Source organism: Pinus tabuliformis, chromosome 3_1, assembly GCF_031772625.1.
Source record: "Pinus tabuliformis cultivar Carrire ecotype Pingquan chromosome 3_1, CPIR1, whole genome shotgun sequence".
Classification (NCBI taxonomy): domain Eukaryota; kingdom Viridiplantae; phylum Streptophyta; class Pinopsida; order Pinales; family Pinaceae; genus Pinus; species Pinus tabuliformis.
This window is the reverse complement of record NC_142301.1, coordinates 71,074,789-71,146,877: the sequence shown is the minus strand read 5'-3', so window position 1 is coordinate 71,146,877 and position 72,089 is coordinate 71,074,789. Positions and strand designations below refer to the sequence as shown.

The following is a 72,089-nucleotide window of genomic DNA, read 5'->3' as shown; positions in this document are numbered from 1 at the left end:
CGCGCACTCCCTCCGCTAATTATATTATGCCACTTGTCCATATCTGTTACTACATTCTCGTTATCATTTGCATGTTACACCCCTGTCTGTTACCATGTTCCCGTTATCCATTAATGCTCCTAAATCTCGTTTGGTAACGGTTCCATCCTAACGATAATCGATCAAGGCCTATAAAAACACTTTGACACATTTTGCGTGGCTCCCCTAGCTACTTTGATCACTATTCTAAATTTACAGGTATTGTTCATAGTTTCTGCACTCTACTGTCAACACCTATCAAATTTCGACAATACAGAGCCCAGACACCCTTGACATAGATTTATTTGTCTATCCAGGTACCTGTTAAAGCCAAATTTTGTCCTTTGACATTCTTTCTCTTTCAAATTCCACAGTCATGGCACCAAAGGGAAAAGCCCAGTCTTCTAGCAGTAAATCCAAAACTGATGACAACCCTAAGACTTTTGCTACCCTAGACTTAGATCATATGCCCTTAGCTGACCAATACTTTAAGATTGTTGACACCGAGTGTGAATTCAACTTGTTCGAATTACATCATTGGTTAAAGCAAAATTATCTTGATCAGCAGGATGACATTAACCTTTGGGAATCATTATTGCCTATGTTTATCTTTCCTCAGACCCACTATTTCCCTGATCTAGTCATGTGGTGTCAAGCTAGGTATAATCCACTGCAAAGAACCATTGTGGCTCAAAATGGAGACATTTTGGTCTCCATTACACCAGAAACCATAAACCAAATGATGTTGATTCCTCAGAATGACTCCCTTAGCCATTTTTCTGCAGTTGTTCTAATGGACCTATATCATAAGTTAACCTTTCCTCAGAGAGCTCAAATTTTTGAGATTTTTCTCCCAAAAGACTCTCAGCTTCCTAAGAAAAATCCCCCTTACCCAACTTCCATGTTCCTTGAGAAATCCAAGCAGATAATTGCCCTAGTTTCTTGCCTTTTAGGGTATCCATCAGACCAGTGGGTAGATGAGCCTATCTTAGGCTTTCTATCCATTTTCTCCACTGAGCACAAGCCAGCATTCATGTATAATTTTAGCCAATTTTTGGTTGATAATATGCATGAACAGATGATGAAAATTACTACTGAAGGCATATTCAATTATGCATCTATACTAGTCTACATGTTTCTTTTTCAACAGGGAGACAAGTTTCCAATAAACCTACATAGGCAAGATGATCAGGGCATCAATCAAGCAGTGACACAGTGGACCTCGTTAGTCAGAAGAAACTCAACTGAGTTTAAGTTTGCATAATTCATTGACAATTTCGTACATACAGTTGTGGGGCTTCTCAGGATTGGGTGAATAACTAAAATTGATATAAATAAATAATAGAGAATATGAATAGTCACCGAGAGATGAAATGAACAATCTCTCCCTCATGTATATAATAAAGACCAACTTGAATGAATAACAATGAATTGTTTTTGAGGAGTTACCTCCTGGTCTGACATGGTACCAGAGCCAGCGCCTTTTTTGACTTCCCTCTGCTTTGTAACTCCTTATTCTGCCTATGGTATTCTGAATCCTATGCAGACTAGCTAGCCTGGCAGCTCTGATGCTTCCACTGGCCTGAACACATTATTCTCTATTATTCCCTGCTATGCTGCTCCTGTCGCTGCTCCACCTGCTATTCATTATTATTCTCTGCTACGCTACTCCTGTGGCTGCTCTACCTGCATATAAAACACTCATTGACATAGTCTAATAATGCTGCTCTCTGGGATTGTGCGCATTTTGTTTTGAAGTCGCCTTGACGAGCCTCCAAGAAGATCGTGGTATCTGTTGTACTATGTTAAAATTTTGTTCGTTGTTCTCTGCGTTGATGACTACTGACGGTTGGTGCGTGAAGGCATAGCAAACCAACCCATGCTGCATTGAACTGTGCGAAGACTGTGGTATATATGTTGGGTTGAACTGCGTGAAGTTCGAAGGCCATGGTATATATGCGTTGAACAACAAGGTCGTTCTGGTGATGGTGCCACGGAATGGTCATTGGACATGGTGTATGATGCGCAACAGAATGGTATCAGTGCGGTGACTTCGGTCATTTTGCCCGAGATTGCCCTAACCGTGAAGGTTAGGCATATCGGAAGCCTGCCATTCCTCTCTTCTCGTTCTACTTCAGCGTTTTGAATGTTGTGCCCACTACTGCTACTCACGCCTTTCCAAGATTTCGTGGTTTATGGCTTTTGTTGTTGTAGTCCTACTCCGATTTTTGGATGGTTTTAATACACTGCTGTTTTTTTTCAATACATCATTTTTAATACATGCGTTGGCCCTCCTCCATACACAGTCCTCTGATACATATATGTTGAATGTTGTAACGTTGTTGGTCTCACAACAGTGGTGGAGGTGAACGCATACGGCAACGTTGAATCTTGAATGAGAGGTGTGAAATGGTGTGGCTCACACCATTGGTCTGAGCTTGCATACCTTCGCTCTGCGTTTCTTTGAGCTGACATACTCTTGGCGATCACGGTGGGACTCTCACCTCTAAACTCTGTGCACTGACGTGAAGCAGCGGAATTTTTGAAGGGATTCATTTGGTAAACTCAAATACATTATATTTTTTGAAGGGATTCATTTGGTAAATTGAATGTTGTTTTCATATATATGCTGGTCCAAAATATTACCATGCTACATGTGTTTTTTAATATAACTGTGGTGTAATATTACACATACCACCAGTCCTCTACGTTTGAATACCCACTGTGTTTCATTATAATACTATATTTCAATATAGTACTGTCATACCAATGCCCCTTTGAATCCACCGCAATGTTGTTTTCATATAACACACTGTTGGGCTCCCATAATGTTGTTTTCATAACATAGTTAACGCTCCTGCGTTTGACTATGTTTAATATATATGGTTTGTAAATACCACCATGGGGCCCGAACACACTTTGATATCCGCTCTAATACCTCTATCAGAATCGTTTTTTTAGCAATAGAAGCTTTTTACAACACTCATATTTTACAATGCATTCAATCATATCTTCTTCTGAAGAGGCTGTGTGCCTTGCTCATAAAGAAAAGAATCTTGCCCAAGATTCTTCTAGAGGAAGAGATGGTCGAAGAGGAAGAGGAAGATATTTCAGAGGCAGGGGGGGCAGACACTCTCAAGGAGAAAAGTCAGATTTTCACTGCATACGCTGCAAAATAAATGGATCACATGATGCCTCTACATGCAAGTTACCTTGGGACAAAATTGAGCAGCAAAGAAACCAACCCAAAGGTAAAACTAATGACACAGACAAGGTAAAGCACCTGAATCCGCTCATTATGTTGTGGCACAATGTAATATCAGAGTAAATGAAGACTTATTTAATGCTTCACTTGCTTCTTGGAAAAATGATTGGTTGCTTGATTCCGGAGCAACTTGCCACATGACTCATAAAAAAGGTTTTTTTGAAGAATTTACTAACAATATTGATGGATCAGTATACTTTGCAGACCAATCAAAACTCAAGCCATCAGGGCTTGGCACAATCAAGCTTAAATTGCCTGGTCTTCCAAAATTTCTTCTACATCATGTTCTATATCTCCCACAGCTGAAGAGAAACTTGTTGTCCTTGGTCCACATCTGCCAGCAAGGTCACTCCATTCATATGTTTGATGGCAAGCTTGAGGTCAGAAAAGCATCTGACCACTCACTTGTCATGAGGGGGACAGAAGAAGAAAGGCTTCTCAAGCTGCAGGGTGCCTTTGCTCGTGCACAACAGTTCTCATACAATTCTCATTATGAAGAAGGTACACTTCCATCAAGTTTATTATGGCATGCTAGATTTGGACATTTGAACTATGACAGCCTCCGCTTGTTGAAGAAAAATGGTGTTATTGGTTTGCCTACAATTCCTAGGAAACTTAAGCAATGCGATACTTGCATTCTAGGAAAGCATAACAAACAGTCTTTTTATGATTCACATTCAAGAGCACATAGAAAACTTGAACTCATTCATTCAGATTTATGTGGTCCAATGCCTGTTCCTTCTGCAAATGGAAATAAATATATGATGACATTTATTGATGAGTACACCAGAATGTAGTGGGTTTATCTATTGAAGAACAAATCTAATGCTTTTCAAACATTCAAGAACTTACATGGATTGAGAATGATGCACAATATCATATTGGCTCTATTCGCACTGATAATGGAAAAGAATACACTTCAAATGAATTTGAAAACTATCTTCGCTAACATGGGATCAAACATCAAACAACTGTGCCTTATAATCCCCAACAGAACGGTGTAGCTAAAAGAATGAATAGGATAATCTTAAATATGGTGCGCTCCATGATGTTTTTCAAAAATGTAAAATTGATGTTTTGGGCTGATGCAATTCTATGTGTTGTATATATAAAGAATAGATGTCCATCTAATGCTATCAGAAATAAGACTCCCTATGAAATGTGGTATCGGCACATTCCTTCGGTAAATCATCTCAGGGTCTTTGGTTCCACATGTTATGCCTTGATACCAAATATACATAGAAACAAACTTGGTGCAAGAAGTCATAAATGTAATTTCCTGGGGTATTCAAACACCTCCAAAGCATATCGTCTCTATGATGAAGTTAATAAAAATTTTGTTGTATCTAGAGATGTAATCTTTCTTGAAACATCCAAAACTGACAATGTTGTTGAGCGGCAACTTGATCGCTTGGATAGATTCGCAAATGCAAAATCATTTCAAGAATTTGATAATCAGATTCCACATCTTGAAGGGGGGATTCCTATACTAGATCAACCTATGGAATCTTCTTCTGAAGCACTCTCTCCCCTGCATGAAACTCCAACAACGAATGATACTTTAAGTGATGTGATTGATAGAATTGGGAAACTCAATCTTGATTCAGTCCCAACTCAATCAACGGAGCAGCCTGGACCATCTGAGAAAGGTCCCCCAAAGTAGCTGACAAAGACACTTGAAAGTGTTCATCTTGATGAGGTTGGAAAGATAGGAACTAGAAATTCAAACCGACAAAATGGAGGTGATGTAGATGACTTTGATTCACCTGTTGATATGGATGTTCTTATGATTTTGAATTGAATTTGTCTATAGATTTTGAACCAACTTCCTTCAAAGAACCTGCTTCTTATGATGAATGGAAAGAAGCAATGCAAAAGGAGTATGATACCCTCATAAAGAATGGCACTTGGAAGCTGGTTGATCCTCCATTAGGGATCAAACCAATTGGCTACAAGTGGGTCTACAAGAACAAGTATAAAGTTGATGGCTCACTTGACAAGCACAAAAGCATGCTTGTGGCAAAAGGTTTTGCACAAAAGGAAGGGGTCGATTATGAAGAGACTTTTGCCCCCACAACAAAATGGGCTACCACCCGGACACTCTTTTCCCTAGCAGCTCAGAACAGTTGGAAAGTCCATCAAATGGATGTAAAAATTGCTTTCTTGAATGGAGATCTAAAAGAGAATGTTTTATGTCCCAGCCTGAAGGATTTGCTGTGAAAGGACATGAACATAAAGTATGCAAACTTGTGAAATCCTTGTATGGCCTCAAACAAGCACCATGAGCCTGGTATGAAAAACTAACTGAGCATCTTCTGAAACTCAATTTCAAACATTATGATCTTGATGATGCAACTTTATTTGTCAAGAAAGTTGGCAAAACATTTGTATATCTTGTGGTATATGTAGATAATTTTTTGATGACAAGGAACAATGAAATCTACATTACATCCATAAAGAAGGAATTGAGGAAAGGTTTTGAAATGACTAATTTGGGCTATGTTCATTACTATCTTGGTATTGAAGTAACTCAACATCCGAAATCCATATTCCTTTTTCAAAACAAGTAAATTGGAGATCTGTTGAACAGGTTTGGCATGACAGAATGCAATCCTCCTACTACTCCAATGGAACAAAACTTAAAGCTCACATCCATTGAAGGAAAAGAATTTGAGGATGCAACAAAGTATAGACAACTTGTAGAAAGTCTCAACTACCTAACTACTACCAGACCAGACATTTCGTTTGTTGTTGGAATCCTCTCCAGGTTTATGCAAAAGCCTTGTGAGGGACATTGGTCTGCTGCAAAAAGAGTTCTAAGTTACTTGAAGGGAACTAAAGACTTTGGAATCAAGTATATACAGGTGGACAACTTCAGCGTGATTGGATACTCTGATTCAGACTTCGATGGAGATAAAGAAACTGGGGTATCTATTTCAGGATATGCTATGAGTCTTGGATCAGGAGCTGTCTCCTGAAGATCACGCAAACAATCAATTCCAACAGATTCCACAACAGAAGCAGAATATGTGGCAGCAGCTGAGGCAACAAAAGAAATTGTGTGGCTCAGGAAAATTCTTGAAGATTTGCAAGTAAAACAAGTACAATCGACTCCATTCATGATTGAAAATACCTCGGCAATAAAGTTGGCCAAGAACCCAAAGTTCCATGATCGAACGAAGCACATCAATACTAAATATCATCTGATTCGACATCATGTTGAGGCCAAAACAATCCATCTCTGCCATTGTTCCACTAATGAGCAAATTGCAGACATCTTCACCAAAGCGCTTGGAAGAGAAAAGCTTGAAAGATTCAGAACGATGCTTGGACTCACCAACATTCCTTCAGATTAAGGGGGAAAACGTTGACACCTAATCATCAGGATTGGGTGAATAACCAAAATTGATGTAAATAAATAATAGAGAACATGAATAGTCACTTGGAGATGAAAGGAACAGTCTCTCCCTCATGTATATAATAAAGACCAACCTGAATGAATAACAATGAATTTTTTTAGGAGTTATCTCCTGGTCTAACAAAGATGAGCCTAGGATTAGTGCCGAAATCAAAAGGGTTTTACACTTGAGTAAGAAAACAAAGATTGGAGACTGGTATTTATACCAGAATTACACAGAAATAAGAGTATATGGATGTGAGTTGGCTCCATACAAGTTGCCAAAGTATGTTCCAATGAGAATTTTCTCTCTGGAATATATAAGACAGATGATAAACATGGATGAAATCCATTTTGTTTCAGGGAAAAGGAAATCACAATTCAGGATCAAAACTCAAGTAGGACCATTCATATGCAATACCAGAACAACAGGTGATGAAGCAGATTCGATCCTCAAGCAGTTCAAATTTTAGCCTAGTTTCACCTGGTCATATGATCCATTCAGTATTATTTCTAATCTAAGGGTGGAGCTTAAAACTACACCTTATAATCATACCCCCAGGCCAGAAATTGAGAAATTTATGAATCAAGACTAGTGGGAGGAGAATACACTTCAAGAAGCAGAAGAGCAAACTCTATCTACAGCTACCCTTCACACTCCTGTACCTCAAGACAAACAGGGGAAAAGGCAAAGAGAAGAACCTTCATCTCCATCCTGTACATAAATAAGTGCTCAGGAGTTTATTATTCAGCAAAAGAAACAGAAGACACAACTCCCATATGTCACCACTCAAAATGAGGAAGAGCAACTATTGTTATGAGTGGTTTGAAATTTTCAACAGGGTCAGAAGAACACCTCCCTAACACCCCATCCTCTTCAACCTCACAAAATCCTTCAGACAAGTCACAATCAACATAATTGGTTAAACCAGATGACCCCAGTATCTTCAACAAGAGTTTGCAAATTAAGCAGAAGAATGAAACCCTAAAGGCCAACACCTATGCTCAATTTTGGAAGTAGACTTCTACCTCCCATCACAGGTTGTTAACAACATTTGACAGTGAAAAGGGAAGAATGCAAATGGCATTCTTACAGGCTCAAGTGCCATCTCCAAAGACATCTATCGATTATAAGAAAACCATTTTCTCATTTGATACAAAATTAATACATCCTATTGATCAAATGGATATGAATAGACAATTTGGAGAAATGATTTTCTCCACGATGACAAACACTACCATAGAGTTTTCAAAGTTAAGGACATTCCTCTCAAATGTCCAAACTCAGTTGAAATTGGAAAATATTTCTTCATTATCAAAGGACACCAGAATTAAAACATTGGAAGATTTGGTGATTAAGTTGGGATATGATGCCGATGATGTCAAAGCAATAGAGGAGATCATCAAGAAGAAGAATGCAGACATTGCAACACTTAGAAAACAGTTGAAATTGCCTTCTACAGAAGATTCATTGGGAAAAGAGATTGAAGAAAGTGAACAACATAAGGAAGACATGCTTAAACTGATCATTGAATACAGATGAAGGAAATGGAGGAACAAATTGAAAAACTCCTTAAAGAAAAAGAAGACATTGCACAGTTAATTACAGCTCTAGTGACAACCATACCCATCATAGTGGCAGATACAACAGGAGATTTGACATCAACACCTGAAGATTTAAATAAAGTTGTGCAGGACTTGTCTCTTCCAGAGGCAACAAAATGACAGGCTCCAGCAAAAGCTCAAACATGTAGAAGCTCAAAAGATTAAAAATGATTCTCTTTTGGTTGAAGAAATGCAGAAATCTCACCAACTGGCCAAGAAGATTGACCAATTGGAAAATCAGTTATTAATGGCTCACACCTTGGCCCAAGCCAAGGAAAGGATCTGGGTAGATATCAATCATGCCATAACTGAGGTTTGGCCATCTATCCAGATTATATTTGAGAAAGAAGAGTTAATCAATAGATGCATAACAACCATTGAGCAAGTCATAATAGCATTAGGACAAAAACCAGCAGAGGCCACTTCCATGATCAGAATCTTGAATTCAAAGACCAAGTTAGAGTTGGAATAGATTCAGATTGCAGACAAAACAGAGACTATTCTGGAGATCAAAAAGGTATTACAAAAAGGAAAATGATTCAATAGGAGACCAAGTCTCAAGCTCTGGAAAATATTGTCTAGAGATTTCACGCTAAATTCAATTTACTAAATCAAAGAGGACTGCCAGGGCTAGTAGCACCAAATGACAAACTTATCAACTTGGAAGATTACTGTGAGAAACTTTACAACATTGCCACAGATACATCAAAGTTTGCAGGTATTAAGGGGCATGTCACAGGGAAAGCATTTATTGAAGCATTAGAGTTTGATTTAACCATCAAACATGAAATCAAACATATCTTCATCAACAAGCCCACTTTCGAGAAGTATACTGAGGTAGATGAGGTATATAGAAAGCTAATAAATCTTTCTATACCAACTGATGAAATATGGGATGAGTTATGTGATACCATCGAGTAAAAAGTTTTATCTCCAACAAACAGACAACAAGACAACATTTTGGGGGCCAAGTCATCAACAACTTCCTCGAAGATAGTGTCAACATCTCAATAGTTTAATCAATGCTATATTTTTGTGCTATTTTTGTAAATTAGTTTTGATGTTTCTAGAGTCTTCTATTATTGTATAAATAAACAGTGACTCAATGTATTAAGTGTTGAACCCTTTCATGAGTTTTTCTAAAGCAGAATTGTATCAGACTGAATTCACTTCACATTAATGAAAGGATTATGGATTTACTTCAAACAACTTGTCTCTTTGTGAGTTTGTCTTAATGTTTTCACTTCATATTTGTTATTCTACATGTATTTAAGTTTTGTGAAGATAATTGGGTAAGAGAAAACTGAATATCAGTCTATATTAAAGCCCCATGAAGTTATAATCTATTTTAGGGAATAGTTTATTGGATTGTCTGTCTTTATAAGCTCCTCTACATTTATAAATTGTCAACCATCTTCATAAGGTTAAATATATTTTGTTGGGTTGTAAACATTTTTTACTTGCATGCTTCCATGTGATTAACTAAAAATTCAGTGTGGATATTTAGGAAATCATAGTTTCTTATAATTCCACCTTTACATACACTATAAACAAATTATTGTTCAGAGGTAAAGAATCAGCCCTTTCATAGTATGCGGTATTAATAAATTTTAAACACCATGCTCATCACATTGGTCATCCAAATTTTTTTTTAAACAAACAAAATATTTTAGATGCTCTGGCATAGTTAATTAACCTAGAATTACCTCAAAGGACAACATCAGATTGGCGTTATTGTCGAGGAATGAAAATTGAATTATTTTTCCCTGGGACAACGATAAAACTCTTCCTTTAAGGTGAATAAAGGAATAGTACGTTAAAAATTTTCACCCAGCAACTTCACAAACTCAAAATTGAATTATTTTTCCCTGGGACAATGATAAAACTCTTCCTTTAAGGTGAATAAAGGAATAGTACGTTAAAAAATTTCACCCAGCAACTTCACAAACCCAAATTGGCTCCTTCAAGACATACCAGGTCTCATTCTGACTCTGAAATTTTCTCTCCATTATCTGATCCAGAGAGACTGGTAAGAGAAGCCTCTTTAAGAAGGAGACTTGAGGCTTCTTCCTCTTTTTCTGTACCTTTACAACCTGAGGATATTTCAGCATCTGATCCCTTTAGGTCTGTGCCATCTCCATTAGATTTGGTTGACTTAACACCTAGGGTTTTAGAACTACTATCCAAAGGAGTTGATCTGCAGTCAGCTCTTTTAGTCCATTCATTGGAATCATATAAAATTCCTGAAATACTTTCAAATTCACCCAAGTCAGAAGAAGAATTGGATGTACATTTACCTGAGTTAAAACCTACTGATTTTATCTCCCCCACTCATTATACTTTTCCATCTACTTCTGCCCAACCTGAGGAAACTTTTTCTGTATATTCAAATCCTTTGTTTGAAAACAAAGAAGAAGTTGAAACAGAGGTCCAGAAGTTAGTTATCAAAACACCTTTTAAAAATTTAAGAGATCCTCCACCCTCTTTTCCTCCTCCACCTACTTTTACACCTCCATCTTCACCTACAACTTCATCATCCTCTACCTCATCATCATCTACCACATCTTCTACTGATTCATCTTCATCTTCAAATATGGCTGCTTTTCGACCTATTATTCAAGCTAGGTATGTTGCTTTACAGCTTCCTAATATACTCAATAATTTTCCTGATGGGTATTTAAAACACCTACCAAGGTTTAATGGAGAAACAAGTTTTTCTGTTGAAGATCATTTAGTTTCCCTCTTGTATTTTGTTGATAACATGAACATAGAACATGAAGATGTATGTATGACACTGTTTGTTCAATCACTAGAAGGGAATGTTAGGATTTGGTTTAGACAACTAAGAGATGATTCTATACGATCTTGGAATGAATTAACTACCATATTTAAGAATTAGTGGGGGGTTAAGAAAGATCATGTTCACTTTCTCACAGAATTTGAAGAATTGAAAAGAAACCATGGTGAGCCAGTGGCAGATTTCATAAAAAGATTCAATAAACTTTATCATAAGATGCCACTTGACTGTAAACCACCAGTAGTAGCAACCAAAGTTAGATTTTCTAAAGCATTTAAAGATGATTTTGTAGTTATGCTTAGGGAAAGGACATATCATACTCTAAAGGACATGCAAACAAATGCTATAGAAGTTGAAGCCAATAGGTCAACATCATCTAAACTTAAAGCTAAGGCAGAAAAAAATGAGAGGAAAATGGAAGCCAAGGAAGAAGGTTCTTCCTCAAAAACTAAAAATGAAGATCAAAAGATAGATGAAATCACTTCATTACTTAGAAACCTTTCAAATAGAATTTCAAAAATAGAAACTCAACCTAGAACAATTCAACAAACTACTGCTAGACCTCAAACTCAATTTAGGAGAGCTCCCTAAACCCAAATCTTACAAAGACCAAATATTGATCAACAAATTCAACTTTCATTGATGATTGATGATCATCAACCTGAAGACACTAGCCCTTTGATTACTGAGGATATAAATAATCTTGATCATTCATATGTACAAAATGTTATTGTCTCTATTCCTTTAAATCAGTGTTCTCAACAAGATCAAGAAGACTCACAAGTTTCGAAGTATCAGGCCTTTTTTGAGTTTTTGATTACAGAACTGAATAGGAGATATGACTTAAGACCTAGGTCAAGCCCTGGTAGACCTCCCAAAAATCCCATTGTAAATGAACCACAAATAAAATCTACTGAATCTCAAACAACAACAATTCAACCATTGAATCAGTCAAATGAAACAACTTCAATTGATAAAACTACTTTAATCACTTTCAATGTTGAAAAGAATTAGAAAGAGTCAAAATACACATTCCTTTATTTGAACTTTCAAAGAATCCAAGATATAAAAATCAAGTTTCTAAATGGATCTAGTCATCCAGTGTTGATGCTGAAGGAGATGTAATAAGTTTACAAGATGAAAAACCTTCAGTAGTCTTTGGTCCCAGCTCAGATATGATTGATGAAAATGTACCACCTTTCTATGTAACTCTAAAAGTTCATGATTTCTTATTATATAACTGCATGTTAGATTCTGGAGCCTCCCATAATCTGATGCCAAAGGTAATCATGGACCAGCTTCAATTAGAGGTTACCCGAACTTATCATGATCTATATACTTTTGACTCCAAGAAAGTACCCTATCTTGGACTTATAAAGGATCTAGTGGTCACTTTAGCTCAAATCCCTGTTAAGAGTGTGGTATTAGACATTGTAGTCATTGATATCCCTCCTAAATTTGGCATGTTATTATCAAGATCTTGTTGTGCCAAATTAGGAGGAAGTCTTCAAATGGACATGTCCTATGCTACCATTCTTGTATATGGAGGTGAGCATCTCAGATTATACAGAGAAGTAAGATTCATGAATATTGTTTGCAAATCAAATCAAGCAAGAAATCATCCCATTTATGCAGTAGATCAAGACTTTGGATGTTTTGAATTATCATCAAATAACTTACAAAACACTCAGCTTAGCATTGAAAACATTGTAGAGAAACCAAAGACCATTAAGACTGATATTTGGAGATTATACTTTGATGGTTCTTGCTCAAAGGAAGGAGCTAGAGCTGGTATTGTACTAGTTTCACCAAACAAAGAGAATATAACTCAATCCTATAAGCTTGAATTTGATGTGACAAATAATGTAGCAGAGTATGAAGCCTTCCTTCTAGGATTGGAATTAGCCAAAAGCCTTAAAGTGAAAAATCTAAGTGTATTCAGTGACTTAGAGCTCATTGTCAAACAAGTAAGGAATCTTTGTCAAACAAAGCATCCTAGACTTAGATCTTATAGAAATGAGGTATGGGATTCAATGGATAATTTATTTCAAGCATTTAACATCACTACTATTCCAAGGGATGAAAATATTCATGCAGATTCTTTCGTTGTTTCAGCTAGTTCTTTTAAAATTCCTGATCAAATGCTTGTGCAATATCAAATTCAAGTTAAGTATAGGCCCTCAATTCCTGACAATATTAAACATTGGAAAATATTTGATGATGATGAGCAGTTGAAATCATTTTTTCAAGTAATTGATGAATTTTTAGCCTTACAAATTGAAGAAAAACAGCTGGATAATAATGAGTCAAATAAGAAAAATCAAACTTCACATTTTGACTCAAGAATTGGTGATCATAGCATTATTCACTTATCTAACAATTTCATTCCTAAGGGCTTGGTCCCTCTTGAAAAGTTGTTTGACCATAACGATGTTCCTAAAAATCCATTATCAAATTCACATGAAGAAGATATAGAAGAATGTAATGTTGGAACTTTAGAAGAAATCAGAAATATTAAAATCTCTGCATCCTTGCCAATAGAAGTGAAAGATAAATATTTAGCTTTCCTTAAAGCTTATAAAGATGTTTTTTCTTGGTCTTATAGTGAGTTGAAGACATATGATACAACTCTCATTGAGCATAAAATCCATTTAAAACCAGACGCTAAACCTTTTAAGCAAAAGTTAAAGAGAATTAATCTTGTCCTTCTTCCTACGATTGAGAAAGAGCTTAAAAAGCTACTTGATGCCAAGATAATAGTTCCATTGAGATATTCTAATTGGGTAGCTAATTTAGTTCCAGTAAGAAAGAAAAATGGTGAAATTAGACTGTGTGTAGATTTCAAGAACTTGAATAAATCATCTTTGAAGGATAATTATACATTGCCCAAGATGGACCAATTGCTTCAAAAAGTTTCAGGTGCTAATAGAATTTCTATGTTAGATGGTTTTTCTAGATACAATCAGATCATGGTGAGCCCAGAAGATAGAGAAAAGACAACATTCACAACTCCTTGGGGTACATTTATGTATGCAAGGATGCCTTTCAGATTAACTAACGCTAGAGATACCTTTCAAAGAGCTATGGATTTAGCATTTGTGGGTAAGACAAATAAATTTGTTGTCATTTATCTTGATGATTTCACTGTTTTTTCTGATTTTGATCAAAAACATTTAAAGCACTTGAGGAAAGTTTTTGATAGGTGTAGGAAGTTTGGGATTTCCCTTAATCCCAAAAAGTCTTTTTTTGCAATCAAAGAAGGAAATTGTTTGGCCATATTATTTCTAAGGAAGGAGTGGTCATTGATCCTAAAAGAGTTTTAGCTATCCAAGCACTTTCATTACCAAGGAATAAGAAGGAAATTCAGGCTTTTCTTGGCAAAACCAATTTTTTAAGAAGATTTATACCTAATTATGTTGAAATAGTTAAGGATATCACTAATATGTTGAGAAAATATCATGAAGTTAAATGGACAATTCCAACAAGATATGCTTTTGACCAAATTAAAAAATCCATTTCAGAAGCCCCAATACTGGCCAGTCCAAACTATTCTGAACCATTTAGCATATTTTCCTTTGCCTCTGAAACTACCTTAGCTGTTGTTATTTTGCAAAAGAACAAGGATGGAGATGACCAACCTATTGCCTTTTTCAATAAAGTTATGAGAGATGCTGAACTCAAATATTATATTATTGAAAAACAGGTATATTCCTTAGTTCAAGCATTGAAAGCTTTTAGAGTCTATGTCCTTCATTCTTCCATTATTGCCTATGTCCCCAATAGTGTTGTTATAATTATGTTAACTCAACCTGGCACTGATGGAAGAAGAGGAAGATGGATTACTAAGATATTGGAATTTGATTTCATCATTAAAACTACAAAGTTAGTAAAGGGTCAAGGCTTGGCTAAACTCTTAGCCGAGTCAAATTTTAACGTCTTGGGAATAAATTTTGTTTTTGAAATTTCAGCAGAGAAGAATCCACAAGAGCCTTCATCTTCAATCCAATTAACTCCAATTCATATTGATGAGAAATTTTTGTTATCTAAATGGTACACTGATATTGTGCATTTTCTTAGAGATTTTGAGTGTCCATTTGAATTTACAAAGAATCAATGTAAAACACTGAAGTTGAAGACCATAAAATATTGTATTATCAATGCAAATCTATATTGGAAGGACCCACTTAACATCTTTTTACTTTGCTTGACAGAAAGTGAGACGGAAGAAATTGTTGATCAATTTCATGCAGGTGTTTGTGAAGGACACTAAGCTTGGAGAGCTACAACATATAAGATTTTAAGAGCATGATTTTATTGGCCCATATTGTTTGCACAAGTAGGAGAAAAGGTTAGAAGTTGTACCCAATGCCAAATGTTTGCTAGAAAACAAATATTAGCAGCACTTCCTCTAGTTCCAGTACTAGTTCAAGCACCTTTCCTACAATGGGGATTGGATTTCATTGGGGAAATTCATCCACCATCAAGCAACCAACATAGATGGATATTGACTGCCACAAATTATTTTACTAAATGGGTAGAGGCAATTCCAGTTAGAAATGCAACTGACACTGTAGTTATTAAATTTATTGAAGAGAATATACTATCTAGATTTGGATGCCCCCAACAGATAGTTACAGACAATGCAGCAGTGTTCAGCATTATCAAGATGATTGAATTTTGTTAGAAATACCAAATTTTGTTGCATCGTTGTACCCGTTACTATCCACAAGGAAATGGCCTGGCAGAGTCCTCAAATAAGAGCCTAATTAAAGTCATTAAGAAAAAACTAGTGGACCATGCAAGGAGTTGGGACAGACATCTCATATATGCAATTTGGGAAAATAGAATCTCTCCAAAGAGGTCAACAAGTAAATCTCCTTTTTAGCTTGTTTATGGTAAGAAAGCCATATTTCCTACACATCTAGCGTTTTCTATCATGAGTTTTTTACAAGAAGTAAATGAAGAACCTGATGATTTTTCTAAGAGAATCAATCAGATTATAGAACTTAATGAAAATAGAAATGAAATTCATTACAAGCTTTGGAAATATCAAAATAAAATGAAAAGTCTTTTTGATATAAAGGCTAGAGAAAGAGATTTTAAAGAAGGAGATTTAGTATTAAGATGGGATACAAGAAGGGAAGACAAAGGAAAACATGGAAAGTTTGATAATCTCTGATTTGGACCTTTTAGCATTGCAGAGCTTAAAGACAATGATACTTTTATTTTCCATAACTTGGAAGGACAATATTCCTCATTGCCTGTCAATGGGAAATATTTGAAGCATTATATCCAATATTGAGATTCCTCCATTCATTCATCATTTGTACATCATTGGATTGTTTTTATTTTTACATGCAGTGTGTAATTGTTTTCAACAAATACCCCATTAGCCCGAGGAGAAGGCACATGGATCTGCAAGTTCTCTACACTCTGCAGGAAGAAGCAATACCCAATTAGAGTGATGTTGTAACATAAATAGTTTTGATAAGTTAAATATTTATAAAAGAGGGTACAAAATATATATATATATATGAAATCAGTTGAAAAAAAAATAAAAGAAACCCCATCAAAGGAAAAATAAGTGCACGAGTGAGCAAGCTTAAATGCCACTTGAAATAAATTATGTTTGAATCATACAGTAAAATCATGATCAAACATGTTTAAGTTTATGTTTTAATATTAGAAAATAATTCAACCAAATTTTTTAATCTTTGTTGAAATTAGAAAATAGGATAGATTAGAGGAAAAAGTGACCTAAGTATTTAGTCTTGGTCAATTGTATATTTGTAATAGAATAGGGTTAAGAGTCACTTTGGCAAATAAAAGTCATGTTTGATCAAATGTGCCTTTAGAATTATAATTATGCTTTGATAGATTTATTTTAGTTTAAAATAAACTATTCATGTCATTAAACATGATTAGCGCCATGTAATAAGCTTTAAACTTGAGTTTTCTTTTACGTCGTGAAATGACTTAATGTCTTGTCGTTTTGCGATATCCAAAGCGCACTTATCCACGGCCATGATTTTCCCCGCTTAGATCAACGGTGGAGAAACCAATCCACACCCCTCCCCCCCGCTCCCCCTCGCGTCCTATTTCATGTTAACGTTAAAGGGAGGGGGAGGGGTCCGAAAAGCAGTATTGCTTTTCACGGGCCCCATGCAACGTGGCACTCTCTCGTGAGTTCGCACCCCCCTCGTCCTAAACCACTTACCATCCCCCCCCTTGAAATCTGCTATTGCTCCTCCGCTCCCGCCAATGGTTAATACATCACTTCCCATGCATTCCCTCCACTAATCATATTCTGCCACTTGTCCATATCCATTACTACATTCTCGTTATCATTTTCCCGTTACACCCCTATCCATTACCATGTTCCCGTTATCCATTAATGCTCCTAAATCTCGTTTGGTAACGGTTCCATCCTAACGGTAATCGATCAAGGCCTATAAAAACACTTTGACACATTTTGCGCGGCTCCCCTAGCTACTTTGATCACTGTTCTAAATTTGCAGGTACTGTTCAGAGTTTCCGCACTCCTAATGTCAGCACCTATCAAATTTCGACAATACAGAGCCTAGACACCCTCGACATAGATTTATTTGTCTATCCAGGTACTTGTTAAAGCCAAATTATGTCCTCTAACATTCTTTTTCTTTCAAATTCCACAGTCATGGCAACAAAGGGAAAAGCCCAATCTTCTAGTAGTAAATCCAAAACCGATGACAACCCTAAGACTTTTTCTACCCTTAACTAAACAATACTTTAAGATTGTTGACACCGAGTGTGAATTTGACTTGTTCGAATTACATCATTGGTTAAAGCAAAATTATCTTGATCAACAGGATAACATTAACCTTTCAGAATCATTATTGCCTATGTTTAACTTTCCTCATACCCATTGTTTCCCTAATTTGGTCATGTGGTGTCAAGCCAAGTATAATCCACTGCAAAGAACCAGTGTGGCTCAAAATGGAGACATTTTGGTCTCCATTATACCAGAAACCATAAACCAGATGATGTTGATTCCTCAATGACTCCCTTATCCATTTTTTTGCATCTGTTCTAATAGACCTATATAATAAGTTAACCTTTCCTCAGAGAGATCGATTTTTTGAGATTTTTCTCCCAGAAAACTCATCTTCCCAAGAAAAATACCCCTTACCCAACTTCCATGTTCCTTGAGAAAGCCAAGCAGATAATTGCCCTAGTTTCTTACCTTTTAGGGTATCCATCAGACCAATGGGTAGATGACCCTATCTTAGGTTTTCTATACATTTTCTCCACTGAGCACCAGCCAGCATTCATATATAATTTTAGCCAATTTTTGGTTGATAATATGCATGAACAGATAATGAAAATTACTACTAAAGGCATATTCAATTATGAATCTATACTAGTCTACATCTATCTTTTTCAGCAGGGAGACAAGTTTCCTATAAACCTACACAGGCAAGATGATCGGGGCATCAATCAAGCAGTGACACAGTGGACCTCGTTAGTCAGAAGAAACTCAACTGAGTTTAAGTTCGCATAATTCATTGACAGTTTTGTTCATACAGTTGCACGGCTTCTTAGTAGTGAGGATGACCCTAGGATTAGTGTAGAAATCAAAAGGGTTTTACACTTGAGTGAGCAGAGAAAGGCTAGAGATTGGTATTTATACCAATATTACACAAAAATAAGAGTATATGGATGTGAGTTGGCTCTTGAGTGAGCACAAAAAGGCTAGAGATTGGTATTTATACCAAAATTACACAAAAATAAGAGTATATGGATGTGAGTTGGCTCCACACAAGTTGTCAAAGTATGTTCCAATGAGAATTTTCTCTCTGGAATATATAAGACATGTGATAAACATGGATGAAATCCATTTTGTTTCAAGGAAAAGGAAATCATAATTCAGGATCAAAACTCAAGTAGGACCATTCATATGTAATACCAAAACAATAGGTGATGAAGCAGATTCGATCCTCAAGCAATTCAAATTTCAGCCTAGTTTCACTTGGTCATATGATCCATTTAGTATTATTTCTAATCTAAGGGTGCAACTTAAAACTACACCTTATAATCATACCCCCAGGCCAGAAACTGAGAAATTTACAAATCAAGACCAGTGGCAGGAGAATACACTTCAAGAAGCAGAAGAGCAGACTATGTCTACAGCTACCCTTCACACTCTTGTACCTCAAGACAAACAAGAGAAAATGCAAAGAGAAGAAGCTTCATCTCCAGCCTGTACAAAAATAAGTGCTCAGGAGTTTATTATTCAGCAGAGGAAACAAAATACAGCTCCCAGAGGTCACCACTCAAAATGACGAAGAACAGAAGACTATTGTTATGAGTGGTTTGCAGTTTTCTACAGGGTCAGAAGAACACCTCCCTGACACCCCATCCTCTTCGGCCTCACAAAATCCTTCAGACAAGTCACAGTCAACAGAATTGGCTGAACCAGATGACCCCAATATCTTCAACAAGTTTTTGCAGATTAAGCAGAAGAATGAAACCCTAAAGGCCAACACCTATGCTCAATTTTGGAAGCATACTTCTACCTCCCAGCACAGGTTGTTAACAACATTTGACAGTGAAAAGGGAAGAATGCAAATGGCATTCTTACAGGCTCAAGTGCCATCTCCAAAGACTTCTGCAAATTATAAGAAAACCATTTTCTCATTTGATACAAAATTAATACATCCTATTGATCAAATGGATATGCATAGACAGTCTAGAGAAATGATTTTCTCCACCATGACAAATACTGCCATAGAGCTTTCAAAGTTAAGGACATCCCTCTCAAATGTCCAAACTCAGTTGAAATTGGAAAAGATTTCTTCATTAGCAAAGGACACCAGAATTAAAACATTGGAAGATTTGGTGATTAAGCTGGGATATGATCTCGGTGATGTCAAAGCAGTGGAGGAGATCATCAAGAAGAAGAATGCAGACATTGCAGCACTTAGAAAACAACTGAAATTGCCTTCTACAGAAGATCCATTGGCAAAAGAGATTGAAGAAAGTGAACAACATAAGGAAGACATGCTCAAACTAATCATTGAGCAGAATATATAGATGAAGGAAATGGAGGAACATATTGAGAAACTCCTTAAAGAAAAAGAAGAGGTTTCACACTTAATTACAGCTCTAGTGACAACCATACCCATCACAGTAGCAGATACAACAGGAGATTCAGCGTCAACACCTAAAGATTTAAATAAAGTTGTGCGGGACTTGTCTCTTCAAAGACAGGAAATGACAAGCTCCAGCAAAAGCTCAAACATGTAGAAGCTCAAAATATTAAAAATGATTCTCTTTTGGTTGAAGAAATGCAGAAATCTCACCAACTGGCTAAGAATATTGACTAATTGGAAAATCAATCATTAATGGCTCACACCTTGGCCAGGCCAAGGAAAAGATCTGGGTAGATATCAATCATGCCATAACTGAGGTTTCACCATCGATCCAGATTATATTTGAGCAAGAAGAGTTAATTGATAGATGCAGGACAAGCATTGAGCAGGTCAAAATAACATTACAACAAAAACCAGCAGAGGCCACTTCCATGATCAGAATCTTGAATTCAAAGACCAGGTCAGAGTTGGAACAGATTCAGATTGCAGACAAAACAAAGACTATTCTAGAGATCAAAAAGGTATTACAAAAAAGGAATTTAATGACTCAATTGGAGACCAGGTCTCAAGCTTTGGAAAATATTGTCCAGAGATTTCACACTGAATTCAATTTAAAAATAAGAGGACTGCCATGGCTAGTAGCACCAAATGACATACTTATCAGCTTGGAAGATTACTGTGAGAAGCTTTACAGCATTTCCACAGATACATCAAAGTTTGCAGATATTAAGGGGCATGTCCCAGGGAAAGAATTTATTGAAGCATTAGAGTTTGATTTAACCATCAAACATATATTCATCAACAAGCCCACTTTCGAGAAGTATATTGCGGTAGATGAGGTATATAGAAAGCTAATAAATCTTTCTATACCAACTGATGAAAGATGGGATGAGTTATGTGATACCATCGAGTAAAAAGTTTTATCTCCAATAGAAAGACAACAAAACAACATTTTGGGGGCCAAGTCATCAACAACTTCCTCGAAGATAATGTCAGCATCTCAATAGTTTAATCAATTCTATATTTTTGTACTATTTTTGTAAATTAGTTCAGATGTTTCTAGAGTCTTATATTATTGTATAAATAAACAGTAACTCAGTGTATTAAGTGTTGAACCCTTGCATGAGTTTTTCTAAAGTAGAATTGTATCAGATTGAATTCACTTCACATTAATGAAAGGCTTCTGGATTTAATTCAAACAGCTTGTCTCTTTGTGAGTTTGTCTTAATGTTTTCACTTCATCTTTGTTATTCTACATGTATTTAAGTTTTGTGCAGATGATTGGGTAAAAGAAAACTGAATATCAATCTATCTTAAAGCCCCATGAAGTTATAATCTATTTTAGGGAATAGTTTATTGGATTGTCTGTCTTTATAAGCTCCTCTACATTTATAAATTGTAAACCATCTTCATAAGGTTAAATATATTTTGTTGGGTTGTAAACATTGTTTACTTGCATACTTCCATATGATTAACTAAAAATTCAGTTTGGATATTTAGGAAACCGTAGTTTCTTATAATTTTGTCTTTCCATACACTATAAATCAAATTATTGTTCAGAGGTAAAGAATCAACCATTTCATAGTATGCAGTATTAATAAGGTTTAGACACCTACCTTAATCTGCTCATCACATTGGTCATCGAAAAAACTTTTAAAACAAACAAAATATTTTAGATGCTCTGACATAATTAATTAACCTAGAATTATCTTAGAGGACAACACTTCCTACAATCCTTGCTTTTCTTTCTTCCTCCATTTTGCTCTCTTGATTCGTTGCTCCCTCTTTGCTTCCGCTGCCAAAGCTGCCTTCGCGAGGAATCTAGGATCTGCCTTCATTTTGCAGCTTTGCTCTCCCTCTTGAATGTCAACAATCCTCCTCTTTCGCTTGTCCTGTATTGGATTGTTGCCTTCTACTTTCGTTATTGTTGCTTCTGGAGTTGTTGTTGTCTATAGAGCAACCTTCCAAGTTTGTGCTATATTGATCGGCTCATTGAGTCTGGAGGCATTGTAGCAGTACCTCCAAGGGTCCTCCTCTGGCAATGAAATGTCTCGTTGATCCACGGAAAGTAAACTCTCGTAAAGTGCTCCTTGCAAATACTGTGAGGATCATACAAATTAAAGTCCTTGGTGTCAAACTCAAATTTCACTATGCCCTTAGCCTGGACATCTACATCTTTCAAGCTCTTAATCTTGTATAATCTGATCCGCAAAGGAAAAGCGGGCCATGGCGCTTTCTTTTTCCTAAGTAGTCATGCTAACAACCCTGTAGCGAGGTGGTATGATACTTCTTGCATGATCAATTTGTCAGTGACATACCTTGGTAACACATGTTGATTTATCTCCACCAAACACTCTGATGAAGGTGCCACCTGGTGAGGCATACCAATCTACAATGTCTACTATTGCCTCCATTGCTTCTCAAGACATGCAAGGTGGATCTTGCTCGAATATAAGCTTGTATAACAAGATGATAAAGTGGTCAGTTAGCCTTTCCATCACTCCTTGATAATTGTAGTCAGAAAGCAACTTGCAATAGATGTTCACGACAGTCTCTTGTGGTGTCCATGTCCAGTTCATGCTAGGGAACTATTGTTGTGCACAAATTGCATCCAATAAGTATGCAGACATATAAAACCTTGCTTGCTCATTCTTGGGTGGATTCCTAGCCTTAACTACATGGGACTTCAATTGTTGAGCCAACAAATCCGACCAGTTGAATAGCTTCCCATCACTCACCAACTGGTCCAATAAGACTACCCACCCTTCAGGGAAGGGTTTATGTGCTCTCTTGACCATATATTCTACAGGCAAAGATGATCAAGAACTGGTAAGCCTTCCTGAGGGACTTTGTCTTGTAAACATGGGTGGGTGTCTGTCTAAACTTCAATGGCTCTTTCACCCAGCGCTTGACAATGTCTCTAGTATTCACATAGTTATGGGTGGCATAGAAGAGTGAGTCCATGCACTTCACCGACTTGGGCAAGTGATACATTTGCTGAAAGTCTTCTGCCCTGAAGGTGGCAAGCTTCTTCTCGCTGCACTGCTCAATGTCATAGTTTGTTCATTTGTATGTGAGACAATCCAGTTGATGATGTCCGCACACAGGAAGGTAGGGTACATGCATGCAACCTTGTATAACCCTAACTGCTAGATACTAAAATAGACCTATTGATCCTCCAAATCTGCCTCAAAGTCCTTTGCAAAAGTGTCTTTGATATGTTGTCATGTCAGTGTTGTTCTCTTTTCAATAAAAAGTTGAGTATCTACATATATTGGTAAATCAACTGATATTTGCTCAACTACTTCCCCAACACTGCCCTTGGCAGTTTCCTTTGATGCAGCTCTCTTGGATGCTATGTTAAACAATGTAAACTTTAAAACGAGAACTAATACGATTACCCGCTTCGTTGAGGTAGCAAAAAAGCCAACAGATTTTGAAAAATGGTGATGCGTAATACAATTTTTTTCAGAGTATATTTTTGACACTTTAAATTTTCTTATGTATCAAATATAAATATTTGTTTTTAAATGTTAGTGATTTTCATGCTTATTTTGAAACGTGTGGATGCAGCGTCAACCTTTTTTTATATGGCTTATTTTTGACACTTCAAATTTTTTAATGTATGTGTGGATATTTTTTTTTAAATGTTACATTTTTTGACACTTTTAAAATTTTTATGTTCAATTTTTTTTGAAATCATGATTACTTAACAAATTTTCTAATTGTTTTATTTTTCTTTTTTTAAATGTTGATTACTTAAAAAAACAAATATATATATATATATATATATATATATATATATATATAACAATAAAATAAAATAACCAACAAAAAAAAATCAATCTCGTAGACCAAAAAAAATTGGAAACAAAAAAGAATCGGAAAAAAATAAATAAAAAAAATTAAAAATTAAAAACAAACCACGTTAAAAAAAATAAATAGAAAATTAACAACAACTACTACTAAAATTAAAATTAAAAACATTTAAAAATATATATATATACTCAAATTAAATAAATAAATAAATATATATATATATATATATATATATATATATTAATTAAAATATATATATATATATATATGTATATGTATTTTTTATTTAAAAAAATAAATACACATTTAAATTTTTTAAATATATATTTTTTATTTAAAAAATAAATAAATAAACATTTAAAAAAAATTGAAACATATATATTTAAAAAATAAAAATTGCTCATTTTTATTTAAAAATAAAAATAAACATAATTTTTTTAAATATATATTTCTATTTTTTTAAAAATAAAAATTTATACGAATTTTTTTTTTTTTTTTTTAAATAGACATTAAAAAAAATCTGCTTGTGGGCACAAGCGGGGGCGCAGCCGTGGGCGGTGGAGCTCCACCGCCCAAGGCTGCAAGCGATGGCAAGGCGAGGCCCAAAAGTAAAAAATTAAAAATCTATATTTTAAAACAAAAAATTAATGTCTATTTAAAAATAAATAAATAAATCTTACAAATTTTTATTTATTTTTAAATAAAAATATATATTTAAAAGATATATATGTTTAATTTTTTTTGAAATAAAAATGCAAAGAATTTAAGTGTTTATTTTTTTTTCAAATAAAAAATCACTAATTTTTTTTAAATAAATAAATAAAAATATATATATATATATATATATATATATATATATATATATATACTTTTTTAAAATTTTAATTGTTTTCTGATTTTTTCTTCAATTTTAGTATATTTTTGTTTTTTAAAAATCTTTTAAATGTTTTTAATCTTAATTTAGTAGTTTTTTAATCTTAATTAATGTCTATTTAACAAATATATATATATATGGATAATTTTTATTTATTTTTAAATAAATAAATAAATATATATATATATATATATATATATATATATATATATATATAAATAAAAATGCAAGAATTTAAAAGCCCAATTAAAATATATATATATATATATATATTAAATTTTTAATTGTTTTTTGGTTTTCTATTTTTAAATTGACTATATTTTTGTTTTTTTAAGTTTTTTTAAAATGTTTTTAATCTTAATTTTAGTAGTTTAAAAAAAAAACATTGTTAATTTTCTATTTTTTATTTTAATCTAGTTTGTTTTTTTTAGCTTTTTGTTAATGTGTTTTTTATTCCACCGTCGACACTTCGTTTTGAAATTGTTTTTTGCACTATTTTTGCACAAAAAATTGGTTTTCACAGTGATTTTTAAAACATGTTCAAAATTTACCCTAGAATAAAAATCAAGCAATCAAGCAAGGGTTCCCTAAACCTTGGACTGAGAGCCTCATTATCCCTATTTTTAAAAGTGGGGATACAAATAACCCCTCTAATTATCGAACAATTATGATCAACCCTCTCTTAGCCAAGTTATATGGTAGTATTTTGGAAAAGAAGTTAAGCACATGGCTTGAAAGTGAAGGTAAGCGGGCTAAAGGCCAAGCAGGTTTCAGAAGGCATCACTCAACAACAGACCACCTTGTTACGCTTAGGATCATTGCGGAGGAATGTCGTAATGATAAATCCAATTTATTTTGTTGCTTTGTGGACTTTAGAAAGGCTTTCAATACGGTTCCTAGATACAACCTTTGGAATAGATTAGAAGAGCTAAAGGTTCCTCTCGAGTTGAGAGCTGCCGCTATAAGGTTATACGAGAATGTAATTGCCAAGCTAAAGAGCAATGAAGGGTGGTCGAAAGATATTAAGTGTAACATCGGAGTTAAACAAGGTTGCCCCCTCTCTCCTACCCTATTTGGCATTTACATCGATAAGCTCGAAGGCTATTTAGAGGAAGCAGGATGTGATGGCACGATCTTAGCTGGGATAGTCATCATCCTTCTTTATGTTGACGATATTGTTCTTTTGGCAAGGTGCCCATCTGATCTTAATAAGCAACTCAGGCTTCTTAAGGATTTCTGCTCTACCATGGGTATGACTGTTAACACTGACAAAACAAAAGTTATGATTATCAAATCCAAGAAGGACACTTACGCTAATTTTATGTATGACAATAATAACTTGGAGGAAGTGTATTCTTACAAGTACCTAGGAATTGATATTCATCACAAGCTCAACTGGAACCATAGCATTGAGAAAAGGATTAATGGGGGGTGGAAAGCTTACTTTGGTCTTGAAAATAATTGTAAAATAGCAAACCTTGTAATGTGGGATAAAAAGAAGTTCCTCTTTGAAACTTTAGTCACTCCTGTTATCTTATATGGCTGTGAGGTTTGGGGTTGCAGCATCTCCAGAGAATCATGGAGAAAGATTGAGCAAATCCAGAAGCGTTTTATAACTTATAACCTGAAAATTAAAAGTAATACACCCTATCCTATTCTCCTTATAGAAGCAGGTCTTTCCCCTATTGAGAGCCTAGCTATGCTTAGGTTTCTGTTGTACAAGCACAAAATCAGTAACATAGACGATCATAGACTTCCTAAACTAGCTTTAAATTCTAGCCAAAACCACCTAAGGCTCAATTGAGGGTGGCATAAAGACACAAGGGCCTGGTTAAACTATTGGGAGATCAACGAAAATGATGCATTGCAAAACATAAATAACATTAAAGATATTGTTACTTCTAAGTTCAAAGAAAAAATGTGGTGTGAGAAAGACTTAGCGGCTAAAAGAAAATTAAGTTATTATAAGAAGGTCATCAACCCCACCCTAGAAGATCAAAAGTATCTCTCTATTTTAACTAGCTCAAAGAAAAAAATTAATATAGCAAAGATTAGAACGAATTCTCATGAGCTCCATAGTGAAACAGGTCGTTGGGCAATTCCTAAAACGCCATGGACGGAAAGGATCTGCCATATATGTGAGAATAGGAACATCGAGGATGAAAACCACTTCCTCTTAGAGTGTCCCGTGTATAACCACATTAGATCTCAGTTTCACAATCTTTGTTACAACATTGACCTTCCTAGCCTTTTACAATGTCAAAATTATAGTGAGCTCGGGAGGCTTCTCTCCAAGCTTTTTGAGCATAGGAATAAAATCTTAAATCAAAATAGATAATTTGTTTCTTTAGGTCTGATAGACCATTATTTGGTCTCAGCGGACGTTAACCATCATCATCATCATCATCATCAAAAAAATGTTATTCCAGCATCAACATTTTTCGTTCTTAGCACTGTTTTTCATTTTTTTAGGGTTTTTTTGCTAGAGTTTCTATTTGAGTTTATAGTTCCCGTTTCAAAGTTTACATTATTGTTAACTGTGACTGTTGGAGAGATGCTCAACAACTATTGTTCCCGTGGGACAGAGAGGACACTCATGGCAAGCAAATGTCAGTTTAAAAGCAAAACAGCTTCAAGGAAAGTTCAAGAAGCAAGTCAAACACTGGATGGGAAGGATTGCGCAATTTTTCTTGACAGGGGTGACTCACTGACTGTGGGAACTGTGCAATGCACAGTCCCAATAGCCAAGGTGGAAGCCTGATGTCTGGAACTGTGCAATGTGCAGTTCACCCTGGGCCAAGGCCTGGGAGAGACTGTGCAATGCGCAGTTCAGCCTAGGCCAAGGCCTGGGAGAGGCTAGGGGAGACTGCGCATTGCGCAGTCTCAGTGGCCAAGCTGGGAGACTGGCTCCTAGAACTGTGCAATGTATAGTTGGAGCCAGCTCAGGCTATGCTCTGCGCAAATCCAGAGGCCAAGCTAGGAGCTTGAGCCTCTAGATTGCGCAGTGCAAGCTATGCAAAGTGAGATCTGAGCAAGGGAAACCCAGATTTGCCCAAGGGAGTGTGGAAAACAAGTAGATCTAAAAGATAGTGTGAAGTTGAGTGCATATTTGACTAAGTGTAGATGCATGCATGTGAATCAAGTGCAACAATTGATTAAACAGAAGGAAAATGAAGCATGTGAGGAGAGTCACTACAACGGCGACCGTTGGTGCAAAAACAGGAAAACTCATGCAACACTTGGGAAAGTCAATCTATAACTTGAAACAACACTTCTACAAGTTAAAACACGTTCAAACGCCAGCAACTATGCAGAGAAACAAGTGAAACAACACTCACATAAGCCAAACAACAAAAAGCGACAAAAAAGCAACAAAAGGCAACAAAAGCAAATCTCACCCAGAAAAGCAATGACGATCACACCGAAGGTTCCCTGATCTCCTTGGGAATGATAGAGCTCCAAGATCAAGTGTGCAAATGAGCTCTAGCAGCATCGATTAAATAGATTTGGAAAAATTACGGTTTAAGACACGCATGCCTAAAATCAAGGAAAAAGCAACACTTGTCAGAAGGTTCTAAAAATAGTGCAAGTGCCTCCTTCAAGATGCTAAAAATAGATCCCTATTTTTATGGATGTTTTTTGTTTTTTTCTTTTTTTCGAGGAAACTTGCCATGCACACTGCCAGGAAAGACATCAGTTCGGGGAACTGGGCAACTTTCCAACTTAGTGCACTGCACAGTTTCCGAGCTCAGTGAGGGTTGCACAATTTCTAGGCTTAGTTTTGGGCTACCCCCTCATAACTACGCATTTTCTAAGCTCAAGGCTCAATGGCAGTCAATACTACACAATTCCCAACAACAATGCTAGTTGCGCTTAAGAATTGCGCAGTTTCTAGGGGCAAGCCCATAACTTCTATGGGACCAAGTCAGGAGATCAGCTTGTGAGTTAGAAAATCAACTAAGCAAACACAAGCCAAATTGAAAGGATAAGTCTCAGTGAAAGCGCGAATACCTAGAACAGTGCGAGATGAGTTGTTGTGGTTTAAAAATAAGGCTCCAAAATCGAAGCATGGGCAAAATTTTGGAGGGTGGTTGTAGCCACTACAACACATTACAAAGAACCTCAACAATTGTTACAAGGATCTTTCAAGAAGTTTCCAAGACTGCTCCAAGGTACTCTAACTTTAATCCTTCTTCTAAAGTCTGGTCTAATTCTTTACAAGAGTACAAGGTTTCCTCTAAGGAAAAAGAAACGTGTACACAAGTTCAAGTTGTTATCCACACACAGGTTCAAGCTTCACACAGGTTCCAACTTGTCACAAATCGAAGCTCCTATCCTTATGCCACAGTCAGACATATGTCATAGTTCAAGATATGCCACAGGTCCGAGCTAATATAGATCACAGGTCTGAGCTTCAGGGAAATCATAGGTCCGAACTTCAGGCATATCACAGGTTTGAACTTCAGGCAGATCACAGGTCCTAACTTCAAGCAAATCACAAGTGCGAGCTTAAGGGTTTGCCACAATCTGAGTTCAAGGTCCAAAATCTGGACTCCAACAGGCCAAGTGCTTCCAAGTTTTTTGCTTTTGTGGCATCCAATTTTTTGGTTCCAAGAAGATTGTAAAAACTTCAACAAAATCCACAAAAATATGTATCTCCTCTTCATTCTTTGCTTTAGCTCCTAAGCTCACGAGTTGTGAGCCTCTTTTCGTTCTCCTTCAGATCTTATTCTTTCTCTGTAAAACTCAATCGAGATAGATGACCTAGAGTGAGAAGTTGACTGGCTATTTATACAAGATAGCCAAGGGTGAAACAACATGTCCCTTGGGGAGGAGGGTCGACATGACCATTGAGCTGACTTGTGCAACAAATGTTTTGAGTCGATATGTGTATAAAATTTAATATTCCTATCACTTCTAAAGTAGGGAAAATTATGGAATCAGAGCAAGTTGGTCTTGATTTGGTCATTGGTGTCAACAAAAATAACTCTTTCTCACAGCGATCCTTTATGCCCAGTCCTGTAATGTTAAATTTAGGAACCCACTCATGTAACGTTAAATGTGTTCATGGCAATATTTCAATAAAGCTCTCTAGATCACACACATATCCAATTCACAAGGTTGACCTTATTAGTACGAGCCACAAGTCCATCAATCAATTCACCTTTCCTAACAAATGATTTTGGTAGCATTTAGCAAGCGGTCTAATCGACAAGGTAGGCTTGTCCCTTGTTGTTCATTTTTCTTATTGTCAAAATGTCCAGGCCTCCTATTTTCAAAATGTTTGTTCAATGACCAAATTGCAAGCCCCTCTTCAAATAGTGATTTAGTCGCAAATCATATTCACAACACACCCATTTTTGTAGCAATGCCATCTTCTTCCAATTATGTTTAGCATGCTTAGGGCTTCCTCCATGTGCCTATATATTCTTCATTCATACACCTAAGCTTGCTTCAACAATGCTAGGGCTTGACATCAATGACAACCTTATCCAACATTACCAAAGCACCTAAGTCGCATAGCTGCCACTATCATGCACCAAAGCATCATAATCTCTTTTGTTGATTTACCTACAATGTGAGAAATCAAGTGGTCCTCAAAGAAACCAAAATAATCCTCTTCACCTTATCAACACTCTTCTCACACCGAGACAATTCTTGAAGAACGGTAGGAACAACAACATTGCCCTGAACTATGCTTCAAGATCCATCTACTTCATTAGCATTGAGACTAAAGGTTTAACCATGTGATGGAGAGGCCCTACTTGAAGGAGCTCTCTTTGTAACTTGTACTTCTGAGAGGTGAAGTTGGAGACCCCCCCCCCTAGTAGGTCACTCTCTAAGACCAAGCAAGTTGTCCATTCTTGCAACCCCTAGTTATCAAAACAAATCAGTTAAAATTAGCAACCTATTACAAGTTCAAATCGCCCCTCTTGAGCATAAGAACACATAAGAATACACTTCAATCACAGGAGTTTCTTAGATCTACTTCACTCACTGGTGCATTTTGGGCGTCACACCTGCTGAAATCTTATGTTCTCAACTTCCTCTCACAATTAGTTTAATTCTCCATGCACTGGATGGAAATTTTTAACATCATCACTATGCTACCATGTTAAAATTTCACCTCATAAGGCTACAGATCTGCACCACTGAAGTTTCAGCCGGAATGCCAAACCAGATTCTCTGGAAACACCTGTCAAAACTCAAGATCTACAGCAACAAAACCACTGTAGGCACATATCAACAGTGTAGACAATGCACGTCACAACAACTAGGGCTAGACCTAATACACAAATCAAATCGAAAAATTACATTTGCTCAACACTACCCCAGCATAAATAAGATCTGAAAATATAAATTAAAGCATCCTAAATCAGCTCAGCATCAATCAGTTCTTCATTACAACAGCTTAATAGATCAGCAACTAAAACACCCAAAAATCAGTTCTATAATACCAGATCCTCACACAAAATTTGGGACAGCAAACACATCTATTTCTATCAAACAAAAAATTACTACATCACAACAATGCAAAACCAACAATATCTCTCAAGATGATGAAGCAAAGAGCAAAAGCAAAAACTACTACAACATCATGCTCATCTCTAGCAATTGTTCTCTTGTACTCTACTCTATCTCTCGGAGTCTCACCAAGCAAACCGATAACATAATAAAGTGATGTGCTCCTCCTTCCTTTTAATCAGGGTAAGAGAATGAGTTAGTTACAAAGGAAAACCCAAACCTTAGAGTTGGTCCACAAGTGGAGCATTGTACATGGACCAAGTAGGTAGGCACGTATCCACAAGTGCCAACTCACCAACTCCACATATTTTTATGCACCCAAAAGTGCCAACTCAACCACTCCACATCCTTATGTAACATTGCATATCCTTATGTGCATTGCATATCTTTATGCAACAAGTGTCCTAGTCCGAGTGACAAAAGAAATGAAACATGGGCTATGAGGAAAAATGTTTTTATTAGACTCTCTCTCCCACTGATGCACCCACTCTTATATGAAAAATGGGCTATGAGGCAAAATGCCTTTATTAGACTCTCTCCCACTGATGCACCCACTCACAGTAAGAGTCAAACACACTCCAAGCAATAGGTAAAGTAACATTTGGCCTTTGGCATTTAACCAATTCAAGAAAATAACTCCACTTTGACAATCAACTAGTGGATGTGGAATATTTAGAAGAAGCAAACTTAAAGAGAAAAGTTTGCATAGTACGCTCCAGTAAAATAGTATATACGCAGCATAATTGGCATATGACAATAGGAAGTTAATAACAAACAAGAAAGAAGGGGTTAGGGAGAATTAAATATAATAAAACAAACTTAATTTAAAGAAATAGAACGAGACCACTTTCTGGATATCTCTGGCACTGCCAATGTTGGATTCCTTGCTTCTTTAAGTGGGAAAAGCTCAAACATGAACTCGAAGCCTCTTACACGTGGAGAGAAGTCACCAAGCTACCTACATGAGATTGAAAACAGGGAGATAAATGTGGCAAACATTATCCAATAAAAAAAGTGTGCAGGGAGGGAGAGAATGCAATAGTGTTGTTATACAGACTCAATTGGTCTGATGAGTTGAATTCTGATATTACATATATTTCAAAATAAAGAAAATAACTGGAAACATGAAGATTTTGGTGATAGATCAGCAAAGCTAATGTTTGGATAAAACGATATTGTATTACAGAAAACGACCAAGTATAGGAAATTTGCTTATTAGAAACCCCTAAATAATCGATATATGGTGTTGGAAGTGCATTAGAATAGAATGGATTTCTGTTCTAAAAATAATCTATAATTATACATCTTTAAAGCAAACTGATGCTTTTTCAAACTCTTATATTCTACCATACACAGGAAGTACTTGCTAGTCTTACACTTCCTATAGTTTATATTTCAAAATACAGAAAAGAACTGGAAACTAAAAGATTTTGGTGCTAGATCAGAAAAACTAATATTTGGATAAGGTATTATATTACAAAAAACCACCAACCATAGGGAATTTGCTTATATCCCTAAAGTATCAAAATATAGTGCAAGAAGTGCAATATAATAGAATGGTTTTCCATGCTAAAGCCTAAAAATAATCCATAAATATACCTATTAAAAGTGTTAACTTGTATTATACACAAGAAGTACCTATTAGTCTTAAATTTCGTATGGTTTATATTTCCAATCCCAAGGGACTAGTTCACTTTCAAATATGAGATCTGTCAAGGATGCATGTATGGAAATATATAGTTGGTGAACATAGATTAGAATAAGATGTTGCTTTGCTTTCTATTTTATCTATAGAAGTTGATCAGGGCAAGTGAGCTATAACAGCTGCAGGTGGAATACATTCTCTCATGCGACCAGTGGAAATGGGCTCTATTAAAGCAAATGAAGTTGTTACTCTTCTATTGAGAAATTTGTGTTACGATAGTGAAGATATTCATGCTTACATTCAGAAATGGAGACATCATTTCAACCCTCTTACACACAATGGAAAATGTATAAATCAAAGGTTAAATGTTGAAATTTGATGACTAAAAAGTTTCCTGCAATCCCCATCTGGTTTTAATTTCACCTTATCACTCTCATTCAGTTAAATGCCCTTTCCCATAAACATACATTCAACATATAGAATTCTGGAAATGAAATTTTCAGATTAAAACACATGGGACTGTCAACACATGCTGAAAATAAATATGGACATAAACAGACCAGCAACACACATAAAAATACACAGATTTTTGGTCGACTTAGACCCATGCAAAACCCCTTCAATCTTCTCCGAGAAAAACCTGTTAGAGAGCTCTTCAAATTTATTTATCCTTCAAGTTTAGGAAAAATACATTTGCAGAGAAAACAAAACAATTTATCTCTTCAGCCCAAAGCTCCTTGAAAACCGTGCCTAATTTTTCTCGATTTCCATGCCCACTTGAAGCTAAAAATATGTATTGTACAAATACAAACTGTACTATACAGACTATACGGATTTTACAAAAAAAAAAATCAAAAACTTCTCTCGAACAGCGTGCAGCTCACAGCATTAAATGTTGTTCGTACTGTACCTTTTGTTGTCTTCTATGCCTTGATTTTTGTGCCCAGCTTTGCCCAAAAATCACTCCTTCAGCTTGCTGCAACAAATATCTCCTTTATAACTTTTCTCCAGCTCTCAGCGTCATTTCTCCAATCTGCTCATGAAGAATGACTGCAGTCTCTCTTTTCTTTTCCCCCTTTTGTTTCCCTAAATGACTTTTGGGCAACCCTAAGATCTAATGGCTCATATTCATTTAGATCAAGGGATGAGAATAAATGTGCATTTAATTCTCACTTTCTATTTTTTAACTCACCCATTAAATAAAGCACCCACATTGTACTTTATGTCTCAAGTCACTTTTCACTTCATAATTTAACATTGACTTTACCACTTAGAAAGTCAATTTCACTTTGTAAAGTTACACATAGGAAAATAATTATTTTGGACATTTTTCCCTAGGTAGAGACTAACCCATGGGAAACTACTTGTCCAAGGTACATTAAAAATCAACACTCCCTCTTACCGAGGAAAGTGTTTCTCACCATACCCATCTTGTCCCTGAAATGGACATGCTTGCCTCTTGGAAAGGACTTCATGAGAACATCGGCCACCTGCTCATCTGTTGATAGATACTCTAGCTTCACTGCCCCCTTCTGAACATAGTCCCAAATGAAATGATATCTAATGTCAATGTGTTTTGACATGTCATGAAACATTGGATTCTTAGTGAGTTTAATGCAACTCTGATTATCATAGTGAATAACTGTCGGTCTCAACTCCTGATCAAATAGGCCATACAACAACTTGCGAAGCCAAATGGCCTCACAACTAGCCTGGCTAGCAGCCATATACTCAGCCTTAGAAGAGCTCAAAGCAACTGACTTTTTCTTTCAACTGAACCACGACACAACTGTCGAACCTAATCTGAAGCAATACCCTGAAGTGTTTTTCCTGTCAGAAGCACAGCCTGCCCAATCTAAATCTGTGTAACCTGCCAACCTCACTCCATCTCCCTGCCTATAGTCCAGACCATAATCAACAGTCCCCTGCACGTAGTGAAGAATGTGCTTTGCAGCTACCCAGTGCACCCTCTTGGGCTCAACCATGAACTAGCTAAGTGTGTTCACTGCAAAGCATATATCTGGCCTAGTGTTGACCAAATGCATGAAGGACCCAATAAGCTGCCTATACAATGTGGGATCCACCAAACTAGAATCTGAAGCATGAAGCTTCTTCCAGTTGGTGATCATAGGTGTAGACATAGGTCTACAGTCTGCCATGTGAAATCTGCTCAACACATCCACATCATACTGCCCCTGCCCCTGAAAGATATGCCCCTCCTCCTGCCACACCTCAAGCCGCAAAAAGTAATGCATCAGCCCAATGTCCTTCATCTCAAACTCCATAGCAAGATCCTCCTTTCAACCACTAATCAATCTCTCTGCCCCAATGATGAACAAGTCATCAACATACAGCACAAGAATGAGCGAATCATCCCCTACAACAATGTAGTATAGGTTCAGATCTACATCACTCTTCGTGAAACCCATCTGCTACAAGTAAGTATCAATCCTCAAATACCAAGCTCTCGGAGCTTGCTTAAGTCCATAGAGTGTTCGCTTCAACTGGCATACATAGGTCACCCGCCCAAGTACCTCAAAGCCTTGTGGCTGCTCAACATACACCTCCTCCTCTATAACTCCATTCAGAAATGCGGTCTTCACATCCATCTAATGGATCTGCCAACCCATTTTTGCAACAATAGAAATAAGGGACCGGATAGAAGGTCTCATCATAGTCAACTCCCTCTATCTGTGAGAACCCTGTAGCCACAAACCTCGCCTTGAACTTATCAATGCTTCCATCCGCAACATGGTTGATCTTGTAGAGCCACCTGGAAGTCAAAACTGACTTGCCCTCGGGCCTAGGCACCACTTCCCAAGCATTGTTCTTAATGATAGAGGCATACTCCTCCACCATAGCCTCTCTCCATACCTCCTGGCTGGCAGCCTCCTCATAGCTAGTAGGCTTAGAGTCAACAATGTTGGTAGCCTTGGCTACATAACTGCAAATCGCTCAGGTGGCACACTCTCCCTGTTCACCCTCTTTGGAGGACCAATGGACTCCTCTTCCTTCAAGGTGTCTTGAAGCCACTTGGGCCTCCTCTTCCCAAAAGAAGCTTTTCCCATAGTGAACCTCATCCTCTGCCCCCTAATCTAGTACCTGAAGGTCTGCCAGTTGACCCTTGTGTGCCTATACCAGCACCTGTCCTGGAAGAACCTATACTGGCACCGGCGCATGTGTCAGCTAAAGTGCCATGTGAACTTTGTACCAGTAGACTCCCTAAAGAAGTGCTCGATGAACTCGCCACTGGTGCCCAGATGTCACTGACACTGAAGTACCTCATGTACCAGTCGATCCAGAACCCTGAGGTCCTGCTCCCTGTACCTGACCTCCCTACTGAGGAGAAGTCTATGACTCTCTCTCATCATACTCCCGTGATCTCTGATAGGCCCTCTCCTCCTTGAACTTCACATCCCTCCTAATCACCACTCTCCATTTAGAAGGAATAAAGATCCGATAGGCCTTCGAAGTCTTGTTGTAACCCATAAAGATACCCTTCTCTGCTGTGGTTTCTAGCTTTGTCCTCTGCTCCTTGGTGATATAAGAATATGTGGGACATCCAAAGATACGAAGATGTCCCACATGAGGCTTCTCTCCAGTGAAAACCTCCTCCGGAGTCATAATCCCCAATACTCTGTGAGGACTCCTGTTCTGAAGATAAACAACAGTATTGCAGGCCTCAACCCACAAAAACAAAGGCAACCCCTGATCATGAAGCATCGCTCTAGCAGCCCCAACAATAGCTCTGTTCTTCCTTTCAGACACCCCATTATGTTGGGGGTTGTAAGGAACTGTGAACTCTGTCCTAATGCTATCATGTGCACAAAAGTCAGAAAACCCACCATCGGTGTACTCACCACCATTGTTTGACCTCAAGACCTGAATCTTCCTACCTGTTTGCTTTTCCACAAGAGCTTTGAACTCTTTAAAGCGACTAAAGACCTCACCCTTAGTCTTCAGGAAATATATCCAAGTCCTCCTAGAGTAGTCATCAATGAATATAACATAATAATCATAACCACCCAAAGACACATGAGACATATGACCACTAACATCAGTATGAATCAAGTCTAGTATACCTGTAGATCTGACATCGCTCGCTGGGAATGGTAACTTGGTGTACTTGCCCAAAGCACACCCTCTGCAGACCTCATAATGCTCGACACTGAAATCAAGAACTCTAGTAGTGATCTCCCTCAATACTCTCAAAGCTCCATGATGCATATGCGCCATCCTCCAGTGCCATAACTCACACAAGTCTCTCTTGGTGGTGGTACTAGTTTGAGTGCTACCAGATGCGCTACTCACCAATGCTCATGTCGACTGAAAATTGAGCCTGCATAATTTCCTAGAGTGGACTCCAATCGCTTTGGCCGAAGCGATGAAAGCTCCCCTAGGATGCATCAATACCTGCCCTCCTAAGAAAGTGACCTCAAACCCCTTCTCCTCCATAGCAGACATTGAAATCAAGTTCTTCTTTATCCCCGGAACATACAAAACATCCATGACCTTCAAAGGAGGCCAAGGCTCCCTCTCAAAGGTCACAGTCCCCACACCAATAGCTCTCGCAGTGCGGTCATCTCCTAGTACAATCTCAATATCAAGTGCCCTCTCTGCAAACTCTAAAAAGAACTCATGTCCACCAGTCATATGGTGGGAAGCCCCACTGTCTATGTACCACACATCGGATGATGTACTCCTACTGGATGTAGAAGTAATAAATGAAAAGTCCTTGTCAAACTGTGAAGCAAACTGCTCCACCTCTATTGAAACTGTTGTACAGACTGTATGGATTTTTCAATTATTATTTTTTTCTCAAAAGCTTATCTCGAACGACGAACAACTTATAGCATTAAATGTTGTTTGTACTATACCTCTGTTGTCTTCTATGCCTTGATTTTCATGCCTAGCTTTGCCCAGAAATCACTCCTTCAGCTCTCTGCAACAAATTTTTCCTTTAGAACTTTTCTCCAGCTCTCAACCTCCTTTCTCCAATCTGCTCATGAAGAATGAATGTAGTCTCTCTTTTATTTTCCCTTTTTTGTTTCCCTAAATGACTTTTGGGCAACCCTAAGATCTAATGACTCAGATTCATTTAGATCAAGGGATGAGAATAAATGTGCATTTAATTCTCACTTTCTATTTTTTAACTCACCCACATTAAATAATGTACCCACGTTGTACTTTATGTATAATGTCACTTTTCACTTTATAATTTAACATTGACTTTACCACTTATAAAGTCACTTTCACTTTATAGTGTCACACTAAGGAAAAGAATTATTTTGGACATTTTTCCCTAGGTAGAGACTAACCCATGCGAAACCACTTGTCCAAGGTACATTAAAAATCAACATTAAAAAGTTGTTGCAGAGGCACTTAGGCACCTCTTCAGCATGCAGATTCTATTACCATCTACCAGTTGGGGTATTTACTATTGGGATATCATCCAGAGTCAAAAGTTTATGTACATGACGATTGTAATTTGTTTCCACTTGCATCCAATGTTGCACAAAGTGGGGATGAAGCCAGTGCATTTTTTGGAAGCGAAACATCGGAAGCATCATTTTCCAAAAATCCTCAGAAATGAAGCATCCCAAAATATATAATTGCATTTATATTGCCCACAAGGCATAGAATAGACGGTGATGGTGTGTACTGCTAAGTCACTCCATGATGTGAAGGTCACGAGTTCAAAACTCTATGGGCAAAAATCTAGTCGTGTTAAATGTAGGTGTGGCCCAAGCCGCGTGCGATCCCGGGGTGATTTTGATGGCTTAGATGCCCCCGAGTCACGGTTTCTCAAGCCAAAAATCCTATAGCTATCATCCCAGACAACTTGACAAACAAAAAAGAATAATAGCATTTATATTCAAAAAAACATCCAAAATGTCAAATTCGTTGTAGAATATATTAAAGCATGCATATATGTACATAACTCAAGATAGAAATGGCAGCCATAGTACATTAATGATTAATTATTTGAGCATCAACCATCTAGAGTCTAGATTTTTCTCCTATTGTCTAGCCTTTGCCTCTAACTCAATTCTCTAGGGACATTGCCCAATTTTGATTAAACTTCCTAATCCAAGCCTTAAAATATGGTAGAAAAAGCTTAACAATTGACACCACCAACACTGGGTACATATAGGGCTTGGTGTTCTTGATTAAATGTCAATCACATACCCTCATACGTGATATAATCTAATGAAATGACACAATCCCATTGACCCTAAATTTTAGAACCCTGAAATCTGTTAAGTCTGTTGAATTAATGGGATATGAAATTATATTTTCTCCATAGGAAATTCGATGAGGTTGGAACCACTAACAAACATCTTGAGTAATTCATGCTAATGTTAAACATTTAAGAATTTACCATTACCATTAGGGAGCATCAAGGAAGCGTCTAGAGAGCATCAAGGGAGCACCTTGGGAGTGTCCAGGAAGCATAGTTCCTCACATGGCAATTCCAAATTTCAGGAGCCGTGCAAATTCAACCTAAAGTGCAGTTCTGAGTGCACTTCACTTGTGTTTCAGCACAGTGCGCAGTTCTGGGGTCTGGTGCGTGGGGGGAGGAGACGGTTCCTACAACATTGTTTGCATCTCATGAATTCATTGTTTTCAAGGGAATTGTTGGTAACAAATTCCTCCAAATACTTAGCTCTTTCAATGAGGATACCCAAGAGACGGTTGCATCTATTCTTGCTAATAAATTTGACGTTGATAAAGGTCTTTCCAGAAGTCTCAACAAGCTAGATATTATTGGCCCTCTATGCAGTTTACAAACTAACAGAATTAAGCATGTTAACATTCAGTTGGCCCAAGCACTTGCAGTCCTTTTGTTATCACTAGAGAGCAGTGCTTTTAGAACTAGTCAGTCTGAACTGCTAATTGGTCAAACCGAACGGTTAGCAAGGCCATCAGGTCAAACCGGCTTAAAAACCTGGTCAGCCTCCCCATTTCGCCAGGTTTTTGCCCTAACCGGTCCTAACTAGCCAGTTCAGGACAGAACCGGCCGATTTATGGTCAAACCAACCGGTTAGCTACCACCGCTGCGGAGGACCCACGCAACGACTTCTCCAAGGTGCTTAGGGTGTTTTGGAGGGAAAGTAAGGGTCCTTTCCCTCCAAAAACACCCTCTCCAAGCCTTTAAGAGGCCCTTCTCCCTCTCATTTGTCTCACACATCTCATTTGGAGTATTTGTGAGTTTGCTTGGGAGCTTGGAGAGTGTTGAGTTTTTGTTGGAGTAGTCATCTTGGAGGCTTGGAGTTGGAGTTGGAGCTATTTTGGAGATAGTTTGTAGCTGTCAATGGAGTTGGCATCTTCAAGAGGAGGCTAAGGAAGCTAGTTTGCATTTCCAGGTAAGGATTTTCACTTGAAAATTCCTCATTTGACTGCTATCCATGTATTAAATATTTTTATGTGTTATAAACTTCTAACTTCTATCATCTATGCTATCAAATCTCTAGTTCTATGTTATCAAATTTTGTAGGCTACATGTGCATTTCTTTTTCAAAATTTAGCTTTGGTTTTCCATGTTTCTTAGCTGCAATTTTTTTTTAAATGGCAGATTTCTTTGCAAATTGTAATTATTTCAAGCAAACATGGCGCCAAAAGGAAAGGACAGTGCATGGGCTCATTGTGATGTAATTGATGGAAAAATGATATGCAAATTATGCCATAAAGCTATTGGAGGTGGGGGTACTCTTAGATTGAAACAACACTTGGTTGGGGTAAGAGGCCAAGTAAAGCCATGTGATGCACCAAATGAAGTGTTAGGTCCTATTAGGGCAGAATACCTTTCCAAGCTTGAAAAGTTTTATGAGGATAAGTGTTAAAATTGGCAACTAGGGTCAAATTCCATGTGGATCATCTTATTTATGACAGCTGATATTTTTTTGGACTCCTCTCATCGAGAGGTGTAGGATTGATCTAAAGATCATCTGATTCCGATAAGTATTCATGGAGTTATGAATTTATTTGTGTTATAAGACAATTCGTCAAGGTAGGCCAGCAACCAAATAACGCACACATGTGCTCAACGTTTTAGTATAAAAAGAGGTGACTTGATAGTCATTTCTACAAACACTTCACGCTTGATTTCCCTCCACTTGTTCTGGGTTTTAGTGGAAGAGAAATCTAAGAGAGGAAGCCCTAAATGCAGAAGGCAAGGAGCCCTAGATGCAATCAAGAAGGAGGGCTACACGCTGCCCTATACGCTGGTCTCTATGATGCCCTAGACGCAGGCCTATGATGCCCTAGTCACAGGGCTGCGATGCCCTAGACGTAGGCCATTTCAGGTGACCACATTGCTGGAAGAAGGCCGAGGATTTCTGCTATAGGAGGCCGAGTTCTAGGGCCGAGAAGGCAAGCAGCTAGGTTGTGTAAAGGAGGAACATAACACTGTATGGAGAGGCCTAAACGCAGGCCTAATGTTGTTGTCCTAGAATACCCTAAACGCAATCATTTATAGCCATAAGCTATTCTAAATGAGGTTTGTTCACACTTGTAAGGAGGCCAAGTTTGGAAAGGAGAATTACAGATTGTTTGAGGGCAGCAAGAGGTAAGGTAAGACTGTTTCGAAAGGTTGTTAGTGTGCAGCAGAGGTCTGTGGTAGGCCACAGGCCTAGCCACTCCAAAACAGGCCAACGTGGAAGTGTTAGGGGTTGCCATATGCTCAAAACAACAGCATGAGGAGGCAGCCATCTACCTTGACTAGGCCGCAGTTCATTAAGGTTGTTCAAGGTATGTTTTGGGGCATGATTGTTGGGTTGTTGTAGGTTACAATGGGACAACAGCAAGCACAGTGCTACAAACACAAATGGGATAGCAAGCAATCATAGGAGCAGCAATGACATGTGGCAGCCAAAGCACATTGGGACAGCAATAGCAATGCTAAACAGTGAGACAGCAGCATGGTAAGTGGTACAGCAAGACATGGTGCATGTTGGAGCTTGGTACTTGGGACACCAAGCTATGACATGGCACAGCAATGCTAAACAGTGGGACAGCAACAAATGCAATCATGGTGGAGCATGGTAGATGGGACAACAAGGACATGGTGCTTGCATGGGACTGCAAGCAATCATGGTGCAGCAGTATGATGTGTGCAGCATCGTAATTAGGTCCATCGTAGTGATAATGATTGCAGCACGAAGCAGCACAATGAGATGCAGCATGATGACGAGGTGCAGCACTATGATGGGTGATGGAGTCACCTAGGAGAATCAGTTGAAGCAGCATGTCTTCAACTAGGTTCAACTACCTCATGTATCATCCTCTTAGAGATTATCTATGCTATTATATAAGTCAAAGTGTTGACTTTTGTTGTAAATGTACTATCTCTCTCTCTCTCTCTCTCTCTCTCTCTCTCTGTTGAACTACTGAAGAACATATAAGAAGAATTGATCAAGGTTTCCCCACATTGGGGTTTGTCCCTAGCTAGCACCACATCTTGTGTCCTCTTGTCTTGGCTTGTCTTCTGCGATTTATGTTTATGTTCTATCTGCAGTTTACTTTAATGCTGATGTGATTGCTAATCTAGAAAAGATATTGAGCTAACTGTGAAAATTGAAATAAATTGCTCTAAGCATAGAACATACCTAAAATTAACAATAAAGCTAGGGAGAAGGCCATCCAAGATGACATTGCAAGGAAGAGGGAATTATTAAAAGCGATGAAAGAGAGTGGGTATGATGATTATGAGATTCAAGACTCCTCTTCTATCCCTTCCACCAATAACCCCTTTCACTATGCTCATCCTTCTTTTGGCCAACTATCAAAAGGAACAAATAGAACAAACATCCAAAGTTATTTCTCATATTCTGCCAACATTGCCTCTTCTAATCCCACTTCCTCCCAGCGAAGTCGTCAACCCACTTTGGATCAACATTGGAAAAAACAATGCAAAGAAACTTCTCATCAATACATTGCTAGATGGTGGTATGATTCAGATATCCCATTTAATACTGCTTGCTCACCTTATTACCAAGCTATGTGGGACTTTGTTATAGTTGCAGGAAAGGGCTTCAAAGGCCCTAGTATGCATGACTTAAGAGGAGCCCTTTTGCAAAAAGAGATATCTTCCATTGATGAGTTCTTGGTTGAGTATAAAGATTCATGGCTCAAAACAGGTTGTTCCATCATGTCAGATGGATGGACCGATGGAAAGAACCACACTATCATTAATTTCGTTATTTCTTGCCCTCAAGGAACCATGTTTTTGAGATCAGTTGATGCATCTAATAAGGTGAAGGATGCAGCCCTTCTATTTGAGCTTTTGGATGACATTATTCAGGAAGTTGGGGAGCAGAATATTGGGTAGGTCATCACCGATAATGCCTCAAACTATGTTCTTGCTGGAAAGATGCTTGAGTCCAAATATAGGACCATATTTTGGACTCCATGTGTTGCACATTGCATAGACCTCATGCTTGAGAACATAGGCAAAGTGGAGTGGGTAAAAAATACTGTAGAGCATGCCAAGTGCATGACAAAATACATTTACAGCCACTCATGGGTATTGAACTTAATGAGGAAAACACTTGGGGCAAAGAGCTTGTTAGGCCTGCAATTACAAGATTTGCAACTCACTTCCTCACGTTGCAATGTCTCAATGGTCAACATAAAAACTTGCAGAAAATGTTTTCTTCTGATGAATGGACTGAATCTCGGTGGGCTCGTAGACAAGATGGAAGACACCAAAAAGAAAGTGTTTGACAATTATTTTTGGAAAAGGTCTGTAGAGCTTGTGAAAATTACCGAGCCCCTTGTTAAGGTGCTAAGGATGGTGGATGGGGAAAAATTGGCCATGGACTACATTTATGAGGCTATGGATCAGGCAAAGGAGCAGATACGGGCAGCTTACAAGGACAGATTAACTAAATATGGCCATATATGGGAGATCATTGATAACAGATGGAACAATCAACTCCATCGTCCTATACATGCAGTTGAGTATTTTTTGAACCCAAAGTATCATTATAAAGATCGGCTAGGAGATCTGCAAGATGGGGAGGTCAGAGCTGGATTGATTGATTGATTGGAGCGCATGGTCCCTACCCATGCAGACCAGTTAAAAATACATAGACAACTTACTGTTTTCAATATGGCAGGTGGTACCTTTGGCAAAAACTTGGCAAAGATGGCAAGAGATGTGGATCAACCAATTTGTTTTTCTTTTCAAGTTAAAATTGTTTACGTTTTTTACATTTCAAATTATAAACTAAGTTACTAATTAATGTCTTTTTCTTTGCAGCGCATTGGTGGGAGTCATTTGGTGGCCAGTGTCCTCAATTGCAAAGGTTTGCAATTAGAGTCCTCAGCGAAACTTGCAGTTTTTAGAGCATACACTCGAAGAAGAGAAACCGTTTGGAACAAAAACAGTTAAATGATCTTGTTTTCGTGCAATACAACCTTCGACTAAGGAGGAACCAAATAATGAACAAAAAACCTAATCTAGATCCCATTATGTTGGACAATATTGATCCAAAATCAAAATGGGTGGAGGAAACTGAAGATCCTGTGTTTGATGTAGATTTTGATATCGACATGGCATTAGCAGGGCATGATGCAGATTTTGTGGCGGCATCAAAACCAGGATCAGTAGTGGCATCAAGGAAAGGCAAAGAACCAATGGCAGGCACTAGTCGTGCAGGTCAACAAACTCGTGCTTCCATTTTGTCCACTTCTATTGTTATTGGTGGCATTGCTACTGAGGTTGCAGATCAAGCTGAGGCATCCTCAGACTCTGAACCAGATGATGTCTATGTAGCTCCTGATGATGATCCTGTGTCTAGTAGTGGTGATGAACTTGATGATTGATCATGTGTACACTGTAGACTTGTAGTAGGCCAATGGCCTCATAGCTTGCAGCATTGTTTTTGGACTTTATAGGCCATTTAGAGCCTCATTGCTTATGTATTTTACTATTTTGTCAATGATATGTATTGCGCTCAGTGCCATTTTGATATATTCACCTTTATATGGTATCTAAATGAGCAAACTTTGCATATTTTGTCTCTATTGGCTTGGATTTATGGTTTTAAATCTTAAAAATAGTTTTGTTTCATTAAAAATTAATTATTTAATGTATTTTAAGCAGTGTTGTTAAAATCGCGATTTTATCGGAAAAGCGCGATTTTTTCATTTACCCGATTCAAATCGCGATTTTTATGCATAAAAATCGCCACTTTTTTTTATAACGATTTTTATCGAAAAAATCGCGAGTTTTTGAAAATATCGCGATTTTTTCGAAAAAATCGCAGGCCGTCGGGGCAGCGGGCTTTTTATATGCAAAATCGATTTTTTTTATGTCATTTTGCTGTTTGCGCGCGGAGGAGGAGGAGAAGAGGTGAGGGAGAGGAGCTGAAGGGTTTCCGTCGGATTTGGGAGCGAATCGAAGCGTTTTTAAGAGGAATCCAAGCCTAGATCACCAATTTGTCCATAAAAGAGGTATGTAGATTAATTTTTTTTGGTTTTGCTTCTATAAAAACTTTGGTTTTCATTGTTTTTAAAGAATTTTTTGAAATTTTTCATTGATTTGGGATGGGTAATTTGTTATGACTATGAGAACCAATTTGTTATTTTTATTTTCTCATTTTTTTTAAACATTGTTTATTTTTTTTTGAATTTTCATTGTTTTTTGGCATTTGGTTGGGTAACTTGGGTTTAGAAATTGGGATTTTGGAAATAATTAGCTTGTAATTTTGCAAATGCTAAATTGTAATTTGTATTATCATTTATGTAATCCTAAATTCCTATTTCCTAATCCTTATTTTTCCATAGGTTTGCAAATTCAAAATTCAAAAACAAACATGCCAAGGAAATTGGATCCTTTCTGGGAATATGGTGACCCTAAAACTCCGAATGATAGACAAAACTTGTATTGCAAGTTGTGTGGAAAGGAAATATTCGGGGGGGTGTACAGGTTGAAGTTCCACCTTGCACAAATCCCTGGACGTGATGTGGGGCCCTGTCTAAAGACAAATGCTGAAATTATCCAAAAAGCCATGAGAGCATTGGGAGAATTAGAGCACACTAGAGACGCCAAAGAAGAACTCAAAAGGCAACTAAAAAGGTCAGCGAAAGGAAGTGGGCCAAGTGGCACAGGTTCTACTGCAGCGTCAGTCAATCCGGTAGCTGCATCATCATATTTTGTTCCTCGAACCACACCTGGTTCACAACCAACTATTGGTTCAATGCTAAAAAGAACTGAAAAAGAAAAAGCTAACAAGTTGATGACAAAATTTCTCCTCTGGAGTGATATTCCTTTCAGCATTATAAGGAATAATCCATTTTTCCAACCTACTGTTGATGCTATTGCCAGTGTTGGCCCGGGGTACAAACTCCCTTCTCTTCATGATTTCAGAGGCCGGCTTCTTCAAGATGAAAAGCGTGACTGCACCCAAAGATTGGAGGATTTTAGGGCATCATGGGCACAAACAGGATGCACTGTTATGTCAGATGGTTGGACTGACCAAAAGGGGAGAACCCTTATAAACTTCTTGGTTAGTTGTCCCAAGGGGACTATGTTTATCAAATCTGTTGATGCAACTCATCAAATCAAAGATGCAAGAACTTTATGTGATTTGCTGGATGTGTTTATTTTGGAGGTGGGTGCAGAAAATGTTGTCCAAGTCATAACGGACAATGCTGCAAATTATGTTGCTGCTGGTAGAATGCTTATGGACAGGCATCCTGCTTTATTTTGGACACCTTGTGCTGCCCATTGTATTGATTTGATGTTAGAGGACATTGGGAAAATTCCCTTTGTCAAAGAGGTTGTTGACTCATCAAAAAGCATCACAAAATTTATTTACAATCACACATCTGTGCTTAGCTTGATGAGAAGATTCACCAACAACAAAGAGTTGGTGCGCCCCGCCATTACACGGTTTGCGACGAGTTTCATATCTCTTCAATCCCTCTTGAATTCTATGTGGGATTTGAAGAGAATGTTTCTTTCAGAGGAGTGGCGTGCTTCGTCAATGAGCCGCAAACCAGAAGCAGAGGCCGTCTGCAGACTAGTTTCATACCAGGAAGACTTCTGGGCGGGAGTGCAGGAGGTGTGCGCTGTTACAGAACCTTTGGTAAAGGTTCTTCGGTTGGTTGATGGTGAGAAGCCCGCAATGGGCTATTTGTATGAAGCCATGGACAGGGCCAAAGAAGCCATTCGGTCCTACTATGATGACAAGGGAGATGATGGGTTCCAGAGACAACTCCTTCTATGGAACGTCATTGATGAGCGATGGAACAACACACTCCATCGTCCAATTCATGCTGCGGGGCTTTTCCTGAACCCTGCATTTTCTTATGCATGTGGGTTTAATTTTGATGTTGAGGTCGTGGAAGGATTATTAACCTGTGTCCAGAAGATGGTGAGATCTTCAGAAGAACGTATGGAGATCTCTAGACAAATTGAGCAATATAAGTTGTCAGGTGGCACATTTGGCTTTGAGATGGCTGTCATTGATAGGACGGTTAAAATGCCAGGTATTTTTTAGTTTGTACTTTGTAACTTTGTTTCAAATTTCATTGTTTCTTCAAATTCCATTTTTTTCTTATGTTTATTTAAAATTTTATTTGTAATTTTGTTGTAGACGCATGGTGGAAGATGTATGGTGGCAGAGTACCCCTTTTGCAAAATCTTGCCGTACGCATCCTCAGCCAAACATGCAGCTCCTCGGGATGTGAGCGCAATTGGAGTGTATTTGAAAAAATACACAACAAGAAGCGCAATAGGTTAACACTTAAACATTTAAAATATTGCAAATTTCCAAATAAATTTTTGAATTCATTAAAGTTTTAAACAATATTTTTTTTATAATATTAATTATTAATTATTAATTTATTATTTCATGAACTTTGTACAGGTTGGAGTCCCATAGACTTAATGACATGGTCTATGTCTACTACAATCTTCGATTGTGGGTGAAACAACTAGAGAAGACACCTGATACGGAAGCCATCTCATTGGATGGGATTGACACCACTGCTGAATGGAGGGTTGAGACCGAGAGGCCTCTCATGGATCCCACTGAGGATTGGTTAGTGCAGGATGAGGGGGAGGAGGAGGGGGAGGAGGAGGAGGAGGAGGAGGAGGAGCAGGAGCAGGAGGAGGAGGAGTTGGAGGAGCAGGAGGAGGAGGTGACACCGCCTACCCGGGCTACCCGGGCTACCACTACCAGAGGACGTGGTCTCCGTCCACCTCGGCCTCCTGTAGCTGCTACTACTAGTTCTTCAGCTTCTAGAGCACGTCAGACTCCACTGCCATTTCCACCACCACAGGCACCAGCTTCTACATCTAGAGGGAAAGAGAGAGTTGTGCCATTTTCTCGCAAGAGGGGCAGAGGAAATCAATAGGATTAGACTTTCATTTTATTGTATATGACATTATGACATGATGAGATACATTATCATATTTTTTGTTGATATTTTGAGGCTGAGTTGGACTTGGGACTCAGGACTTACTATTCAGGACATGATTCAATGTTATGTGTGATTTTAGCGCTAGAAATGATATTAAACATCTTATATATTAGTTTTTTTATCATATTTATGTGTCAATGTATTTATTTTATGTTGTAGATGGTTTAGATATTAAAAAAATTGAAAAAAAATGAATATTTTTGTGCCAAACGATTTTTTCCCGCTTTTTTCCGATTTTTTCCCGATTTTAACGATTTTTTCCGCTTTTTTCCCGGCGCCGATTAAATCCCGATCGCGATGTGTGCAACACTGATTTTAAGAAATTTCTAAAACCGGTTCGTTTAGACCTACCCAGTCCTGGTTCGACCGGTTCCAGTCGGAAATCCGGTTCATTAGGTGGACCAGTCCGGTCACCGGTTCTGGTTTTTAAAACATTGCTAGAGAGAAAGAAGCATGATAGCAAAAGATGCAATTATGTCATTAATAAACATTGTGAAGTCTTCAGACAGAGATGCTAAATAGACAGTAATGACTGATTCGGATAGTCCTCTTTTAGATATACAAATTACTAAACAAGATCTTCCAGTTGATATTATTAGACCATTGATCAGAGCCCTGGGTAAAGGGACTGATACGCCATGGTCCAACTGACAACATGCCCATTGAGAATATTCATCATCGTGACACTATTTTTAACCTGATCTCTCTTCTTTCTGCAACCAGTTTAGAAGAGATGGTGACAGCATAGGCACCCGAAGAACTTTCCTTATTGACTATAGAAGCCAAACTAGAGATTTGAATTGTCCTCTCTGTATAGCCCTCGTTGGAACACCTTATAGCTTTAAGCCAATAGTAGTTATGTATTTGGCCACTGGCATTTCACCAATTCAAGATAATGACTCTACTTCAAATTAGTGGATGTAAAATATTTATAAAAAGTAATCCAAAACTAAAACACTTGCATAATATTCTCCAGTAGACATAGTATATAAGCAGCATAACAGCTATATGAGAATGGAATGTTAAATAACCAACAGGAAAGAAAGGGTGTGGTAGAATTAGATACAAATAAAACAAACTTAAATACAAGAATTAGAAAGAGGCCACTTCCAAGATATATCTGCCAGAGTTGAATTCTTTGTTTCTCAAGTTGAGAGAGAAACTTAAACTTGAAATTTGTACACATTGGCAGAAATCAGCATGCTACCCATATGAGACTGAACACAGGGAGATGAACATGGCAAAGCATCACTTAAGAAAGACACTGAGCAAGGTGGAGGAGAATGAAAAATTATTGTTGTACAGACTCAAGTTGAATTCTGATATTAGAGAGATCTCAAGTTAGAGAAAAAAAAAAGGGAAGATTCAGATTCTGATGCTCAAAAGCAAAAACTAAGTTTTGGATAAGTATTAAGTTAAGGGATTCCATTGCAAAAAACAACCAAGTACAGGGAGTTTACTTATCAAGACCCCCTAAATAATCAGACAAATGGTGCAATGAAGTGTGTTAGAAAAGGATGGATCTTCTTTGCCAAAATTGATATATAATTATACATATTCAAAATGAACTGATGCTTTGACATTTGATCTTAACTATATTCTACTTCTAAATTATGTTCAGATTTGTAGCTTGAGAAGTACTCCAAACCCTAGGGTTCAGGGTTGTGGAGGAATTGGCACCATAAAAAGGCTTTGTGGGCTAAGAACCCAACATGTGGGCTTTGTACCCAAGCTTGTGGGTGTGAAACCAAGAAGACTTTTGATAGTTTGACCATTGGAGATGGAAAAGCACCATAGAGGAGCAAGGGGCAGCTTCAAGCACCAGGAGAGGAGGTCTCTAAGTTAAGAAAATAATTTTCATATGTTTTGTGTGGGTTTTGCAAAAGGGTTTCAAGGGCTAGTTGTTGCACACCCTTGAAAACCATATAAATAGAAGGCATTTGGAGGTTCATTCATCCACATCCAAATGCAATGATTCATAAGGAAACATCAACTGATTAGGCTGCAGATCGGAAGGAGCTCAAGCAAAGGTAAGGAGGATGAGTTTTGATGCTTCTTGTGACTGTCTTGAGGGCCAAGTTGGTTTCCAAGGAAATCCTAAATTTGGAATGAGTCTCTAGGAGTTTAATAGTGTGACCTCACATGCACTGTCATCCGATGCTCACAGTGCTTTATCATCGTAACCAACCAGCTTCCTTTTGAACCCTCAGAAGGCTGGAAAATAGAGGTTGGTCTTATAATTGGGATGTAGATTATTTGCTATTGCAGCTTAAGAATAGACTTTTAGAGGATTTTAAGGTGTTTTATGTTGGTTGTTCAACAGTAAGTGCAGATCCAAGAGAAAGGATGATGTTGCTCAGATTCCACAAATTTTAAATGTATTGGAAATTAACTTTCTATCTCCTCAACTTCAAAATAAGTTTTGCCATGTGTTCTGTAAAGTTGTAAACAATCCTTGTGACCACTATTTCACTACATGTTGTGATCCGAATTGGATCCATAGAAAGACTGTCAAGAACCATGACTGAATCAGGTCAAACAGATCTCTAAGGAAATCCAAAACAGTGTCAAAAACACCCTGAACCAATGGCAATAGCAGTCGACGTGGACGACGAGGACCTCGGTCAAAGTGCGCTAACCGAGGCCCATGGAGACCGCGCAAGAGGCCAAAGTAGCCCCTGGGAGCCCCGGAATGGGAAAAGGAAGAGGTTTTTGATGTGCGATTAGCGCTTGCGCTAATCGCTAGGCGAACAAGGCCCTGAAGGGGGAGCTCGAGCACTCAGTCACATCGGGAGCCAGGAAACCGCGGACAGAAAAAGCGAAAAACGCTAAGAGGTTTAAGACAGGAGCGGAGCGATTCCATACACCAATCGACGCGTGGCAGGCGGAGGTGAGAGAAAACCGCCGTTGATCGCACACTATCGGTCGAGCAAGTCAACCGCGCGAAACGTGCGTCTGGCATCGGATCTGGAGGGCCCAGATCGGACGGCTGAGATTGCACCCGATGGAAAGAAGCGGAATCGACAGGGAATTAAGCCGCATTCTAAAGGGATTTGGAATCCGTTTGACCGCCACGGTGGAGGAGAACGCATCCACGGCGTAACTAAAGAAACGAACCGACAAAGCATGCTGGTGCCATTTAGAGAAGGACAAGTGGCCACTCCCTGAACGTTCATTATGACGCCGAACGCAGGGAACTCCAAGCACAGCTGCAGAAGGTGAATGGACACAGGCGGAAGAGGAACCGAACAGGCATATGTAAAAATTTCTGTTTTCCCACCCCGGTTTTCAGTTTCTCCTTATTTCTCCCATGTAGTTAAATGCCCATTCCCATAACCATACATTTAACACACTGAAAAAAATAAATATTGCTGAAAACACAAATTCTGGAAATTGCAGAATTAAAAATCAGCAATTAAAAACAGCCATTAAAACACATTAAAACACTGATATTTTTGGTCAACTTGACCCTGGAAAAACCCCCTACAACTCTTGGGGAAAACCAGTTTGAGAGCTCTTCTTTATTTCTGAAAATTGTCTTTTTACAGTGAGAATTATTCAGCAAAAAATCAGCAAGCAAATTTACAACTTATCTCCTTTCCCGTGCCTCACAACAATCTGGAAATTACAGCAAACAGGACAGCAATAAATGCTGTACGACCTCCGTTTTGTGTGCAGAAAAATCAGCAAACTGCTCCTCGATTTTTGTGCAAAAATCTGTCTTTCACTATGTGCTGAATCAGCTGTACAAATCTGCTCAACTGCTGCCTTGGAATGTGTGCCAAGCTGCTGTCTCCTTCTCCTTCCTGCTCAGAAATCTCTCTTGCTCTCTTGCTCTCCTTCTCCCAATCTGCTCATGAAAGAATGAATGACCTTTTCCTCCTTTAATATAACTCCAAGTGACTTTTGGGTGATCCAAGTGACTTTTGGATGATCTCTAAATCCAATGGCTGAAATAGATTTAGATCAATGGTTGAGATTAAATGCTCATTTAAATCTCACTTTCTATTTTTTAATTCACCCCACTTTAATAAAGACCCACTTAGTCATTTATTTCCAAAGTCACTTTTCCTTTCTAATTTTTCATTGACTTTATAAAAGTCACTTTAAAATTAGACTTAATAACTTTATCACTTAAAGTCACTTTTAAATTAGATCTAACTTTATAAAATTATAAAGTCACTTTAGGAGAAAAATTAAATTCTTTTGGACACTTTTCCCTAGGCCAAAGATCAAAGCCTAAGGGAACCACCTGTCCTCCGGTACCAAATTTCAACACTCCCTCTTACCGAGGAAGGTGTTCCTCACCACACCCATCTTGTCTCTGAAGTAGACATGCTTGCCCCGTGGTAAGGCTTTGGTAAGGATATCTGCAACCTGCTCATCAGTGGAAATATACTCAAGCTTCACAGCTCCCTTCTGAACATAGTCTCTGATGAAATGATATCTGATCCCGATATGCTTTGACCTGTCATGAAATACTGGATTCTCCGTGAGTTTAATGCAACTCTGATTATCACAGTAAATCACTGAAGGTCTCAACGGCTGACCAAATAAGCCAAACAACATCTTGCGAAGCCAGATGGCCTCACAACTAGCTAGACTGGCTGCCATATACTCTGCTTCCGCTGAACTCAGTGCTACTGACTGCTGCTTCCGGCTGAACCATGACACTACTGCTGAACCCAACCCAAAACAACACCCTGAAGTGCTCTTCCTATCAGAAGCACAACCTGCCCAATCAGAATCAGTGTATCCTGCCAATCTCACTCCATCTCCCTGCCTGTAGTCCAGACCATAATCCACTGTCCCCTGCAAGTACCGCAAAATGTGTTTTGCAGCCACCCAGTGAACCTTCCTAGGCTCACACATAAACTGACTCATCGTGTTGACTGCAAAACAGATATCTGGTCTAGTGTTGACCAAATACATCAAGGAACCAATCAGCTGCCTGTACAATGTGGGATCCACCAACTCGGAATCCGAAGCATGAAGCTTCTTCCAGTTGGTGATCATCGGTGTCGACATGGGTCTACAATCCTCCATGTGGAATCTGCTAAGGATGTCCACAGTATACTTCCCCTGCCCCAGGAAGAAATGCCCCTCCTCCTGCCACACCTCCAAACCCAAAAAGTAATGCATCAAGCCGATGTCCTTCATCTCAAACTCCGCCGCAAGATCTCTCTTGCAGTGCTCTATGAGTCTCTCTGCACCTGTAATGATCAAGTCATCCACATACAGCACCAGAATGAGAGGCTCCTCACCAATCACAATAAAGTAAAGGTTCGGATCTGCCTCACTCTTTGTGAAACCCATCCCCTGCAAGTATGCATCTATCCTGGAGTACCAAGCTCTGGGAGCTTGCTTCAGGCCATAAAGGGCCTTCTTCAATCTGCACACATGGGACTCCTTCCCATGCACCTCAAAGCCCTGTGGCTGCTCAATGCACACCTCCTCCTGTATGAAGCCATTGAGAAATGCGGTCTTCACATCCATCTGGTGGATCTTCCAACCCATCTCTGCTGCTATCGATATAATGGAGCGGATCGAAGTATATCGAGCCACGGGAGCGAAGGTCTCCTCATAATCAACTCCCTCTACCTGGGAGAACCCTCTAGCCACAAACCTCGCTTTGAATTTCTCAATGCTGCCATCTGCAGCATGCTTTACCTTGTAAAGCCATCTGGAAGTAACCACGGATTTGCCCTCAGGCCTCGGCACCACCTCCCAAACATCATTCTTCATGATAGAAGAATACTCCTCCTGCATGGCCTCTCTCCAGACCTGCTGGCTAGCTGCCTCCTCATAGCTAGAAGGCTCAGAGTCAAGGATGCTGGTAACCATCGCCATATAACTACAAAACCTCTCAGGTGGTCTACTCTCTCTGACCGGCCTCTTCGGCTCAGCAACAGATGTGGCATCTCTCAAGGTGTCATGAAGCCACTTGGGCTTCCTCTTCCCTGAGCGCACTTCTTCCACCGGAGAATGAAACTCCTCCTCCTCATCATCATCAGTAGCCTGAACTCCTGACTGTCTGTCTGCTGTCCTCCTGCCTGCACCTGAACCTGTAGAAGCTGAGGTACCGTGTGAACTGTCCATCAGTGGACTCCCTAGTGAACTGCTCTGCATGCTGCCCGGAGCACCACCCCTCTGGCTCGATGAGCCACTGCTCACTGACGGACCTGACATCCTCATAGATGTACCTCCGGATCCTCCTGATCCCTGCCCACTGGATCCCTGCGACTGACTCAACTGCTGCTGAGGGTCTGGCTGATCCAGATACTCTAACTCCCGTGACCTCCTAAAGGCCCTGTCCTCCTCGAACTTCACATCCCGTCTGACAACAACTCACCTCTGTGCAGGAATGTAAATCCGAAAGGCCTTTGAGGTCTCACTGTAGCCCACAAAGATACCCTTCTCTGCGGTGGGCTCTAGTTTGGTCCTCTTCTCCTTGGGTATATAGGAGTATGTAATGCATCCAAAGATATGAAGATGACCAAGATCAGGCTTCTTCCCAAAGAAAGCCTCCTCCGGAGTCATGTGCCCCAAGGCACGATGTGGACTCCTGTTCTGCAAGTAAACAGTTGTGTTGCAGGCCTCTGCCCACAAGAACAATGGCAACCCCTGATCATGTATCATGGCTTTGGCAGCCTCTATGATGGATATGTTCTTCCTCTCCGCAACCCCGTTCTGCTGGGGGTTGTAAGGAACAGTGAACTCCCTCCTAATGCCTGCCTCCGCACAATAGTCAACAAACTCTCCAAGGGTGTACTCTCCTCCATTGTCCGACCTCAAGGACTTGATCTTTCGACATGTCTGAGTCTCCACAAGAGCTCTGAACTCCTGAAACCGCTTGAAGACCTCACTCTTGGTCTTCAAAAAATAAATCCAGGTCCTCCTGGAGTGATCATCAATGAATAACACATAGTACTCATATCCACTCAAGGAAACATGAGACATCCGACCGCTCACATCGGAATGAATCAAATCAAGTATCCCCGTCGCTCTGCTGTCACTGCTGGGAAAAGGGGATTTGGCAAACTTGCCCATCGCACAACCTCTGCAAGTATCAAAGTGATCAGTACTGAAATCTGGCACACCTGTAGTGATCTCCCGCAATGTCCTCAAGGCTCCATGATACATATGTCCCATCCTACGGTGCCAAATCTCACACAGCTCAGAACTGCTAGCTCTGCTGTCGGTACTACTGCTCAATGCCAAAAGGGGTTGGAATGCAAACTTGTACACCTTTGCATGGCGTACACCTATCACTCTAGCTGAATCAGCTGGAGTGCCCCTGGGATACATCAACACCTGTCCTCCCCTGAACAGTACCTCATATCCTCTGTCCTCCAAAGCTGAGACGGATATGAGGTTCTTCCTCATCCCTGGCACATAAAGAACCTCTGACACCTTCAAGGGAGGTTTGGACTCCCTCTGAAATGTCACTGTCCCCACCCCGACTGCTCTAACAACTCTGTCATCACCGAGTACTACCTCAATATCAGTGCCACTCTCTGAAAGCTCTGAGAAGTACTCACGGACTCCTGTCATGTGACGTGAAGCCCCACTGTCCACATACCAAATACCTGTAGATGCTCCGCTAATCGAGGGAAAAGCATGCTCCCTCTGAACCTGTGTGGCAGGTGATCCTGCACTAGAGGACTCACACATAGTGAACGCAAACTCCCGATCAAAACGACCTGCAAAGTCCTCAATCTCTGCTAAAGCTGCCACGTCCTGGTTCTTCCCCTTCTTCTTCTTCTTCTCCGGACACACAACTGCATAGTGTCCCATCTTTTGACAATTCCAACACTTCACCTTGGAATAGTCCTTCTGTGTGTTCCCCTGTTTACCTTTACCTTTGCCTTTGCCCCCACCACCGCTTGTGGAAGCCTGCTTCTTCCCTTTGCCTTTCTTGCCTCCTGCCACCAGTGCTACATCCTCATCCTGCTCAACTGGCTTGGCTGCCCCAAGCTGTCCTTTCCTGATCTCTGTCTGAATGCAATCATCCCAAAACCTCTCCCATGTGGGAAGGGTCTCACGTGCACAAACCCCATCAGCAAAGTTCAACCATGAACGGGGGAGGCCATTCACTGCAATACGCACCAACTCAGTGGATGGAATGGCCTCTCCAATCGCTGCCAACTCATCTCTCACATTGGTAATCTTTGTGAGATATCCAGCTGCACTATCATTACTCATCTTAATGTTCTTCAACTTCTCCTTCAGGACCATCTTCCGGTTCTCATTGGTACTCTGGTAGAGATTGGACAATGCTGTCCACATCTCATGGGCATTGCTCTTTCCTCTCACATGAGGAATGCAATGGTCTTTGATTCCGTCTAGAATCAGCCTCTTACTCTTATTGTTCTTCTTTTTATACTCAGCCAACTGAGTAACATAAGTAGGCACAACAACAGGGTTCTGTGCGGTATGCACCATGATATCCCAGACTTCTGCCTCCTCAAAGATACTCTGCATTCTCTCCTTCCAAACGCTGTAATTTATATGCCCATCCAGCCTATCCTCCACCCTCAATCCCAATGACATCCTGCTGTCCTAAAACTGAAAAATAGCACTGCTGTAGTAAAGATAAAACTGTTGTTTATGAAAAATCAGCTTGCTGGAATTTTCTGAGTGAAAAATCAGCAACTGTAATTTTTCCTTTTTGCTGTCCCAAACTGCCCTTCAGCACTCAAGCTCTGATACCATGTAAAAATTTCTGTTTTCCCACCCCGGTTTTCAGTTTCTTCTTATTTCTCCCATGTAGTTAAATGCCCATTCCCATAACCATACATTTAACAGACTGAAAAAAATAAATATTGCTGAAAACAAAAATTCTGGAAATTTTTCAGAATGCTGGAAATTGCAGAATTAAAAATCAGCAATTAAAAACAGTCATTAAAACACATTAAAACACTGATATTTTTGGTCAACTTGACCCTGGAAAAACCCCCTACAACTCTTGGGGAAAACCAGTTTGAGAGCTCTTCTTTATTTCTGAAAATTGTCTTTTTACAGTGAGAATTATTCAGCAAAAAATCAGCAAGCAAATTTACAACTTATCTCCTTTCCCGTGCCTCACAACAATCTGGAAATTACAGCAAACAGGACAGCAATAAATGTTGTACGACCTCCGTTTTGTGTGCAGAAAAATCAGCAAACTGCTCCTCGATTTTTGTGCAAAAATCTGCCTTTCACTATGTGCTGAATCAGCTGTACAAATCTGCTCAACTGCTGCCTTGGAATGTGTGCCAAGCTGCTGTCTCCTTCTCCTTCCTGCTCAGAAATCTCTCTTGCTCTCTTGCTCTCCTTCTCCCAATCTGCTCATGAAAGAATGAATGACCTTTTCCTCCTTTAATATAACTCCAAGTGACTTTTGGGTGATCCAAGTGACTTTTGGGTGATCTCTAAATCCAATGGCTGAAATTGATTTAGATCAATGGTTGAGATTAAATGCTCATTTAAATCTCACTTTCTATTTTTTAATTCACCCCACTTTAATAAAGACCCACTTAGTCATTTATTTCCAAAGTCACTTTTCCTTTCTAATTTTTCATTGACTTTATAAAAGTCACTTTAAAATTAGACTTAATAACTTTATCACTTAAAGTCACTTTTAAATTAGATTTAACTTTATAAAATTATAAAGTCACTTTAGGAGAAAAATTAAATTCTTTTGGACACTTTTCCCTAGGCCAAAGATCAAAGCCTAAGGGAACCACCTGTCCTCCGGTACCAAATTTCAACAGCATAGGGATCGAATGGCTAAAGCCATGAACAGAGACAATCGAATCAATTAGAATTGATTTGGAGTCAGAATTGAGAAGAGTCCAAGCGACCAAGAGAGGCAGTGAACAGTGAACCCTGAGAGGAGGACTGAACATAGAGAACAGTAAAGCCAAGCAGAAGAGACAGAGGGCCAAGCTGACCACAGGCAGTGTCGAGCACCAAAGAGCTTGAAGATTCAAGCCTTCCCATAGAGGAATTTGTCCGGACTGAGCATCACATTTGGCTCTTTCCACTGTAGATCAAGAGATCACAGAGCTAGTAGGAAGAAGAAGAGTCTGTGTACTCCAAGTGGCTTGGGGAATCCAAAAACCACCCTGCCAAGCAAAATCTGCTTCAGGAGAACTCATATTGAGTCCTTGTATTGTAATTTCTCTACTGAAAGACATAATAAAACAAGGCCACCACTGAAGCTGGACCGGAGACGTAAGCCCTGGAGAATAGGGTGAACTCCTTATTAAAATTGTTTGTCCTTGTGTTGCTTACTGTATTTCTCTGTTGTCTCTCCATTTTATTGTTTGTGTATTGGCAATCTGATCGATCCGTTGTTTCAATAACACAGAACACACACCAACACATGAGTCTGTAATACCTTTAGTTTAATAAATCTTTAACTGATGACACTCATAGGGTGAATATCAGATCAAATGGTATCAAAGCTCAAGGCTGTAAGGTTAGACAAGCTTGTGTTGGTATAGTTGTGACTGCTCACAAGATCAAAGCTCAAATTAGGAGGAGAGTTGGTGGAAACTAATCCTGAAATTGGAAGAGTCTATCCTCGAAAGACCATGTCAGAAGAAAGTTCTATGCGGCCAGACCCTCAATTCATAGAGAGTTTCCTAGCTATAAAGTCTATGGTTGAAGAAATGTACAGAAACTTTAGAAATCAAAAGGTAGAAGATGCATGAGGCTCTAAGCAAGAGAAAGAAGAAGATGAGTCTTACTTCCATGACAACTCCAAAGGAAAGGGGAAAGGGGAAAACTTTCTCACACCTCCTAATAGCCCTGTACATAATAAGAAAGCATCTTTGATTAAGTTAGACGTTAAATTTGATTTGCCTATATATGATGGAGAGCTAAATGCTGAAAAACTGGACAATTGGATTAGACAAATTGATGTGTATTGCAGGGTACAGAACATAAACTCAAACAAGAGTAAGATTCAGCTGGCAAGACTACGCCTAGGAGGCACTGCCTTGGTTTGGTGGGAAGGTAGAACCCAAGCTGATATGAAAAGCCATGGTAAGACCATCTCTGTCTGGAGTGACTTTGTTTCTGCAATCAAAAAACAATTCTATCCATTGGCCTACATGCAGCGGGCCATGATGATTTGGCAAACTCTTCGGCAATTGAAGGGGCAAAGTGTACAAGGGTATACTCAAGAGTTCAGAAAGAGAGCATTGACATTGGGTATCTCACTAGACTCACCAGAGACTCTTTTGAAGTACATTGGTGGTCTACACAGCTACATGAGGCATACCATCCTCATGTTTAATCCCACTAGTATAGATGAGGTATCTGTACAAGCTACTCATCTAAAGGCTAGCGGAAAGAATGGCAATCCAGAAGTTGGGGGACCATCCCAACCCACTGTAAGCAAGAGCAAGGAGAAAAGAAAACAGAAGTGGAAAGCAAGGAAGGCTAACACTGCACAAAAAGCCAAAGCTTCATGCACTCACTGTAAAAAGGAGGGGCATGATGATGAGCATTGTTGGATTCTGCATCCACAGCTGAGACCTAAGAAGTCCGAGGGCAAGAAGAAGAAGACAGCTACAGCTATTCAAAGAGATTTGGGGTCAGACTCGAGAGATGAAACAACTATAGCAGCCACAGGTATAAGAGGTAAGAAATCTGAAGCATTTACTAGTAATTCTGCTCAATCTGTTATTGATGAAGAAAATGAGAGAAAAAGACATGAGCTTTTCCATATTCGAGTTATTTCCAAAAATCAAAATATTGATACTTTGTTTGATAGTGGCTCTCAAGTAAATTTGATTTCTGAAGCAATTGTAAAGAAATTGGGATTAGCAACTACACCTCACAAGAAACCATACCCATTAGGATGGTTGAATGATAAAGCACAACTACAAGTGACTAGACAGTGCAAACTCAAGTTTTCCTTTGGGTCAGCATTTGTAGATGAGGTTGAGTTAGACATAATTCCTTTGGATATATGTAGAATTGTTTTAGGAAGTCCTTACTTGTATGATAGAAAGGCTATTTTCTATAGAGCTGAGAACAAGTATCTACTGGTTAAAGATGGAATCGAATACTTTGTAAGAGCTCATAAGCTAAAGAATAATTATACTCTCATAAACTCAGGATAGATGAAAAGAATGATTAATTCATGCAAACAATTCTTACTGATGGTTGTAAAAGAAAAGAAACCTGATAAAAACAATGTATTTGAGGGCTGTAATGTTGAACGGCAAGCTGATATAGAAAAGGTTGTTTCAGAGTATGATGTCTTGTTTCAAGAACCTAAAGGTCTGCCACCCAAAAATGGAATAGTACATGATATTATTTTGCAGCAAGATGTTCCATTGCCTAACATTGGGATGTACAGGTTGTCTGCTTTAGAGAACGCTGAAATCAAAAAGTAGGTGCAGGGGTTGCTCGAGAAGGGTTTCATTAGGCCTAGCACATCACCATGTGGGTCACCAATCGTTTTGATGAGAAAGAAAGATGGCTCGTGGAGAATGTGCATAGATTACCAAGCACTGAATAAGATAACGATCAAAAATCATTACCCCCTTCCTCGCATAGATGATCTTTTAAATCAATTGAAAGAAGCTGTTTATTTCACCAAACTGGATTTGCACAGTGGATACCATTAGGGCAGAGTTGCAGAGCAAGATGCATGGAAGACTTCTTTCAAAACAAAGCAGGGATTGTATGAATGGTTGGTTATGCCTTTTGGTTTAACTAATGCTCTTGCTACTTTCATAAGATTAATGAATGATGTGCTCAGAGCTTTTCTTGATGATTTTGTTATTGTGTATCTAGATGACATTCTAATTTTTAGTAAAACGTGGGAAGAACATTTAAAGCATGTTAAGCAGACATTACATGTTTTGAAAAGAGAAAAACTTTATGTTAAACTCTCAAAATGTGAATTTGGAAAAACATCTCTAAACTACTTGGGTCATATAGTAGGGGAGGTGAATTGAAAATAGATCCCTCCCTCTAAAGTGGCAGTCATTGTGAATTGGCCTAAACCCAGGTCTGCTACAGAAGTGAGAAGCTTCTTGGGAGCAGCACAATATTGGAGGAAGCTCATCTCTAACTTCTCCTTGATTGCAGCTCCCTTACATGCTTTAACAGGATTGAATAAGGTGTTTCGGTGGGAGGCAAACATCAGAAAGCCTTTGACACCTTGAAAGAGAAAATAAGTACAGCACCTGTACTAGCACTGCTAGATTTACAAAGACCATTTGAAATCCAAATTGATGCCAGTGACTATGCCATGGGAGCAGTGTTGATACAGCACGGCAAACCCATATGTTATCATTCTGAGAATTTTAATCCTGCAACAGTTAACTATCCTACATATGATAAAGAATTGTATGCATTAGTTCAGAGTGTGAAAAAGTGGAAACATTATTTAATGGGCAAAGAGACAGTAATACATATTGATCATCAGCCACTTCAATATCTACACTCCCAAACTAAGTTGCAACAATCAACACATTACAGATGGATGGGTTTTCTACAACAGTTTCACTTAGTCATCAGATATAAAAAGGGCATACATAACAAGGTTGCAGACATGTTATCTAGACCCATTATAAATGCACTACCATACTTAAGCATAATTCTGTGCTACATGAAAGCTACATAGAACAATATGCTCAGGATATGGATTTCAAAGATGTATATGCAACTTTGAGTCAAGGCAAAAGAGTAGAAGAATTGGACTATCATATAAGGGACCGACTCTTATACCATTGTGGGAAACTATGCATTCCACAAACTGAGAGAGTAAAGATAATTAGAGAAGCACACACTTCTCTGATATCAGGTCACTTTGAGGTAAGCAAAACAGTTGCACAGCTGCAAAGATTCTGCTATTGGCCGAAAATGAATGAGACAATTTCTAGATATGTAAAAGGGTGTGCCATGTGTGCTAAAAGCAAGCACAGCAATAGAAAACTAGGCTTGTACACTCCATTGCCAGTTCCTTCTCACCCTTGGGAAAGTGTTTCCATGGATTTTGTTGGAGGACTGCCTAAATCTAGGAAAGGTCATGACTATCTATATGTTGTTGTGGATAGGTTCAGCAAAATGTGTATTTTGATACCTTGTAGTAAATAGATCACAGCTGAACAGACTGCAAAATTGTTCTTTGAACATGTATGGGTTCATTTTGGATTACCCACTTCCATTGTATCTAATCGAGACACCCGATTTGTGGGGAAGTTTTGGTCTAGTCTGTGGGAACTGATGGACACCAAGTTAAAGAAAAGCACAACTTTTCATCCACAAACAGATGGCCAGACAGAAGTAGTAAACAAGACTGTGATCCAGTTACTGAGAGGTTATTGCAGTAAACATCCTAAGCTTTGGGATGAACACTTGTGTTATGTGCAGCATGCTTACAACAGAGCCAAACACTCTTCTACACAGAGATCTCCTTTTGAGACCTGCTTTGGTTTCACACCAAGGTCTCCTTTGGATTTTGTCTTTGGTAAAGACACCATGGTTGATGGACATAGTGATGTGGACAAGGCAACCAGGTTCATTGAACAAATCCAGGAGATCCATCAAGCAATACAGGAACAGTTGGAAAAGAGCCAGGCCAAGTACAAGGTTAGGCATGATAAGCATCGGATGGAGCATAGTTTTCAAGTTGGAGACCAAGTCTGGTTGTATATCAACAAGGACAAGATGCAAGGTGAAGGTAAAAAGCTAAAGCCTATCAAGTATGGGCCTTTTAGAATACTTGAGAAAATTGGTGAAAATTCTTTTCGTCCTGATCTACCAGCTTACATGCACATCTACTCAGTCGTAAATGCAGATTGTTTGAGATTGTTTGAACCTTCAATGATGGAGGACCCTGAAGAGCAAGGTCAATTGCCTTCTATTGATGACCTGCTACCTGAATACCTCAATAAGTTGCAGGAAGACACCGTGTTGGACAGGAAGGTGAGGACAACGCGCAGGGGAGATGTCGAGTACCTCAAGATTGGGCTCAAAGGTTCAAAGCCGAGCAGCGCAAAGTGGATTGAGATTGGACATGTGAGGAAACAGTGTCCTCACTTAGTCGATGCTTGAAAACCAACTTTTGGTGGTCCAAAAGTTTTTCAGTAGGGAGGTCGTGATCCGAATTGGATCCATAGAAAGACTGTCAAGAACCATGACTGAATCAAGTCGAACAAATCTCTAAGGAAATCCAAAACAGTATCAAAAACACCCTAAACCAGTGGCAATGGCAGCCGATGTGGAACGACGAGGACCTCGGTCAAAGCGTGCTGACCGAGGCCCATGGAGACCGCGCAGGAGGCCAAAGTAGCCCCTGGGAGCCCCAGAATGGGAAAAGGAAGAGGTTTTTGATGTGCGATTAGCGCTTAGCAGGGCCCTGAAGGGGGAGCCCGAGCACTCGGTCACATCGGGAGCCAGGAAACCGCGGGTGGAAAAAGCGAAAAACGCTAACGTACGAAAGCAGGACCCGCGCGCCAGAAAATCGGCAGTATTGATCGGGGTGCCCTTGAACGATAAGAGGTTTTGGACAGGAGCGGAGCGATTCCATACACCGATTGACGCGTGGCAGGCAGAGGTGAGAGAAAACTGTCGTTGATCGCGCGTTATTGGTCGAGCAAGTCAACCGCGCGAAACGTGCATCTGGCGTTGGATCTGGAGGGCCCAGATTGGACGGTTGAGATTGCACCCGATGGAAAGAAGCGGAATCGACAAGGAATTAAGTCGCGTTCTAAAGGGATTTGGAATCCGTTTGACCGCCACGGTGGAGGAAGAACGCATCCACGGCGTAACTGAAGAAACGAACCGACGAAGCATGCTGGCGCCATTTAGAGGAGGACAAGTGGCCACTCCCTAAGCGTTCATGATGACGCCGAACGCAAGGAACTCCAAGCGCAGCTGCAGAAGGTGAATCGACACAGGCGGAAGAGGAACCGAACAGGCATAGGGATCGAATGGCTAAAGCCATGAACAGAGACAATCGAATCAGTTAGAGTTGATTTGGAGTCAGAATTGAGAAGAGTCCAAGCGACCAAGAGAGACAGTGAACAGTGAACCCTGAGAGGAGGACTAAACACAGAGAACAGTAAAGCCAAGCAGAAGAGACAGAGGGCCGAGCTGACCACAAGCAGCGTCGAGCACCAGAGAGCTTGAAGATTCAAGCCTTCCCATAGAGGAATCTGTCCAGACTGAGCATCACATTTGGCTCTTTCCACTGTAGACCAAGAGGTCACAAAGCTGGTAGGAAGAAGAAGAGTCTGTGTACTCTAAGTGGCTTGGGGAATCCAAGAACCACCCTGCCAAGCAAAATCTACTTCAGGAGAACTCATATTGAGTCCCTGTATTGTAATTTCTTTGCTGAAAGACACAATAAAACAAGGCCACCACTGAAGCTGGACCGAAGACGTAGCCCTGGAGAATAGGGTGAACTCCTTATTAAAATTGTTTGTGTCTTTGTGTTGCTTACTGTATTTCTCTGCTATCTCTCCATTTTATTGTCTGTGTATTGGCAATCTGATCGATCTGTTGTTTCAATAACACAGAACACACACCAGCACGAGTCTGTAATACCTTTAGTTTAATAAATCTTTAACTGATGGCACTCATAGGGTGAATATCAGATCATGTTGCCACTTTCTCCAGATCATGGAAATTTATTTTGATAGATCATTTTGGCAGGCATATGTATACGCTATTAAGATCCTTGCAGACAAGGTATTGAAATTGATCAGCCCTGATAAAGATAACATTTGGGTGCATGACTACTATCTCCTGATGTTATCGACGTTCCTAAGAAAGTGCTTGAATAGGATGAATCTTGGATTCTTTGTGCTTGGCTCATTCCCTTCATTACAATAAGATAAGATAGCATAATTTTATCAATGTCCGACAAATGACCACAAAAGTAGGTCAATGAGACTAATGAGTACAACCAATATGAATACAATTTGGGAGTGCCCAACTGACTCCTGAAAATGCCAAAAATAATACAATGTAAGAAACCTACATATATGTATAAAGCCGTGACAGAGGTATAGTGGTGATATAAAACACTAAGTGAGTTTGTCCAGGACAAGAAAGGTGGGCAACAACACAAGAACCTGTAAAGAGAAAAGAGTGAGAGAGGGAGATCAGATGATGGGGCCGATGATGTAAAGGTGTCCTAAGTCTGATGGCCGAGGGTGAGAGGGGCAAAGTGGGCACTGGCTCACTGTCAGCGTATCTTATGAGTGGGGCATGCTCTACTCTTTGGGTATTCATAAGCCTTTTCAATGAGGTATGGAATGCTTAGAACTCTACTTAACTCAGACTTGATTCAATGATTCAAGGGTAGAAAAATTTGTAGATCCCCCTACCATGGAAACAAAGCAGCCCTATCTGATGAGTGAGGCATGCTCTACTCTTTGGGTATTCATAAGCCTCTTCAATGAGGTATGGAATGCTTAGAACTCTACTTAACTCAGACTTGATTCAATGATTCAAGGGTAGAAAAAATTGTAGACCCCCCTACCATGGAAACAAAGCAGCCCTAATGCTATCTGATGAGTGGGGCATGCTCTACTCTTTGGGTATTCATAAGCCTCTTCAATGAGGTATGGAATGCTTAGAACTCTACTTAACTCAGACTTGATTCAATGATTCAAGGGTAGAAAAATTTGTAGATCCCCCTACGATGGAAACAAAGCAGCCCTAATGCTCCTCCTGTGCTCTTCGTTTTTATAGTATGTAAACACTCTCTTTCTAAATGCTGATTAAGTTATCCGTATATGAAAAGTCATTTCCATCTAGGAAGTCTTCCTATTAACTGGATGGTACGTAAAAAGAAAAGATTTGCATGTAATCCTGGGATTTTCTTTTTCTTTGGAAAAAAAGTCTCCCTAAATCTCAATGACGATGGAAATGGAGTCTTCTTCAGGACAATGAATATCATAAATGAATGCAACATATAACTTTAATCTAAATATTAAGAATAGAATAGATTCATAACATGCTAACCAAGAACGAAGCAAGGACTCTTAACAAAAGCTTAACAGATCCCACGGCTTTTGCAATTGATGATTTGAAAACAAACATTATGTCATGGCATTCATAAATGAAATTCCTGCAGAAAAAAAGGCTCATACACTTGTTGCTAGGGTATTTGCCAAGAATTTCAGCGAGTATTGTTAAAAATGGGTCTACATGTAAACAAATTTGGCTAAATCCGTACCCAAAAAAAAAAAATCTCTTATTGAATATTTAATCAGTAACTAAAAACCACAAAAATTTCCCCTCATCTGCAGCAGCAGAAAATGTCAAAAAGAGATATGATGGAAACTAGAGCGATACACCGCATCTATTCATCAAAGGGAAGCTCATTTGAATTATCCCGTGCACTAAAAGGAGGAGATTTATTATATAAAAAATAGGTCAAGAATGAACTTGCTCGGACTCTTGGAGCTGTGAATTCTGAAGCTGAGGCTGAGGCTTGGCATGAGCGGCTTCAATTGCAGCCCGGTTTTTCTCAATGGCAGCAGCAACTTCTTTGGGCATGTATTTCTCGTCGTGCTTTGCAAGGACATCGATGGCAGAAAAATAGCAGTTGTTGCTTCTCGCCTTTTCCGACGCAACATGACCGGCCGACAGGGGACGGAAGGATTCAGTGCCGCTGTTTTCCGACGATGAAGAAGTAGAAATGGGGCGGAGAAAGCCCTCGACGACAACGGAGTGGCCTTCTCTGAAGAGATCGGGCACTGGCCCCTTGTGGCGTACCAGAACGTCGGTGACCAGATTCGTGACAACGAACTCCATCTCCGTAGTCGAGGCTGGCTGCACCACGCTCCCTTCTAGAACGAGGCCACCGAGGCGGAATTTGTTCTTGGACGGATCGCTCCTGAATTTGTCGAGGGCGTCGGTGGGGGTGACATAGAAGACCAAGGAATCCTGGAAGCTGCTGAGAACTATGATAATAAACCCCGCTATGCAGCTGAACGAGAGGGCATACGTCCAGAGTCTCCGATTCTGGTTACGCCTCGCCCGCGCTCCGATGTCGATTCCTCGGGCGTTCACGCTCCCCCCAGGGGCCATCCGACGGACCGTGGCCATGTTTCTCCATGCCTGTCCACCCTGCTGCATCCAGCCCCTCGCCTGTACACCTTGCTGCAGCATCCAGCCCCTCGCCTGCCATGCTTGAGGCCTGATTGCCAGAGCTGGCGATGATGTCGAAAAACAAATTTGCCCTGCCCGGGATTGGAAATGGCAATTGGGATGGATTGTCAGCGCTTTCTGGACATGGGAGACTTCTCGTCCCAGCCAATACCCAATTCTTCGCATCATCTTTCTCTTCTCTGAGAGTGTGAGCGATTCATTCGTTTAGTCAATAAATGCATGCAGCATCGCCCCCGACAATTATTTGTGATTGAGCAATGTCATTTATACTTTTCCTAGAACTTTCTTAGTCTGACTAATTTTTTGCTTCCGTGTGTTTGTTGATTTTCGCTTTCAGCCGACAGAGGCTTTTTTGATTGTGTATTTAAAAAGCGTAGGACTGAAATCTTCTGGAAGGCTCGATAAGCGGTTCTTTGATTTTTGATAATAAAAAAAAATTATCATTGTCGTTTCAAAATACAGGTGGCTTATTATTTGCTCATGTATAATGTGATGTGGCGATGGTGGGGTGGATTCAATTTTGACGGAACGGGGGAGTTAAACCTCTTGGACCAACCGAAGCCGAACCTTGAATTGTTTAATTTTTTAATACAATGCCATTAGAAGTATTAAATTAATATTTTACCTAACAAATCATGGGGCAGAAGTATTAAATTAATATTTCGCATAATAAATTATGTTTTTCATTGGGAGATATCATGTGTGTTATGTCAGAAAGCTTACTTTGGAAATTATTTATTTGCATTTACAAGCTTACTTTTGGAAATTATTTATTTGCATTTAAATTTTGGGATTTATATTTTTGAGTAATTTTTTTATTTTTTTATTTATATATTTATAATTTGTGAATTTAATTTTTGAGGATTAGGTGTCTAACATTTTCTCCCTTAATGTGAAGGGGTGTTTATGAGTTTACTCATTATTTGGAATTTTTCAAACTTTTTTTTCCGAGTGTTTTGGTGAAGATGTCTGTAATTTGTTTATTTGCAAAACAATGTCGTAGATAAATTGTATTGGCCTTTACATGATATCGAATCAAATGATACTTTATGTTGATTTGTTTGGTTAGATCATGGAATTGGGGTTCTTGGCCAATTTAATTGCAAAAGTACTACCACATGTTATGTCTTGCTGTGGAATTTCCTAGAATTAGTTGTTTGTGTGACCTCCAAGAGACAACGCTTGATCCAAGACGCATAACATAGGTTGAAGTAGACACTCAATTTTCCTCATCTCCATCAAAGTTTGAAATCATAATATCTAATCTAGATGAATTCATCTACCTATGAATATTTGAGTCTAAAGTCTTGAGTTCCTTTCAAGTACTTTACAACTATTTTTCTAGCAGGTCAATGTCCTTCACAAGGCTTTTGCATAAACTTGGAAAGGATTCCAACAACAAATAAAATATATGGTCTAGTAGTGGTGAGGTAGATAAGACTTCCCATAAGTTGTTTGTGCTAGTTGCATCCTTAACTTCATTTCCTTCTTTAGATGTGAGCTTCAAATTTTGTTCCATTGGAGTGGACAAAGGATTGCATTCAGTCATGCTAAACATGTTTAACAATTCTACAATGTAGCTCCTTTGAGAGAGGAATATGTACCTTAGATGTTGGGTCACTTTGATGCAAGAGCATGTGACTTAGAGGAAAAAAGCCTTCAAACATATTCCAAAAATCCAAAAAAATCTACAGGCAAGGGAGTGGGGTCCTTTAGCCAGCAAGTTTCATGCTTTCCTAGTTTAAGATAAAGATAGAATTAAGAATAAAACCATGCTGTAATAGTAGCTTTATGATAAGTTGTAGTAGCTTTGTAGCTTTAAATCACTCTATGTAAAAGGCATGCTTTTGTATGGATAAGGACCGAGAGGGCTTATCTACTATTTATAAATAAGAAACAATGGGACTCTCAGAGTGAGTAGAGCCCGGAAGCATTATCTTTTGAAAAAATCTCTCTCTGTTCATCGGAATTAATGACTCTCTGTTAATTGGTATTTTATGCATGTATCAGTTATGGTTCTATTGTTTTCCATGTTTATTAATGGTGATTCAATTGTTGTTTTCCAATTAACACTTAAGCGTAGGCCTGTTGGGTAGTTTTCCTTCATATCGGCGATCACAGGCTCCTTGAATCGTTTTATAGAGTTCGCGGCCAAACTCTATTTTACACAGAGAAATCGAAAAAATCACTTAGTCGGAGCATAGTTCCAGAACTGAAATTCTATTAGATTTGGTTCATACCCATATCGGGTCCGAACCAATATCGCATCGCAGAACCTCAAGTGGAGCGGAAGACCATTGAAAACGCCGAACTCTGATAGCGCGACACTACCGGAGCCGAAACATTATAGGGAGGCTTTAATAAGTTATTGGGTCCGTAATTGTTATCGCATCGCAAGGTTGGAGCAGGGAGAGCCAGGCTTTTGGGGACAGTGGAGTCGCTGATTGCGATCTCCAATAACACCACATGTTATCGCATCGGAGAAGGAGCGTTGAAAGGGGCCGATAGTGTATATTGCATATAACACAGGACTTTGAATATTAAAGCGCCGATAGTGTTATTTATGGTTAATGCGAAGTCTTGGAATTAAAGCGTCGATAGTGTAATTCCTTTGGAATTACACCAAGACTATTTGAAGCTGTGATAGTGTTTTAAAAAAAACGCCAATAGTGTATTGCATGAACTCCATACTAAAAAGTCGTCGATAGTGTTTTTGTGTAAATCCTATGGATTTACAGTTCTGATAGGAACAGAGGCCGGTTTGTTAATTGTGAACAATAACCAAGGTAGGGGTGATTGAGGAAAAACCCATGTGGTTGTCAGTTTCACCGTTAGATGACTTATACACAACCAGAAGCAGAAAGAGAGAGTCAGTCAAAATTAAGAGAACTTATAGCCAGATTTGAGAGGCTGTCCATATCGCTTGCACCCAGGGCATCATTAGTGGTATCAGAGCCCCCTTTTGATACTGAATTGAATCTCATAAGCACGAGAAGGAAAGTTAATATGGCTTTCAGAGTTGGAACAGGACGAGGACGTGGATGTGGTGGAAGAGGAAGGCTTGTTGCAAACACTGAAGTAATGGAAGTTGTGCAACAGATGCAAGCTAGATTGGATGCATTAACAATAGGCAGAAACATAAATGACGGAGATGTTAGAGAACCTGAGGTTGAAGCTGTAGAGGAGGAAGATGTAGCAGTTACTCCTAAGATGAGGTTCTTTCAGTCAATATTGAGATCCACAGTTAGGCCAAAGACCAAGGTTCCAATATATGAAGGAAGATTGAATCCAGAAGAATTAATAGATTGGATTAATGGCATGGAGAAATTCTTCGACTATGAAGAAACAGAAGATGAGAAGAAAGTGAAGTTTGTTGTCACCAAGCTAAAAGGCCATGCAGCACTTTGGTGGGATGGTGTGCAGGCAGAAAGGAAGAGACTTGGCAAGCAACCAATCAAGAATTGGAGCAAGATGGTAGCAAAGCTAAGAAGTAAGTTTTTTCCAAGTAATTATCAGCAAACCTTGTTCAGACAGATGCAAAATCTTAGACAGAGGTCTTTGATAGTAAAAGAATACACAGAGGAATTCTACAAGGTAAGCATAAGAGCTGGAGAAGCCCAGGATACAGATGAGAAGGTGGCTAGATATATGAATGGTCTCAGGATGGACATTCAAGATGAGATAAGTCTACTGTCTCCTAAAACAGTAGAGGAAGCTTATCAGATAGCACTGAACGCTGAAGAAAAACTCATGAGGAAGCAATCTGCCAAAGGGAGAGGTACTTTCCGACGAAGGGGAAGTCAAGGTGGAAGAGGGAGATCTACAACACCTAAAGATGGAGCTAGCAGCAGCTCAACCCAGCATGCACCCACAGGAGGTGATGCAAGAGGCAAAGGGAGTTTTTCTAGAGGAATAGGAGGCAGAGAAATAAGATGTTACAGATGTAACAAACTGGGACACAGAGCTTTTGAGTGCCCAGAGAATGCAGAAACAAATCAAAGGAATGCCATTGTTGCTCAAGTTGAGGGAGAAGCACCAACAACAATAGTGACAGAAGAAGAAAATATACCAGAGAGAGGAGAATCTTTGGTAATTAATAAAGTTTTGCTCAAGCTAGCAAAGGAGGTGGTTGAACCATCACAAAGAAAAACTTTATTCAGGACAGTGTGTAAAGTCCAAGGGAAATGTTGCCAAATGATCATTGATAGTGGCAGCACTGATAATTTGGTCTCTACAAAAGTCGTGGAGAAATTGAAGCTGAAAACAATGAAACATCCAACACCTTACAAGGTGTCATGGTTGCAAAAGGGACATCAACTGTTCATAAATGAACAGTGTGAAGTGGAATTTCAGGTGGGCAAGTACAAAGATAAAATTATTTGTGATGTGATGCCAATGGATGTGTGTCACATATTGCTTGGAAGACCTTGGCAATATGATA

General features: G+C 39.0%; 2 protein-coding genes across 3 annotated transcripts; one reads left to right on the top strand and one right to left on the bottom strand.

Annotated features, from left to right (window-relative positions):
- Positions 1–32,021: 32,021 nt before the first annotated feature.
- On the bottom strand, positions 32,022–67,982 carry LOC149185831 (cytochrome c-type biogenesis protein CcmE homolog, mitochondrial-like). 2 transcript variants are annotated; one of them, XM_089410809.1, is made up of 2 exons: positions 66,923–67,982; positions 32,022–32,385 (listed from the first exon to the last, which is right to left on the bottom strand). In XM_089410809.1, the coding sequence occupies exons 1-2, from the start codon at positions 67,814–67,816 to the stop codon at positions 32,251–32,253; spliced, it is 1,029 nt and encodes a 342-aa protein (XP_089266935.1). In that variant the 5' UTR covers positions 67,817–67,982; the 3' UTR covers positions 32,022–32,250. The 2 variants fall into 2 exon arrangements, with proteins under 2 accessions (XP_089266935.1, XP_089266936.1); XM_089410810.1 differs by having other exon boundaries at positions 32,363–32,389; positions 66,923–67,980.
- LOC149185832 (uncharacterized) lies at positions 47,607–48,623 on the top strand. Its single transcript, XM_089412500.1, has 2 exons — positions 47,607–47,824; positions 47,956–48,623. Exons 1-2 carry the CDS (start codon positions 47,697–47,699, stop codon positions 48,443–48,445), a joined length of 618 nt encoding a protein of 205 aa, XP_089268626.1. The 5' UTR covers positions 47,607–47,696; the 3' UTR covers positions 48,446–48,623.
- Positions 67,983–72,089: the final 4,107 nt, after the last annotated feature.

Coding starts and splice junctions, on each gene's coding strand:
- LOC149185832 (XM_089412500.1), top strand. CDS start 47,697: ATGTATGGTGGCAGAGTACCCCTTTTGCAAAATCTTGCCGTACGCATC. Junction 47,825..47,955: donor CACAACAAGAAGCGCAATAG/GTTAACACTTAA, acceptor AACTTTGTACAG/GTTGGAGTCCCATAGACTTA.
- LOC149185831 (XM_089410809.1), bottom strand. CDS start 67,816: ATGATGCGAAGAATTGGGTATTGGCTGGGACGAGAAGTCTCCCATGTC. Junction 32,386..66,922: donor AGCTCCAAGAGTCCGAGCAA/GTTCATTCTTGA, acceptor TCATGTAGGTAG/CTTGGTGACTTCTCTCCACG.